Source organism: Vulpes lagopus, chromosome 12, assembly GCF_018345385.1.
Source record: "Vulpes lagopus strain Blue_001 chromosome 12, ASM1834538v1, whole genome shotgun sequence".
NCBI lineage: Eukaryota > Metazoa > Chordata > Mammalia > Carnivora > Canidae > Vulpes > Vulpes lagopus.
In genome coordinates this window covers 52,368,258-52,439,579 of record NC_054835.1, presented here as the reverse complement: position 1 = coordinate 52,439,579, position 71,322 = coordinate 52,368,258, and the positions used below count along the sequence as shown (strand labels likewise).

Sequence of the window (71,322 nt, the reverse complement as noted above, 5' to 3'; positions counted from 1 at the left end):
TAAAGTGAGACCCACAAAGGGTGAGTAATTTGCCTGAGATCACGAAGTGAAGACAGATCGTCACAACTTGGCTTGGTCCTCAGACTCCCAAACTATGGATCAGCAGGTCCACTAGGCCGTGCATAGAAGAAGCAGCCATAGTTCTGGAAGTGAAGGTGAGGCCAGCTCTTAACTTTAGGGAGAAATCGTCAGGCCAGGGGAGGGCTTGGAGGAAGACCTGTCTGGATGTCCAGATGGGGCGGGAAGTGGAAGAGGGTTGCTGAGCCCACGTCTGTGGCACGAATGTGCTGTAACTCTGCTCTTACTCTCGGACTTGGTCCAAAGTCACCCATGTTTACTCTTTCTTTTGACAGAGAACTCCCTCCGGGGCAAGACTTGGTCTCAGCTTGTGGCAGTGCGAGCAGATGTGGACAAGTGGGAAACACTTGGGCAGTGGCCTGGAGTAAGAGGTTGGCAGGCGGACAATGGCAAGAATGACTCAGCCCCTTTGTAGTCAACCTCAAAAAGAATCCATCTTATCAGGCCTCAAATGACCAACAGGAAAAAGAGATAGGGTTTAGGCTTAGGTAGTCTTACCGTAAGGGAGAGGGAATAAAGGGGCCGATGCTCTGTGGATGCCTGCAAAGAGCCCCACCTCCCTCTTCAGTCTGACTCTTCCTTTTCAGGTCTGCTCTGAAATGCCGATTTTCTCCTAGTTGTTGTGTATGTACCCTCCTTATATTTTATTTTGTTTATTGGGATGTTCTCAACCGCTCTAGAATGAAAAGCAGCCAGCAGCAGCTGGGGAGTGAAGGGGGTCGCAGCCCAGAAAACAAACCTTGCAGGAGTGAAGGGGGTAAAATAATTAATGAAAGATGGGTGGAGACCACCGGTTAGCATTGGCTGAGGCAGTGTGAGAAACTTCCCCGTGCCCGGGCATGTTGTCGAGGAGAGAGTGTTGTCATCTGAATTAATTTGCATGACAATAGGCCTAACCCTGATTATGCATTAGGGATGCTAATGGGCACCAGCCACAGTGCATTTCCATGGGAAAAGGATCTTTGAGAGGCAAACCTCTTCCTCCTCCCCCTTCTCCTCCTCCCCTCCCCCTCTTTCTCCTCCCCTTCCTCGACCTCCTCTTCTCCTCCCCCTCCCCTCGCTCTCCTTTCCCCCTCCCCCTTCCTGCCCCCACCCTCCCCCTTTCTCTGCTGGCCCTCTCCCCTCTCCCTGGAAAGCCTGAGCCCCTCACCCAGTGGAACATCCCCTGGGGCCCGTGCTCTTAGCGAGGAGGAGAGGGCCCTAAGAGGTGGAAAGAATGCTTTTCAAAACCTCCCCAGACCCCCATTCCTCCCTCCCACCTCTTTAGGAAATGACCAAGAAAGAGGTGTGAGTGTGTGTAGTTTAATTAAAAACAGATGGATCTGCAATGCTGCCAGCCTCCTTGTAACTGGTGATACTGGGGGAGAAGCTGCTGCGGGGCAGGAGATATCAAGGTTGAGGGTGGGAGTGGGGTACTGGGCAAAGAAAAGAGACACAAGGGGCAAGGACCTTGCAATCTAGATCAGAGCAAGCTGTTCTCTCCTAGCTTTCCCATCAGCACTCCCTGGAAGGACTTGAACTTGGCATGATAGAGCTTTGTTCCATCCCACTTCCCTCCCTCTACTGGGGAGGCTGTAGACCTCAAGGGGAGGGTTTGGAACCAGATTATCTGGGTACAAATCCCATCTCTGCTGATTACCAGCCTTCTGACTTTGGCTCTAAGACTCAACTCCATGCTGCCCCAGTGGCCTCACAGGTAAAATGGAGATCACAGTGCCTTTTCCTGGCACGTCGTAAGCCAGGTGTGATATGTGCTAGGTGTCACCATCCTTCCTTTTTTCTCCTGTTCATTCTTGTTCATTTCCATTGTCTTCATGTCCCTTCTCGCAGGAACCCAGGTGACCTCTTAGACTGTTGCATGATTGATTGTCGTGATGGCCTATCCCCCACGCCTCCGCTGCTGTCCCCCACCATTGCCACCATGGGAGTGGCAGGCCTGCTGGGACTGGACAGCTCATGATCAGATAGTGCCCTTTTTTGTCACACCGTGTGTAATAGGTCAGTGGAGACGCCCAACCCATTTTACTGTGGTAGCTGCCAGGTCTAGAAGGCTTATCTACAACGTGTCTCATGGTATGAAACGTTCTCTTTCCCAGAACAAGATTTGATTGCCAGGGTGGAAATTACTGCATCTAAAAGCAATGCTGAGCTTCTTAGCGTTGCCCCACAGTGTCCCTGAGAAGGAGAAAGAAGGTCAAGTCATGACCCACCCAACTGGCTTGGACAATGAGGCTGGATGCTCTCGGGCAGTGTTTCTTACGTTTTGTAAAACTCAGGTTCGGTCTTGAGAAATAGAAGTATTTGAACTCCTACATCTCATATTCCAAAATCGATATTTTCACCAGGGGTAAAGCAGACAGATGTTAATGTAAATAAATTTTTCGTGAGTCCTTTACTAGAGGGTGTGCTGGAAGGAAAAACTAGCTGTCTGGTCTCAACTCATGAAGCTCTAGCGCCAAAACTGGGTGGGACCCACGGCAGGCTGGCACCGAAAAATGGAAGGGCCTGAGGCAGATGTGAAACGGACCTGTCCTTGTGTGCAAGCATGTTTCAACTGTTCAATACCAAAATGGAGTTAACATGACAGAGAATCTCCAAAGGAAGATCATTTGGGTTCTACTTTGCCATGGTCCCACTCAACATTTTCATCAACAGAAATTCGATGACATGCTTAGGAAATGTCTTTGTGATCAATAATTGGAAGGGATAACTGATATGGATAACTTCAATTAAAATTCAGAATGAGGGGACACCTGGGTGGCTCAGTGGTTGAGCATCTGTCTTCGGCTCAGGTAGTGATCCCAGGGTCCTGGGATCGAATCTTATATCAGGCTCCCCACGGGGATCTTGCCTCTCCTCTGTCTGTGTCTCTGCCTCTCTCTGTGTATCTCTCATGAATAAATAAATAAAATCTTAAAAAAATTTTCAGAATGAGCTGAGCATTGGTAGTAGCAGATCCAGATAAGCCAAAAGAAATTGAACGGGGTGAAAAGCAAATTCCCGAAGATTTTAATTTCAAAAACCAATTGGTAATGGTTTTTATGGGATTAAAACGAGCTATCTGGGTTAAAGGCAAGCTCAGTTAGTAAGAATCAAAAGTCTTGAGAAAGTAGCCAAAATTATCGAAGCCAATCTTACCGTCTATTCATAAAGACATATGTAATTTCCAACTCAAGAACAGTTTATTTTCCAAGCCTTCATTTGTGACTTTATTTGGAATTCAGGATGCATCTTTTTCACCTAGCAGCTCTGTTATAAATTAACCAGGCTTTGATATAGCTTCAGTTAAAATCTAGCTGAACAACAGTACATATAAATAATAACTCAGATTCCCATTTGCGGACCATTTGCGGACAGAAAGACAACGCTGGTCTAACTGCTTCCAGACTTTACAAGTGTTTTTCTCTTCTTCATTTCCCCCAGCCCTTGCTCATCATCTCCTCACACCCCTGTCATGCACTTACTTGTTCCTGAACAGCTGGGCTGCAGGCAGGAGGAAAGGTAACCACCAGATCAGCCTTCATGAAGGGAGACCGAGGGAGAGAGGCAAAAGACGCATAGAACAACATTCAAATGCAGCCCAGGCTCCACTTTGGGGAAAGGCCTTCTTGATTTGCTGGTAAAACAGTTTAGCAACCCCAGGTAGAAAGTTATAATCTGCATTTAAATAGATTTCCCATAAAACCTGCAAGTTCAGGACGCAGGCTGTGTTCCACTGGAATTTCAAGACTTAGCAATTTTTTATTTTTCCTTTGGAGATCTTTAAATTGCCGGCCCTCGCTGTTAATATTGCCATTTCCAGGCAAGGGGAGAGAAATCACAGCGACCTCATGTTGGGTTTCTGGGTTTTAGAGGGTTGAAAATTCCTTCTTAATCGGAGGAAATCTTAGTATGCTTTGTTTTATTTTCTTATTTTATGATAGTGTTATTTTTTAATTCTTTACACACTTAAATTTTGAATATGGTTAAAATAATGTTTGTAGACTAATGAAATCATCTCATGAGAGCCCCTGACCCTGGGCACATGGACTTTGATGTGTTTCTTTTACAGACCAAATGCTTGTGTCCAGGCCCTCGCCACACGTGACCATCCTCCCCCAGCTTCCCCAGTTCATATGTTGAAGTCCTAATAGAAGAGGGTGATGGTTTTAGGAGGTGGGGCCTTTGAGAGGTGACTAGGTCCTGAGTGTGGAGTCCTCACCAAAGGGATTAGTGCCTTTAAAAAAGAGACCCCAGAGAGCTCCCCAGGCCCCTTCTGTCTCTCTCCCAAAGAGGATTCCAAAATGCATCCCTCGACAAGATGAGAACATAAGGAGAAAGCTGGATCTATGAGCTGGAAAGTGGGCTCTCACCAGACACAGAATCTGCTGGAGCTTTGATCTTGAACTTCTGAGCCCTGAGAGCTATGAGATATGAATTTCTGTTATGGTGGTGTTCTAGTACAGCGGCCTGTAGGGACTAAGAGAGTTTCCCAGCCTCACTAGGATGAATCAGACACAGGCGAAGGTATCAACTGGGCAAGAACCCTCTGACCCCTCTTGGAACATTGTTTTCCTTCTTTGTGAGTCTTTCGAAAGAATGGATTTTTTTTTTTTTTTTAAATTTTAGCCAATGTGCATGTATAACACTTGTGTAGTCCTTCCTCCTCATGGCCAACTCTATTTCCCACTTTGGACTTCTTCCTGTCTCTATAGTTTCAAAGACATCCTAGTTCTGAGACTCAAGGAACCTTTCTAAGCATTCCTTAATGTAAAGGAGTTTGGACATGAACTTGAATGGCCATTGAGCTGATTTTCCAGCTGACAGGAGATGGTTAATTGTATGCTGTCTATAGGAGTCTTACAAATCTGTCTGGGCAAGTTAATAGTGGCTTGAAATTTATGACTTGAGACCACTGGGGGTGGGGTGGGGAGATAAGGAACTCAGAGCCCCAGCAACTCTGGGTAGCAATCCCCTAGGTAGAGAATAAAGCCCAATGGGCAGTTGGCAAAGTCCTATAAACGGAGATGATCAAAAGTAAACATGGTCCAGGTTTAGCATCTCTGGAGGCATTATGTTCCTTCCTTCTGGGATAGCATCTGTTTGTTCAAAGCACACGCGGTCAGTTGAGAGTAGGACTAAGATTCCGGGGTTATGGGATGGTGTGCTTTCATGCTGTCGCGAGGGGAACTCTGCACCACTTGCAGGAATCAACTGTCCCCCGAGATGGTGTTTTATTCTAATGGCTGAAAGGTAAGACAGGCCATTTATTGTACGCGGATGAATGGGTAGATCTTTTTCTCCCTTGAATTCTGGGTCAAAGCGCAGTGACGACAGTTGTGGACGGAAGACATGCAGTCCCTCTTGGGGAGAGTGTGGACTTTCCAAGTTCGTATAGGATATCTTGTCGAGGGATGCATTCTGGAATCATCTTTGGGAGAGAGGACAGGCACCCTGCAGCGGTGGTGTGAGCTGCATGCAGCCTCATGGGCCAGAAGCTTAGAGTCGCGGGGAGGGTCTGGTCAGTGGTCCTCTGCTGTCAGCTCCTCCGCCCACCTGATCCTCAGTGCCTCTGGGGTTCTTCTAGCTGCTACTCGCTCACTGAATATCTGGACAATGGGGCAAATGGGCCCTACCTCGGTGGAGGGGTGGGGGGCTCACCAGGAGGATGCATGAGACAGTGCTCAGTACAAGGTGCTAAATAGATAGAAGTCCAGCAAGTCACGTTGCCTGATTTCTCACTCTTTCATTTCCAGGGGCCACGTGCAATGAATGGCACATGCACACGGTTAATGGAGGTTTCCACCGGGAGTCTAGGCGTGTCGATTCTTCTACTCCCTATTTCTGCATATGTGCAATGTGTTAATTGTTCACAACGTGTCTGACATCTTTATAGGTTAAAGAAAAGCTGAGCTGCCGTAGTAGTGAAAATGGAGAGTCTCTTACTGTGCCCGCCACACAGCGTAGTAGATGAGGAGAAACCGCCTCCTCCGGTGTGAACGGTGGTTATGTGCACGCACAGAGCCCATGAGAGAAGGCAGTGGCTCCGAGTATAGCTTTAGGGCTTCCCCAGCTCATGGGCTGAGCCAGTTTCACCCCTGTCATCACCAACCATGCAGTCACGCATGCATACAAACTACTTCAGTTCCATTGCGCACCCCCTTTGCCTTCCTCCCGTTGAGAATCTCTTCCCCCCTGCAGGGAGTGTGGTCGACCAAAGGCCTCTGATCCGTGGAACATGATGCCTGGCTGGTGCAGAAGTCAGGCCTCCCCCCGACGGCTCTTGGCCAAGGGGCCGAGGGTGACAAGGGTGCTCAGCTGAGGGAGATTTGCTCTGTAACCTCTAGAGACACAAGTGGGAAGATCCTTGCTGATTTCTCAGTCTGAGGAAAGAGGAAGATTCCAGAATCGTTCCCGTGGCCTCTCACATTGCCTCCCCTGGAATCATATCCCGAGGTGCCCCAATTCCTCCCTTGAGGGGCAGGAAAGCAGCTGCTGGCTGGCTTGGCAGTGAGATTCGCTAGTTTCTAGGAGAGTGAGTACATTTTGCCTCTGGGATGAGAGAAGTAGGCTAGGCATTGTTTAGAAAGCCTTGAGCTCAGATTTTGGCATCCAGATAAAGTGGGTTCAAATTCGGCCTCAGCCCCTTCCCAGCACGCCCATCTGTAAAGTGGAGCCCATCGTACCCACCTCCCAGGACTGAAAAGATCAAGGCAAAAACGCATCCAGCAGGTGGTTTGTAGCTTCTGCACTTAGTAGATGCTCCGGTGCAATATGATTTGATAGTTTATGATTTTTTTGCTCTTCCACGTTGATTTGTCTAACTGTCTATATTTTGTCGGTATAAGTCAAGACTTTGAAATGCATGATGAGTTAGGTCATTAAAATAAGCAAGTGACAGTTTTTAACGGCAAAACCTAACGAGGTGAATATTTGTACGAGGATTCTTGCAGTCGGGAACACTTACTCGTTCTTACTTCCAGTTTCGTACACACATCTGAATATGTTCATCTGTGTGGATAAATGCGGTGTCAGCCCTGGGCTCGGTTTGAAGAGGAGCACAGAAGTGGGTCAGCCGGAGGCCTCTAAGAAGATCTCAGTTCAGAGAGAGAACATGCACAGCACAGATGCAGGATAAGTGCACGGGAAAGACGAGTTCTCAGAACACATACTTGTTTTGTTCATTTGAAGAGGCACATTGGTCTTTCAATCAGTGGCATCCCAGATCTGATCCAATACAACGGTCCCTTTAACATGCTTTGCTGTTGGGGGAAGGAGAGGTCCTCTACGCTGGGTGTGAGTGTGGAGGCAGGAAGGCTCAGGAAAGGCTGACCTGTTGAGATGGACAGAAGTGGGTGCAGGGCGATGGGGAAAGGAGCCCGTGAGCCAGGTAGAAACACATAGGGAAGCAGCAAGAGCTTGAGGCTGGTGAGCACACGAGGGCAATGGAAAGAGGTAATGGAAGGGAAAGAGGTCAGAAAGGGAAGGTGGGATGGGGACAAGGTCAGGAGTTTCTGGATTTTATCATGCAAACAAGACAGGGCCAGTGGAACTGTTGGTATGAGTGGGTGGGACCATGGTGGTGAGTAACCAGGGCTGTGTTGGGGATTACAGATTTATAAACACTCGGATGGGAGGCAGAGTGTGAGGTGACCTCAAAGGCTACTAGGACAGTGTGGTGGAGAAGTAATGGAGGGAGATGGAAGCCCGTCTCCTGGCCCTGCACAACGAGCCATGTATGATCTCATGTGCTCTTTGAAATGACCCTGGAAGTTATTGGGAAAATCCAGTGAGTCAACTCTGTCTTCCCCTCTCCAGGCTCACTTAGTCCCTTCAGTCCCACTTCAAGCTGGGACAGACCTTGCCCCAAGCCCAATCCACACCAATGTGCCTCATGTGAGATGTGCTCAGTCACTGCCCATTTTGGTTGCGTGGCTTTCAGGCATTTTCATGCCTTCCATGTTTTCACCTTTGGCCCACTTTCACACACCCTTTGGAGGTTCTTCAGAGTTGGCACTGATGAGACCCAAGGCCTGGACTCTATCTACTTGCAGCTAGCTGCTCCTAAGAGCACTCTCCAGGGGAAAACCAAACCAAAACTACAGACCCTGAAGCTTTGGATCAAAGACTGCATATTAGAAGGTTTTCAAATTGGTAGTTGTCGTTTATCGAGAGGCAGGGTCCTATTTGCATCCAGGCCCAACGCCAGGGCTCCCCAGACTTAGGCTTCCAGTGATGATTTCAGGAAGCAGGTGCCAGTAAAGGGACAAAGAAATACTGGGGCAGAGACAGAGAAAACTAAGGAACATTGCTCATTCTTCCAGCTATAAGGAGCTACTACATATCTTTCCCCTCTCTCTCTTTCCTTCTGTCCTTCTGTTCTCCCTTCCTTTCACAGATATTTATTCAGGGCTTACTGGGTGCCATGTACTCTGTGATGAGTGGAATGCTGTATTAATTGCTAAGAGCTATCTGTGATGCTTGAAAAGAAAAAAAAGAGTAAGGCACAACTCTGGTCATCTAGAAGCTTGAAAGCAATTGCTATGAATGAGACAAACCCATACAAAACAGTTAGGAAGCAATGACCCAGCAAACACATGTAACTCTCTGGGACTTATCTAGGTAGTGAGGGAAAATGCATAGTCAACACCAGTTCGGCCATGGCTCACTCAAGGTCTTTGGAGGAGATAGTTTAAGTCTTCAAAGTTCTAAATAAGGAGAGCAAGTAGAAATATGCAACCACCCAAGAATTGTGGAAACAGAGACCCGTAGCAATGGTTCTCAACCAGAGCAATTTTGTTTCCCCCAGAGGAAGTTTATTTGGTAATATCTAGAGACAGCTTTGGACTATCACAATTGGAGATGACAGATGCTTCTGACATCAAGTGGCTAGAAGCCAGGAATGCCAAACACCCTGTAATGCATGGGACAACCCAACAACAAAATCCCAAAGTACGGGGGTCGAGAAACGCTGCTCTCAAGGGATGGGTGATCCAGCAGTGTGATGGGGTGTGGGACAGATTATCCAGAGAGACAACTGGAGATGGCAGTGGAAAGGAGTCAACAGTCTTAGCTGCTGGGCTCACAGTGGTCTTTAGGGCCTGGCTTTGCAGCTTCTTGGATAATGCAGACAAGATCGATGCTCCAGAAAACTTCGATGACAGCAGAAGGAAGATGACAGGTGTACCAGCTTCAGCTTGGGCTGCATCAGCTCTTCTTGGGTGGGTGGCTGTGGAGGGACCCACCAGAGAGAAAGAACCAACAGGATGTGCAGACCTACTCTTGCCACAGAAGACAGAAGAGATGGTCCTAAAGTCAGGTACTTGAATGCGACCATGTCCTCGAAGACCTAGCTTCGTCCTTGAGGCCTTGGGAGCTTTGGCTGGCTTTCATCGTGTTGTTCTCTGTAGAAACGACACTATTTTGTTCTATCTTGATGGGAAAGTTGCGCTCTTAATTAGTTGCTAACTCTTCCTAAGCCCGATGGGATCATTTCTCCTAGGCTTTCTGGCCGGGAGTGAATCTGCACTGCAGTGAAGCTGCAACACTGGGCCTGTTTTGTTTTGTTTTTGAACAGGAAAGTTTAAGTAAAAACAAAAACCAAACAAAGCATTCTCCTAGGGAGGAAACCTTTTGCTTTTACCAGGTTTTGCTCCTGTATCTGCTGCTTTTGTCAAGCTCCACTCTTCCTTTCCAGCTTTCGGAGGGCTCAGCCTCCTCTCCTCACCCTGCCTCTCACTGCAGGCCCTTGGGGTGAAGGGTGTTCCCTCTGGTTCCTTCTCTTCATTGTCCTAAGAGGAGTTTGTGGTGGAGTGTGTGTGCATGCATGCATGTGTGTGCTCTGCTTCTGGGAACAGGGAAGAGGGCAAGAGAGAAACAGATGGGCCTCCTGAGCTTCTCCTTGGCCTGAAAAATGAAAGGCGGAGAAAATCGTAATAAAACACGGAAACAGCTGTGGCAGGACAACAGCAGCTTGTGGGGTGGGTCCCCGCCTGAGGGGGGTTGCAATCTGTCCAGATTCTTCTCCCAGGCAGGGTGGGGATCCCCAAGAATGGTGTCCTTGGCATACATGGGGCTCCCGCAACCTTTCTCCTTCTTCACTCATGGAGCCAGGCTGTGAAATGAAGATTGGATGATCTGTTAGATATCAGAGGGGATGATTTGCAAACAGGCCTCCTCGCTGCTGCTGGTGGTTAATCATCTAGGCAGTGTGGCTATTCTTTTCTTCAATCTCATATAAATTTGAGATAAATCTGATTATGTCAACTTTGTTTAAACCTGGTTTTGGTCCAGCGCTTGCACATCAAGCCAACAGCGGGCTAGCACACCATATCGCTTCTGTCGATGATGGCCCAGGATGTTACAGGGAATAAGCAGAAAAGACATTTAGACAGAAGCATTGGCTCCCTTTCAAAAGCTATTGGACTCTTTCTCTGGGGGGACTTTTGGGCTGGGTAGCTCTGAGAAATCAAGTGTGAAAAATGTGTCCACTTGCAGAAAGAGTGTAGATATCACATCAGAAGAGACGGAGTTTCTGGGAAAGTGAGAGGATTGGCCAGCCCTTCCCCACCACCCGCCATCAATAATGAATGGTAACTGCAGCTTTGATTAAACCACTGGGGTTGTAATAAAGTATAACCTTGCCAAGTGGGGTAATCTAGATGCTAATCAAATGGAAGGTGGCTCTACAAATCAGGCCACTGTTGGGTTTTATTTCCAGGTAATCAATTTATTTATTTATTAAGCAATCTTTCCTTTTTCTTTTGGTATTCAAAAGTAATACATGTTCAGATGATGAATTTTAGAGGTTAAGGAACACCTGACTATAAGCTCTTTATTCACTTAACTCCCTTGACTATATTTAATCCAGGAACATAACTCCATAATTTATTAAAATTACTTGTTAATGCAGGTCTCTTCTTACTAGGTGTGGGGTCTGTCTGTATCACTAGCTTCTAGCGTGGAGCCTGTCAGGTGGTAGGCGAGCATGAATCATTTGTTGTCTCAATGATTATGACCTCTTGAGCAATGTAGCTGAATAGACCAGAGCAAGACAGTTCTTTCTACACTCTATGCCCATGAGGATCATTTTGATTAATAGCTATGGGTGCTGGCCTCTAGCTGGACAGCTGAATTTCATTTGGCCTCATGTCCATTGATGGGTTACTGCTCGTGGTTGACTTCTGATACTCTGTTGGCTCAAGTTACTTTCCTGCCATCTTAATTTTGCTGTCTGGCATGAGTGCAGGCTTGCTTTCAATAGTTAACCACTTGCATTATATCTGAATCGAAATCACCAGATAACACAGATGAGAATTGGACGTGAAAGAGTCTTGGTGGGAGTCGGGGATCTAGGAGCAGTGGCATGGAGGAAACTTAAAAATGCCATATCGGTTTTTTTTTTTCTTTTTTTTTTTCTTTTTCAAATCCCAGAAAACAGCTGCAGGTGGAGAATAGGATGGATTTCAAGAATTCTCCATGGAGGCAGGGGTTCAGACAGGGGCCAGCTGGGTGATGAAATCAACGCAGAGGTCAGATGTGTGCTCATGTTCAGCGAGGGCTTCAGAAATTTCAGGGACTTTCAAAATTGGCTTGGAGAGAGGTAGTTCTGTTGACTGGGAGACGGGACAAATGCATGACCATTTTGGGCCTCAGGGGCCTCCGGCAGAAGGGGCAATGAAGCTCCAGACTCCTTATTCTAGCTATGCTTTGGGGACCCTAGAAAAAGAATGCCCCTTTCTCCCTGCTGAACTTACAGAAATGAATGACACCCAGAGGAGGAGCAAATCTGGCCCTTTCTAGGAGCTTTAAGCCATAAAGTGCAAAAGCCCCACAAATGTTGCCTTTCTATAAGGTCTTTTATCTGCATAGATGTGGGTCCCCCCAGGTAAGAGAATTTAGGGTAACTTGAATAAGCACCACCGAGAAGTTCAGATGTTTATTTGGGCTGTAACATTTCCTTCCATTATCCTGATTTCCCTCTGTCTCCCAAGCTGCCCATAGTGAAGCTGGGAGTCTCCTATTAGACACTCCCGGATTCCCAGCCTTATTTTTCTGCAGGGCCAATACAATCAGCCTCCCCTGACCACCGTGCTTGGCATACCCAATATGGTTCCAGCTGCATTCATACAATTCTAAAGCAGCTACAAAAATGAAAAGTCATGGGGTACTGGGTGGCTCAGTCAGTTGAGCATTAAACTCCTGGTTTTGGCTCAGGTCATGATCACAGGGTCATGAGTTGAAGCCCTGAGTGGAGCTGCGTGTTGGGCTCCACACACGATGGGGAGTCTGCTTTTCTCCTTCTGCTCTTCTCTCCCCACCCCTTCTAAAATAAATAAATAAATCTTTAAAAAGTCATAAAAAATGGTTACCCAAACTCTTCCCATCCAAAGAAAGGAAATATGCATCCTTCCAAAAGAGTGTAGGGAGTCCTCAGAACCAAGGTCACATTAATTCTGTAATGCAGAAGGATGTGCAAGAGAATTACATAGGGCACCAAGGAAATGCAAATTGAAAGCACAAGATACCTTTTCACAAAAACAGGTATCAAAATTTTTAAAATCTGATGACAAATGTTGCCATAGATGTAGAGGAACTGGAACTCCCCATATTTCACATGGGAGCATATAATGATTTATGCACTTAGAAAAATGGTTTGGAAGGTACTTATAAAGTTGAGTGTTTATCTGCTCTGTGACCCAGCGGTCACATATCTAGGCATTTGCCCAAGAGAGATTTCCACCAGCTCTATTCACGGTAGTCTCAAAGTAGACAAAATCCAAATGTCCATCAGTAGGAAGATGGATGAACTCGTTGTACATTTATACAAGGAAGTGCTATTCAGCAAGAGAAAAGAATCAACAATTGGCACATGCAGTATTGATGGGCCTCATAGAAATAGGATAGAATCATGATGGGCCAAAGAAGCCAGATATAAATAGGTACATATTGTATAATTTCATGTATGTGAAGTTCAAGAACAAGCAGATCTCACGCATGGTGATAGAGATTGGATCAGTGGCTGTCCATGGGGAATGGGGATCGACTGAGGTTGATGGTTATGTTCTCTGGGGTGATGGTTATGCTCTCTAGTTTGATTGGGGGGGTGCTCAGATGTATACCTTTACCAGAGAGTACAGGGTCACACACTTAAGATCTATGCATTTCACTGCGTGTAAGGTTTTGCCTTTGTTTTCATTTTTACCTCAATAAAATAAGGAAGGGGCCGAGACAGAAAAAAAGAAAAGGAAATCTGAGAAGGATGCTTTTCGGGGAGTAGTTGCCATGCTCTCCATGCTCATCCTCTCTTCCCTGGGGTCATTCAATAGCGTTATCCTCTATCTTCAAGTTTAGCAAACAGGGCTTTAAAAGATGTTACTCACAAAGTGTTAAAATGCATTCTTACAGTCAAGGAACACAGAGAACTGGTGCCTGATTCACGAGTCTAGGTAATCCAGGTGGGATGTGAGAAGCGGTGACTTCTCCTGGGTCAGGGGTATGCCTCTACTCACGCAGCGTGGTTCCCTGGAACAGAGCAAGCAGGGGCTCTTCTTGGCTCCTATTTAGCAGAGTCATCTGTAGGGGCGAGACCTCACAGAAAGAGGCTGGGGTGTTCTGAGGATGCTGAGCCGTGGGGTAGGAGTTGAAAACCACAAAAGCGAATAATAACGTATATACCTGAGCCAAGACAGTTGTGTAAATGAGAAGTCCTGAAGGTGGCCCAGGGGAAAAAACCAGCTCTGATCAAGTGTCTGGCCCACCAGGGATACCAGCTTTGACCATCTGCCAGGACCCAACATGGGATACCATCTTGATAAATATGTCTTCCCCTTTCCTCGCCCTTCTTCCCCTGTTTGTCCCATCTCTTTAGACTGTGTTGGCCTCACCAGTGGGACAGAGGCAAACAGAGACTGTGTGGAGGAGGGCAGGACTATCCTCTCCCAAGGCATGGGTTTCCATTCTGAAGCAATCATGGAAGGAAGGACGAAGATACCATTTTAAGCCAATTTAGGTATTTCCTGGAATGGAACATGTCAGTGACTGAAATGGGACCTTCAACATAAAATAAATTACTATTTTATAACTATATAACCAGAGGACCTTTTATTTTCTGAAAATGTTGATTGGAACAGGTCATGTCCTCGTTCCCCTCAGTCCCAATCCCAGCCCCTGTGATCACCCAGGGCCAAGGGAAGACCCCAGCTCCTGAATAAAGCCTAAAGATACAGTAAAGGAAAATTGAAAGTTGCATTTTGATCATATCCCACATGTTATGCTTGTTTCATTTTATGGGTCACACATGTATTCAAGTGCCCACGAAGCACGTTCTATATTCCATCATGTGTTCAATGGCACCACCTCTTACCATGTCATCAAAGATTGAACATGGCGGTTATGCTTGGCCCCACCTTCTTGGTCTATATCCCACCAGTTCTCAAACCCCACTTCTACCTCCCAAGTCTTCTCATAGCCTTCCCCCCTCCTGTCTCTCCACTTTTACTGTTACTGCCTTAACCTTAGCTCACGTTTTTATGTCATCTGCTGTGGACTAAGCAAAAGACTCCCAGGTGGTCTCCGTGTTTCTGGATTTTGACAGCAAAATCAAGTCTGGTTTGGTGGGGCATGGGACGGAGGAAGGAACGCCTTCTTTTTAGCACACAACAGCCTTTGTCATTATCCTGGTTAAAATCTTTCCAAAATTCTCTGCGATTCCACCCCTGTTTATCTCTCAACTAATTCTCCACCATTTTACCTACCCACATCCACCCCTAGTCATACTGAACCAATCTGCAGTGGCCCTGAAGCATGAACCTGTTTCACGTCCCCATGTTCGTATCTTGTCCCTTCTCTGGGCCTGGAATATCTTCTTTCGACTAGTGCACTTCCCCTTCCTCCAGGACACTCTGTCTGCCTTGCATCTTCTGTATTTTTGTTTTAAAGATTTTCTTTATTTATTCATGAAAGACACACAGAGAGAGGCAGAGATGGAGGCAGAGGGAGAAGGAGGCTCCCTGTGGTGAGCCCGACGCGGGACTCAATCCCAGGACCCCGGGATCACTCCCTGAGCCAAAAGCAGATGCTCAACCGCTGAGCCACCAGGCGCCCCATATCTTCTGTATTTTTATTCCATTCCATGCCCACCTCTACCCTAGTGTTGGTTTAATTATTTTACTTCCATCTTTTTTCTTGTGAGCTCCCCATCTTATTAGTTTTGGAGTCTCCAGCTTCTAGCTGAACACTTATCACATGTTCACTTAATTGATTATTTAATTACACAGGAATTGATGGCTGTTCTGCTTCTTAATCCTTACTACTCAATTCCCTCCTGATGACCTGGGGGAATAAAAATGGCTTACTCTACAAATGAATTAATCAATAAGTAGTTATTGATCTCCTGTTATGCATCACTTTTCTGGGTACCAAACATAAGTTGGGAATAAGACAAAGTTCAGGGGCACCTGACTGGTTCAGTCCATAGAGCAGGTGACTTGATCTCAGGGCTGTGAGTTCCAGCCCCATGTTGGGTGTGGAGATCATTTAAAAATGAAACAAACAAAAAAAGACAAAATTCAAAGTCTTAGCGGAAGGTGATGGACACACAGATGACAAAGATGCTTTCAGAAAGTCACAGTGTTCCAAAAGTAGACAGGAAATTGGGAGTGTGACTGGGGTGACTGCTCTGTGGACAGTTCGATCTCAGGTGGCCAGGTCCCATGGAGAAGATGACATTTGAGCTGAGGTCTGAAAGATGGAATGGGAGAAATGGGAAATCCTGATGAAAGAGTGCTTCGGACCAAGGAAGTAGCATGTGCAAAGGCCCTGAAGTGGCAAGAGCTTAACAGATTTGAGAGTGAGAGAGGGCAGAGGGTAGGGTCATAGGGAATAAGGGGAGTAATGGCAAGAGACTAGGGCACAGAAACGGGCAAGGGCTAGATAGTGTAGGGAAAGGGTCAGTAAGGGGTCAGCTTAGTAAATATCTTAAGCTTTGTAGACCATGATCCTATTGCAATGGCTCAAGAGTGCTGTCACAGTGGGATCTATAAGCTAACAGGTGTGACTGCATTCCAATAAAGCTTTATTGGCAATAATAGATGACAGGCTGGATTCGATCCATGGGCTATAGTTTGGAAACCCCCAGAGTATCCTCTGGTAGAGATTTTGGATTTTATTCCAAGTGAATAGGCAACCATTGCAAGATACTGAGCAGGAGGTGGGGGGTGATCATATGATCAGATTGTCCTTTAAAGAGATTTTCTATAAAATAATTTACAACATAAGAATTTATTCTCTTTTTCTCATTATAAACTCTATTTCAAATTTTCCCTTGAAAACTAAAGATTCAGTAGGTGGAGGGCAGGTAGTGGGTTGGGGGGAGTCAATGGTAGTTGTCTGTGCCATTTGCTAGTGACAGGACCTTAGGCCAATTGTTTAATCTCTCTGAGCCTCAGTTTCCTCCTTAATAAAACTGTAACAATAACACCTGTCTCTAAGGGTTATTAAATGGATTAAATGAGATCATGTATATAAAACATCTGTCACAGGGCTTGGTGATAAAAGGGCTCAATGATGTAAATCCCTTTTCCTCATTTTCCTTCCATGAAGTCCAGTCAAGACAGGGGCTAATGTAAAACTGGGTAATGAAATTAAAAAACTCCGTTGTATAATTTTAGGATAGGTGAGAAATATCTCACCGTAACATAAGTGGATGCTTTGGCTACCACGACAATGAATACGATTTTAACTTAATAAAAACACAGTTTCTGATTACAAAAGTGATGAATCGACTCATCTTCTATATTAGTCAAACCATATTTGGAGTCCTAGAATTAATTTGGGGAATGCTAGTAAGTGAAATAGATTCCAAGAGGAATGACAAGGTAGGGAAGGGTTTGGGAACCAGGTCATGTGTAAAGTGTATTAGAAATGTTGAAAAACTGAAAGAAAACTTGAAAACTGTGTAACTAGTTGAAGGGCTATCATTTGAAAGAAAGATTTCCCACCATGTTGGTATAGAGCAGGGTCAGCTTGGACCCTTGATAGAGACTGCAGAGATTAAGACTTTTGCACAGTTAAAGCTCTCCAGGACAGAGGCACCTGGGTGGCTCAGTTTGTGGGGCAGCTGACTCCTGATTTTGGCTCAGGTTATGATCTCAGGGTTCTGGGATGGAGGCCCACGTCTGGCTCCATACTCAGCGGGAAGTCTGCTTGAGATTCTCCCTCTCTCTCTTCCCCTCTACTCTCTCTTTCTAAAATAAAAAAAAATAAAAATAAAAAAATAAAAAAAAAAAACCTCTCCAGGACAGGGGAAGTGAGTTCTCAATCAATATGAGCATCCTAGAAAAGACTGGCTGAGATGTTACATAAAGAATTTTTGAAATGAGGACACAATGAAACTAAAACACCACCCACCATATGTTCCATATTTCTGATTCCATAAACCTGTGGGGTTGCATTGAGCAAGTCTCTGGAGATGGAGGGACCTTCTTGGATTTCAGAGACTGGATCCTTCTCTTGAGGTCTCTGGTAAAAAGAGATTTGTGTGATGCATGAATGAGTGGTTCATCAAGAGGTAGAGAGCCTAAGGGTGTTGTTGCAGGGGACCAGCAAGGAATGGCTAAGGTAAAAACAGAGTGGGTCGCTTTCATGTAAAATGGGTCAGAGTAAATTTAATCACTGAAAAATTGATGGAGATTAGGAGAGCAAGAGGCCAGGAAGTTTTCATCAAAATCATACCCAAATCCGTGAACTACCCAGTCCTTCTGCATCTGAGACTAGACCACCATCATCTCTTGCCTGGATGATGAGCCTCCCAACTGGCCTTAGGCAGTTGCATTTTTTTTCATGGCATAAGTGAACTAGAAAATACCAGAGTATGATTGGTTTTTGCGTGACTTCACTACTGTAAATTGTAAGCCCCCAAGGGCAGGGATCGTATCTGTCCTTGTCCGCTGCTGCATCCTGACCCACAGGAGATGCTTTGCAAATGTTTGTGCAGGCAATGAGGAATGGAAGTCTTCCTCATGTGGAATATGGTGGCAGGATATCATGGTAATCGGATTACGTTCATTATAAAATCCTGAAATCTCAAGGGATGAGTCCTGCAGTAGCTTAAAAATAATGTATATGTTGCCTTGAATTTTGCCTGGTTGTTTGAAATAAGTCCGAATCTGACTCTACCGGCTCTGTGCTGTGGTTGGTCTAAAATAATTCTTCTTCAGATATACAGAGTGAGTGAAAGGGGTCTGGTCTGTGAATGATGGCCAAGGAATAACCCAATCAGGGCCCAGCAAATCTTTTTCAGCTGCAAGAGTCAATGGGACACTCTAAGAAAATGCAGGAAAGAGGTGGTGTCAGATAGGAAAAAACAGAAATGAGTCAGAAGTGTGAAGAAATATAGAAGGACGGGTAATTAACAGTCTTGGGTGCTTTACTTCATTTAACCCCTGTTATGCCCATGAGATTGTATCATTTGAGAAATGAAAATTGTCGGAGTCTTGGAGGGATAAGAAAACTGGGTAGGGTCTCATGGTAGACTGTTACGGCAGAGATTCCCAGGGATGTGTTCTGTGACATCGTCACCGGGTTCAGGGATGGGATGAAAGGTTGCTGATGGGTAAGCAGGCACTGTTGAGAATAGAAATAAAAGTATTTCCCTTGTCCCCTCTGATGTCATGGTTTGCCATCTAACAGCTCTGATCTTGGGCAAATCCAGGTTTTGTGGGGCCTGGAGTTTATATAGTTTGTGTGTGTGTGTGTGTGTGTGTGTGTGTGTGTGTGTGTGTGTTTGAGGGAGGGCACTCTTTAAAAAATTTTTTTTCTAATTAAAAAAAAATTTTAAATATGAGATTAAGTATAGGGCCTTACAAGGAGTCTGTACAAGTGACCAGGGCTAAGGCTTAAGCTTATTGAGCATCCATGGTAAATCTATCTCCAGCTACGGTGATAGTTCATCAATTAAGTTAACTTAAAAGGTGCCCCAGCAGTGCCTCGAAAATGTTCCTTGTGGAAATCAGGGAAAAGAAGAAGTAGGATGGAATTCAGGTGGGAAAGCCAAACACACAGCTCAAGCTAATCTGTAAGTGCCATTTTCATAATAGTCCAAAGGACTAAGTGAGGTTTATTCTGTTTATTCCCTTTTGTTATTTAAAAAAGGGCCCTTTTTGTTAAAATAGTTTGTTCTTTTTTTTTTTTTTAAAGGTTTTATTTTGAATGCAAATAAACAAAATAACCCTGGATTTAATTATAAGCTTTTTCTGTTCTGGAGGACTCTTTCCTAGATTTTCAATAAATGTCTTGTTGTCAGGGTGATAAGCTCTGTGTTTCTTGATTTAGAATAAAAATTCCTCTAAAATATTTTATAATCTGGTGGGGCTGGGCTTTGCCTCGATCTGGTGGACGGGAGTGGGTGGGTTCAGAGGAATTCTTTGTGCTTCATAGTCTCTTATGTTTTTCTGTGTCTCAGAACCAACCTGTGAATACCCCTTTCACTGTTTACCTTTTTTTGGGGGGGGGGTGCAGTAGGAATCCTGTGTGGGCCAGAAGATTCGGACGCAGTCAATTCCCAGACCACTTCTTGCTAAAAAATGCTCTGATAGCAACCCTGTTATAAGAGGGAGAGATTAAAAATATTCTTAACAAAAGGGGAAACCAAGGCATAGCAAAGTGAACAAGTTGCACCCTTCCACACCTAGCAAGATTATACCCGAACGGAACCTTCTGGCTCTCAGAAGGTCTGTGGAAGGTCACACACTGAGCAAGAGAGCATATTTCTAGGAGAAGAGAAAACAATCTTGCAAACATTATGGATTTGGTAGGGGAAGGGGTGGTCAGGACTGGGTGGTATGTGTTGAGTTTAACAGATACGGGGGTTTGGGTGAATAAAGGTGGACAAGATTTGGTGAACCCCATAGACACTTTTAAAAGGACTTTGTGAGTGTTGGCAAGGGGGAAAACAATAGAGATTTTGTAAGAATGGAAGCTAGACTCTGAGCCTAAGCCGGCGGGGCACTGTGGCATGAGCAAGCAACAGAATGTGACGTCCTGGGGTGGGGTGGGGGGGCAGGGGGAGATTTGCACAGCACCCCACAGGTCACAGGCCCTCGATCAATGTTGAAGGAATTTGCAAAGGAGGCCGAGAACTAATGTCTCTATTCGATAACTACCATTTTCCTGGTTGCCATGATCCTGGTGTGGGACGCAAGCCAGCAATCCCAAAAAGCAAAAACAGACAATGTGGAATGATACCAGAGAGTCTGGAGACCCGTGAGGTCTGTCGGAGGCAGGGGCCCAGAAGTAAAACCAGCCCGAGGTGATAGAGCCTTGCCTCCTTTAGAGATACTTCCCCAATCCGCCAGGGTGTCTGTGTTTGGGGGTGGGGTGGGGTGTGTGTGGGGGGGTTGTCTGTGTGGGGGTGGGAGGAAAGGAGTGATTTCATCTGTTTAATGAAAAATGACCTGGACGTTTCTCTGATCCTGGAAACTCCCATCTTACCCAGGCCAAGAAAAACAGGATTAGGTCTTATTACTTCTACCACGGCTTTGCATCTTCTCAGAATGAGTTAAACTGAAGGGAACAGCAAAATAAGGTAATCCCATGCCATTGTCCCTGCAGATAGACCAGGAAGGCTCTGAATCATGTAATGGGTTAATGGAACAGACTTCCCTCCAGTCCTCTTCGAAAACTTTTATTTTGGCTTCTTCTGCCTTTTACAATGGACACCCCTCGTTGGTCTGTGTTCATAATAATAGAAAGTTTGCTCCATTAAATTCAGACAGGCAAGTCACCCCCTCTGGCATTCCGCCTACTGACAAGCTACTGATTTCAGGTCTAATATTCTCCTCCGACTTCCACAGGGGAACAGCTTTTGCCCCGAAGCATAAGGCTGTTGATACCACAACAGACATTTTTGCCTGTGCAAGCAAATAATTGTCTAGATGACCTATCAGGGTGACACTTTCCAAGATTCTTCCGCGTAGATTTTTGGGGACACAGTCTTTTCGTCAGTGCCAACTTCAGGATAACCAAAGTGCATGTAAAATAATGAGACTATCACAGTGATCAATAAGTAACCATCTCTTTGGGGCCTCAGTGCTTCAGATCGTCCTTCGAAGGGGAGAATGGGGCTTGAATAAGTCAGTCCACAGGGCCGTTTTCTTTTTAATGCAATGTATATTTATTGTAAACAATAATATACAAAAAAAAAAAAGAAAGAAAAAAGGAAAGATGAGTTCACAGAGAGAACAAAAGGTTTGGGGGGGAAACAAGCAAAACAAACAAAACACAAACACAAACCAAACCTTACCTAAGGACAAAATATGATTTAAATGCCAGGTTTCTTAAGTTACAGAAATATTTTTTTAAAGATCTGCTTTTATACAGAAATTGAAAGATGCCATATTATAAGAGTGCTTTAAGATTTTATTCTACTGACTTCTAAAACTGTTAATATATCTTTTTTTAAATAAAAAAAAAAAAGTTTGCTGTCTTTTTTAAAAAGCAATCCTCAAACTCTCCAGCCACAGAAAGAATTAAGAATTCAGGTCTCTCGGTGGGCTGATCCCCTCCTCCTTTGCACTCTCTCTCCAAGAGAACATGCAGGGGAATATCCATGACACATGCCAGCATTGTTTTGTGTCAACACACACACACACACACACACACACACACACACACACACACATTTAGGCAGCCCAAAGATCTGTGGCAGAAAAACACTGAAAATGACTCAGTGATACACTACATTTGCAACCTCTCATTTGTACAAAAAAGAGAAACAAGTTTCCAGTTTGTTTTCAACAAAACAACAAAGAAAAAAAAAAAAAGGACAGACAAAAAGGCATGTATATTATACAAATCTAGGACAAGAAATCCAAAGAAACTTGCTTTTAATAATAATAAAAAAGATTAAAGAGATAAATAAAAAAAAACTGGTTACAGTTAAGAACATAATTTAACAGATGACCATACCCTTTGAGGAAGGCTCCAACAACCTATTTTAAAGAAGGTAAGATTAAAAAAAAAAAAAATTTAAGAGAAAGATTTTTTTTTTTAAACGAAAACCTCTCCTTACAAAATAAATAATTTTAGCACGTGGAATGTCTTGAAGGTTAACTGCTGGTGTTCGGAGAGGCACAGGTGACAGCATAAGGGAGAGGGCTCTAGCATCTGTGTCCCACATGGGGCTGGCGCAGGCAACCAGGGGGCAGTGTGCTGGGGCACTTATTGGCTGCTGAAACATTCCCAGAACAGATTTCATCTCCTTTGCTTGGTTTTCACTTCTTAAGATTGCAGCAAACAAGCAAATGCAGGAGGAAATGCACTAAAAGAGAGCACAAGTATTTTCCAGCAGCATGGTTTTAAGGCTCAAGGTATTTTCTCTTGTTTAAAAAATATATATATGATAAAGCTTACCAAATGCTTCTCTAGACTATGGTTTACTTCCATTATTTGCAAAATAAGGCCTTTATTTTTTCTTTCTAAGGCAGCTCCTCCTTGAATCAGAAAGCCTGAGGAATTAAGCAAAGCTAACCCCCAAAACTGATCACATAACACAAATTCGTGTTTTTTTTTATGTTAATACAACACACACACGCTTTTTTTTTTTGTTTTTTTTTTTTTTTTTTGTAAGAGAGAGCACATCTGTACAAAAATACTCTGGTTGCAGGAAAAGCTAGGGCACACTGTTCGACTAAGTAGTTTTTAGCTGTTGGAAAAATAAGAGCATTTAATTTCTTTATCTAAAAATATGTATAAATCCCCTCAAAATGGTAATGAATCATACACAGTACATACTAAAAATATTTAAAATAGAGAATATTCCTCACAGAGGACTTTTTTTTTTCTTTAATTACTGCTAAAAAATAATTACAAAGTCCAAACAGGCAGAGAGATTGAGCAAACTGGTCACACGATTCTTATTATCCTCCATGCTCGCTTTGAAGAAGAAGAAGAAGAAGAAGAAGAAGGAAAAAAAAATAAGTTTTCAAGTTCCATTTCTTATCGACTCCACGGGTCCATCTGGCCACACGAGTGGCCTGGCCACTGGTTTTTTTTTGCAAGGACGACGGTGGTAAAATGCGTTTGGAGAGCTAAACGCTTGTGTCTGTCTTGGGAATCTGGGGTAGGAGTTGCCTTTAGCTTAAGTGTCTTTAAGGAGTAAGGAAAACAAAACACAACACACACATGTGCGCACACACGCACACACACACACACACACAAAAACCAAAAAAAAAAAAAAAGGTCCCAAGGAGAATTCTGGTTGGTTGGTTCTTTGATTTCTTCGGTTCTTTCTAGGATCATCGCGGCCACCCTTGGTGCAAGGCCTCCTCAAGGTCTGGTGAGCTGTGTGTAGACAGGCTGTTCCCAGTGCTGGGGGCTGTGCGTCTGCGGGATGGAGGGGACCCCGGAGGTGTCGGCGATGGGGGTGTACATGGGCCTCTGCGCGGGGTTCATGTAGGTGAAGGTGGAGTAGAGGCTGGAGCCCTGGCCCGCCGCGTGGCTGTAGTAGGAGCCCGAGTTCTGGTGGTCAGTGTAGTCGTACTGCGAGCGGGTGATGGGCGGGTAGGACGGGCTGTAGTGCGGGAGGCTGAAGGGGCTGTAGGCGATCTGCTGCGGCGAGTGCTGCTGCTGCTCGCTGTAGTGGCTGGGGCTCAGCTGCTCCGTCTTGATGTGCGTTCGCTGGGCCTGGCCCGGCTCGCTGCTCAGCGGGGTCAGCGTGTGCGCCGCCTGCGGCTGCGGGGGCGCGGGCTGCGGCTGCGGGGGCGCCTGCGGGGCCTGCGGGGGCGCCTGCGGGGGCTGCGGGGGCGCCTGCGGGGGCTGCTGCGGGGGCGGCGGCGGCGGCGGCGGCGCCTGCTGCTTGGACATCCACACGTGGCCCGCGCCCGCCGGGGTGGCCGCGGTGCTGCTGATGCCGTAGCTGCCCGTGTAGGTGACCTGGCCGTGCGTGGCCGGCACCCCGGGGTGCCCGTTGGGCGGCAGGTACTGGTCGAATTCGTTGACGTCGAAGGTCTCTATGTTGGAGATGACGTCGCTGCTCAGCTCCCCGATGTCCACGTCGCGGAAGTCGATGGGGGGCTGTCGGCCCCCCTCGGGCAGGGGGCGGCCCTCGCGCTTCAGGTCAGCCTTGCCCGGCTGCACGTCGGTTTTGGGGGTGGTGGGGGGCGTCGGCGGGCCCTGGGATTGCCCTGCGGGCGGTAGAAGAGAAGCGCGGCGCGGGGGGGAGGTCAACCACAAGGGCTGCGCCAAGGGCCCTAATCTTAGGAGCCCTCCTGGGACCTGGGACCCTCCCCTCCGAGGGAGCCCTCAAGGGCTCCAGCGTCAGATGGACTCGCACCCGCGCGGGAGGGAGGCGCGCTGCACCGGAGATAAGTCGCCAAATGATTAACCCGCAGGTACACACTCGGGCGACCTCCTTTTATCAGGGGAGGGTCTGAGGCCCCGAGGGTCGGGGCGACCAAACTGCTACTGGCGGAAGAGCCCTGTGTGTGCTTTTGGGGTGTTGGAGCGAGAGGAGGAGGGAGACGTCCTGTGAAGCTGTAAAGGCATTTTTTTTTTTCTCCTCGCAATAAAATTCACGGGCTGGGATGCAAAGGTTGGGTTTGGGGAGGGGGTGCGCGCGCGCGCGCGCAGGGGCTTCGCAGGGGTGGCGTTTGGAGCTGGGGAGGGAGGGGGGACCCCGGCTGCGAGGGGAGGAGGATCAGGGGTTAGGGGCAGTTCTTCCCTCCTTCCCTCCCTCCCGGGGAGCGCAAAGTCCCGAAGCAACGGAGCCTCGTCCGTGCAGACCCGGGGCTGTGCCAGTCGGGGGGGCGCGCCGGGCGCTTAGCCCGGGGCTGGGGCGGGAGGACTCACCCGAGTGCTCGCCGGGGGAGTGCACCTCGCTCATGCCCGAGGAGGAGTGCGGAGAGTCGGCCTGCAGCGCCTTGAAGATGGCGTTGGGGGAGATGTGCGTCTGCTCGGTGGCCTCCTCGGCCTCCGCCTGGCCGTTCTTCACCGACTTCCTCCGCCGCGGCTGGTACTTGTAATCCGGGTGGTCTTTCTTGTGCTGCACGCGCAGCCGCTCCGCCTCCTCCACGAAGGGCCGCTTCTCGCTCTCGTTCAGCAGTCTGCGGGCGGGGGAGGGGGCGCAGAGGGGAACGGGGGAGGAGGGGGGGGTTGCGCTGTGAGCCGGAGGGGGAGGTGACCCCGACCGCTCGGCCTGTGCGCGCACCACCCCTTCCTCCCTCCCTGCTCCGCAGCCGCTGCTGCAGCTCGTCAACTCTTCTTCCATTAGAAAGAACGGGGGAAAGAAAGAGAGAAAAGGAAGAAAGCAAAGGAAAAAAGAAAGGAAAAAGCAAAGCAAAGAAATAAACCTCGGCTCTTCGAGTGGGACCTGAGCGGGTCACTCTCCGCCCCGCCCTCTCTCCTTCTCGCCTAGCTTGGAAGCCCTGGAGATGAAAACAGCTCTCCGCTGCCCGGGCTCCAAGCGCCTTCGCTACTGTCGTTAGAACGCCCCCCCCCCCCCCCGCCCCAACACCCTCACCCATTTCCAAAACAAAACAAAACCACTTAATCATCAAGGAGCTCCTCCTGCACCCCCCCTCCCATTGCGCCCCCCCTCCCATTCCTGCCGGCGTCCCCTCCAGCACCCCACCACCCCAATCCCATCTCCTTGGCTGGAGGGCTGCAAGAGAGAGAGAGAGAGAGAGCGCGCACTTGGAGCGAGAGAGGGGCTGACCTCACTTCCCACCCAGCCCCCCACTTGGGATCGAACTTCACTGCGACATGAGACAGGGCTGGCCGCCCCCTCCCATCGCGTCTCCCACAAGCGGTCTCCCACCCTCTGGCCCACCCCCCCACCATGCCCTCCTCCCTCCCCCCCTCCCATCCAAGAACTTTGTCAAACTCTGGGCCAAGTTACGCTTCGTCCTCTCCCCCTCCTCTTTGCAATCCCCCCCACCGTACCCCACCCCGCCGGCGGGTCCCAGACCGGCAACCCCCTCCTGCTGGGAGGCGGGGCGCGCAGAGTGTCCGGGCCAGCGCCCCCCGCCCCCGCCCCCGCCCGCGCCGCGGAGCCCACCCGGCCGCGCCAGCCCTACCTCCAGAGCTTGCCCAGCGTCTTGCTGAGCTCGGCGTTGTGCAGGTGCGGGTACTGGTCGGCGAGCTTCCTGCGCGCCGCCTGCGCCCACACCATGAAGGCGTTCATGGGCCGCTTGACGTGCGGCTTGTTCTTGCTCGAGCCGTTGACGCGCACGGGCATGGGCACCAGCGTCCAGTCGTAGCCCTTGAGCACCTGGCTGACGGCCTCGCGGATGCACACGGGGAACTTGTCCTCCTCGCTCTCCTTCTTCAGGTCCGGCTCGCCCTTGGGGAACGTGTTCTCCTGGGGCCGCGTGTTCTCGGTGTCCGAGCCGGAGCCCGAAGGGCAGGGCGAGCCCGCCGAGTCCTCGGACATGGTGGGGCTGGGGGCGCCGGACAGGCCCTTCTCCTGCTCGTCGGTCATCTTCATGAAGGGGTCCAGGAGATTCATGCGCGGGCCCGGGGCAGGGGGCGGGTGGCCGGGAAAGGCGAGAAGCCGCGGCGGCTCGGGGCGGCGAGGCGCGGGCTCCTCTCCCCTCGGCTGCCCGGACGCGGGGCGAGCGGCTCCCGGGGAGCCTGGCGCGTCCCGGGGCTGCGGCGGCGGCGGGCGCTCGGGGATGCGCGCGGTGGCCAGCCCGCAGCTGCCCGCTCGGGGTGGGGGGTGGGGGGAGGCGAGCTGGAGAGGAGGAGGAGGAGGAGGAGGAGGAGGGGGAGCGAGAGAGCAAAGGCGAGGCGCTTGCACCCCTTCGCTTCTCCTCCCGCAGAGAAAAGTTCCTGGAGTGAATCGGGCAAGTCGCTGCGCCACTGAAGTTTCCAGTGAGTTTCAAGCTCCGCTCTCCGCTCCCCGACTCCCGGCCCCGGGGCTCTTTAATAACTACCGAGCCTCACCTTAGAGACCGGCGGCCAATCAGGGCCCTGCATTCCAGGGGTGGGCAGGCAGCTGATTGGACTGGTTTTGCGGGTAAGGCTCCGGGCTTGGGTGACGAAAGGCGAGGGGAGGAGCGGGGAGGGGAGCGCTGCCTCTGGTCTGGCTCCGGGGTTGGGAGGGGGGGGAGGTGGGGGTGCAGCGGGGCAGGCGGGGGACCCGGGACGTCCAAGTGTGTAAGTCTGCCGAGCTCTCGTAATGTCAGGAGCGTGGTGCCGTCTCTGCACCAATTTTGCGTGCCTGCCTGGGTGTGCGCGCGCGTGTATGTGTGTGTGTGTGTGTGTGTGTGTGTGTGTGTGTGTGCGCGCCCGCGTGCGCGTGTCTAGACCAGGCTCTGCCCCCACCCCCGGAGCATTTCTCTCCCCTGCTTTCTGCACGGTCCTCGAGGCTTAGCTGGAGTCTGTAGCATTCGGAAAGCGCCCGCTCCGGAACGCGCAGCCCCGTGCCTGCGCCCGGAGCCTGCCCCCTCCGAAAGTGCTTAGAAATGGCCTTTTTGGAGCGACTTATTTTGGCGACTCAGCGCCCGCCGGCCCTCCGTAATAATCCGTATAAATAGATTAGCACGCTCCGGTTCGCCCGGGCTGGTGCGGCCGGTTGGGGGTTCGGGTGCGCTCGCTCGCTCTTGCAAAGGGGAATCAATGGGCACCGAAGCTGGGTCCCCGCGGAGGCCGGCGGCCGCGGCGCAGTTAGCCCCGGAGCCGTCCCGCGCCGCAGCGACCTTGAACTCTGACAAGTCCTACTCCAGCCCCCACCCCCGCCCGCCCCCAGCCCCTCCACCCCCACCCCAGAGCCCCCACCCCGCCACGCGGCTTAGTGACAGGCAACTGCTTTGACGCTCTGCTTTTCACCTCCCGGCCGGCCGAGTCCACACTGTCAGCAGGGTCGCCGTTGGGAAGAGCTTGCAAAGGGCTCCGGCTTGCAAGGGACCCAGAGGCTGTGCCATTCCCGGGCCGAGAGGCTGAGGCCGGTCACTCGGGGTGCAGAAAGGCCAGGCATATGGGCACCACCGCGCGCAAAACACTCCACTTTGGCGGAGTCTCTCGCCCTCCTTTCCAGCACACCTGGAGGGGGAAGCTCCTGTGTCTCCTGACTGTAAGTCGGGTGCATTTCCGACTCGCAGGCAGCTGGGAGTTCTGGGGGAGGGAGTGTGTGTGTGGGGGGGGTGGGGATGGGGATGTCTCTGATGGATCTCAAGTGTGATTTGAGCACGACCTTTGTGTTTGCACCAACTTGCCTTCAGTGCCCGGTTAGGTATCACTTCTGGGAGAGAAGAAAAATCCTAACCTCCTGCGGGGTTACAGGTCTTCAGAGTCACAAATAAACGCGCAACTGTGGAGATCGCCTTATTTTAAAATCCCCCCCCCCCCACCCTCTCTGGGTCTCCCAGATGTCCGCCTCGACTTAAATTCTTGTTATGGTGAACCGGCCCGCATCATAGCAAAGACTTGGTTCATTTCTGATTGCGGACACCTATTGCAAGATTTAAAAGAATGTTTTCCTGGAGGGGAAAAAAAAAATTTTTTTGTTTGTTTGTTTGTTTTAAATCTTGTTTTCTCTCATTTTCTTCCAAAGAAGTCGACATTTCTCATAGGAAACGGAACTCTTCAGAAGGTAGTAAGTCACTCGCAACTACAGTTAAATGGTGTTTGCTTTTTAAACGAATGCAACTGACTCAGAGTGGATACAGATAGTATCCCACAGCTTGTTTACAAGTTTCAGAGCCCTCCATACAATCACCAGGTATTCATGGGTCCGTGAATATGCTGGAAAAGTAGAAGAACAACTTGGTCCTTTCTTGGGAGAAGCAAGTCCCGCGTGGTAGCAACAGATTTCTGTGTCTTGGGGAGGGGGTCACTTGTGAGTACAACTCTGTGATTCGTAGACACCTGACCCCAGAGGACACTCAGAGTCCAGAACTTCGGGCAGAAATTTTAACCAGGGCGTCTGTATTTAGCTGCATTTTATTGTAATTCTCATGTTTACGGGGCTTAAAGTCACTGGAGACTGTGTCTTTAAGATATTTTTGCAATATTTCTCTAAATATTTGTCGAGAGAAGTACATACACGTGAATAGATATGCAACGCAATTACGTAACGGGAGATACATGATCTATCGAATTTCAAACCATAAACCTACAGGGCTTCGTATATGCTTCTGTCCATTTGATGCAAACACTTTGTATTCCTGTTATCTTCTCGAAAACTTGTGATAAACAATCGGTGGACTTTTAAGATGCTGCAATTTTCAACTGTAACCGGAGGGGGCGCCAAAAGCCCAGAAACTGCCCAACTCCCAGAAACTGCAGAAAAACGTAGATGGTGGTGGTGATGGTGGTGGTGGTGGTGGTGGGGAGCTCCCCTCAATCAGGACTGCTTTGCTGCTGAGATTTATCTCTGCAGAAATTCCTACTCCTGATTTATCTCTGCAGAAATTTCCCTCCTGTTCGGATTCACCCCTGGGCAGCCCAGTTAGAGAGGAACTGGGAGGCGTGTGTGTGTGTCTATAGGGAACCTGGCAAGAAGAAGAGCCTCAAGGTGCCTGACGTTCCTAAGTCTGCACAGGACGGGGACACCAGGTCCAGAAGAAGGACCCCAGTGTCCCAGATACCAGACGTCGCCCTCTGCGCGGTGTGCCAGGACCAGGCCAAGCCTGACTCGTGGACACCCCTGATCCGCCCTGTATTTCTGCAGGGGGGACCCTAGTGCCAACTCCTCCCCCCAGCCCCCAACCCTTCAGGGGTTCGGTGCGGTGTGAGTTTCTCGGGTCGCCCCTGACCTCTCCTCCGCGCCCCAGGACCGGTGTCAGAGGGAGCCCGAGGGAAGGGAACCCGTGCTCAGTGTTCAGATTACAGATCGGGAAACTGAGGCTGGGTGGGCCCAGTTTCAGCCAGAGCATTGCCGAGAGCCTTACGCGTTGGGCTCGTCGTTCTAGTGGGGAGGAGGCTGGCAGCCGAGGGCACTCCCCAAGTGCGCGCGTTCCGACCCCGGCTCTGGGCGAGCGCCGCGAGGTCAGCCGCGCGCAGGAGGGACTCGGAGGCGCAAGGAGATCCCGAGGCGGACCTCGGTTTTCCGAGGTCCGGGATCACCCCTCACCCCTCTCCAGCCCCCCTTCCCCAGCGCGCCCCCCCCCCCCCCCCCCCCCGCCTCTCAGCGACTGGGGCCGGCGCCGGGTTCAATTTCCCCAGCCGGGGCCGCCGAGCTCCCTCCGCGTCTACGCGGGCGCGGAGTCCGGAGCCCAGGGATGTTGGCTTACTGCGAGTTTCTCGGGCTCCGCGCCCGCGGTGCGAACACAGCGCACAGGGGGGGTTTTCCGTCTCCGGATGGGGGTGGGCGAAGGGGGTTCCCTGTTACCCGGAGCATCAGGAACCATATGACCCCGTTCCCCAAAATTTCCTAGCAAACGTGGGGAGCGCGTCTGAATCCGTCTTCAGGAGGGGTGCATGGTCCAGAACTCGGTGGGGCTGAGCTGCAGAGTCCCCCGAGGACCTCAGCCCCGGGGCATGCTCTTGGAGAGGTGCTCAGGGATGCGCACATCCCTTCTCGCCGTCAATCCCCTGGGGCCCGGTTCCCCGGGGGGTAAAAGACCCCAGTGCCCTCCTGCGGGACCCCGGGGTCCCCGAGCTCTCCGCTCCCTGCAGCCCCTCTGGAATGAGCCTTTTCCCCAGGGCCTGGGGGGGGGGGGATGCCGGGGACGCCTTTGCCGGGGGCTCTTCTCTTGGAGCGGCGGGTCGGCCCCGTCTCGGCGCACAGGTGGCCTCCTTCCTAGGTGCGCAATAAGTACCTGTGGCCGGCCCAATAAAGGTGACCTTTGGACATTTTGCCCGAGTGGGCGTGTGACCCGTCGCAGGCCTCCGGAGCTCCCAGCAAGGGTTCCGCAAACGCATGTGACTCTCACAGCCCGACGTGTGGATTTCTCCCCAAACGGGCGCCCCACCTGGGGAAGATTATCCGCCCCGAGTCACCTCGGACTGTCGAGCCCCCACGCCCCCGCTGACACTGTAGGCCTAAAAGGGGGCTTTCCGTTTTCTTCCTTTTTCTGTTTTCTAGCAGAAAGAGGAGTGAGGAGGACGGGTGCTGGGTGAGGGAGGCGGGACCCGGCAAAGCGCTCCAGGGTGACCTGGGCGGTGGCGGGGCCGCGGGCGGCTGTGGCCCAGCAGGGCGCCCCGGGGGTGCGGATGGGAGCCAGAGCCGGAGACCAGTCGAGCTGGCTCCTCCAGGACTGAGTAGCTGAGTAGCTGAGGGGGAAGGGGGGGCGGTGGTGGGGTGGGAGTGGGAAGTCCCAGTTCCAAAGGGACTGTGCTTCCAGAGGGAATGCGTGCCTGTGTGTTTGCCCCCCTTTCCTTTTCCGAAAATATGTCTGTAGGCAGGGTACTGGGCAGGCGCGCGTCATTCGAATTCCCTCAAAGCATCCCTAGAACAGCCTGGAAATTTCCTTAGGCCAGGTTTTATTTTTCCCTCCCCAGTGTTCCTCTTTCATGCATTTTTCTTTTGAAGCAGCCTATGCCTTGCTGATCTAAAAATATAGGTGAAATAAGTGTTCAATGCAGTGGTGCTTCATTTGCAGCCGCCTGCACCGGGTCCAGGGGCTCCCTTCAGCACCAAGAGCTTCCTCTGCACTTCCTGGGCTCGCACCTGCGCCTCCTTCTTCTCCCCTCGGGCCCTTTCCGTGTAAGGGGGGGGTGGTGTTCAGTCCCAGGGAGGACGCGGGGCAGAAAAGAGCAGAGATTCTCAGCACAGTCTTGTGTGAGTCTCCCAGGGTAGCCTGGGCTCTATAGCCGTGACCTCATCTCAGGCGGAAGGGACTCTAATCAGCTACTCCCACTAAGATGCCCTATTGGGTGGGTTATTATGTCGGGTCTTTATCAATCAGAGAAAAATATTTCCATCAAACCACAGAAAAGGGAAAAATGTTCTTAAGAAATAATTCCAAAGGTAACTGTCAGAATTAAAGACGAGTTGTCTTGTGACTTTCTTGCAAGCCTTTTCTCTCTCACCCTGGCCCTCCAGTCCCGGGGTGGGGGGGGGCAGAGCTCATCTTCTGGGGTTACTGGAACCTGTAGAGTCACTGAGGCAAACTGGGTGTCCTGCAGCTGCTAACTGTGCTGGGCTTTGCAGCAGCGTGAGCCCGAAGCCCGGTGGCCTGACTTCGGGTGGGAGTTCCGGTGGCAGCAGCTCCTTCTGCCCTGGGACCCGGGAGGGGCCGAGGCCACGAAGTCAGCCCCCAACTTCGGAGTTTCCTGGAGGGTGATGTCCTAATGCGGAGGGCTCTGTCGGCGGAGGGGGCTCCGAGCTGAGACATCACAAAACAACCTGGAAAGTGGGGGCTGCAGTGGGGGGACGTGCGGTGGGGACCCCTGGGCTGCCTACAATGTCCTTGTTTATTTCCAATTAATTTCTTGGTGCGGCTTGCTGTCTGCAAGCCTGCGGGAGAGACCCTGTTATTACCCGATTCCATTCCGGGTTTGTTTGAAGGGGAAGCCAGGGCCGCCTCTGGAAGTCTCAGCTTTGAATAGGCAGATAGGGAATTTTGAGAAAGTCGGGTGTTTTCCCCCTTTTCCTGCATTTTCCCCCATTTCTCTTTAACCTCTTTTCTCCCGAGACCCTTTCACTGGTGTAAAAGGTGTAAGTGGAGTCTTAAATGCCCTTCCCCTCCCCTTACACCTCCTCCTCACTTTTTTTTTTTAAATGAAAATGACATTTGGCCAGGCAAAGAAGAGAAGGACAGTTTTTGTTTGTTCCTTCCACCTCCCTTAAATCCCCAGAAGATCTCACTGCGTCCCTGTTACTATCTTTAGGACACAATGTATTTACATCCAACCGGGGAAGGGAGGCTTGTTTGCTTTCACACTGAGTCCTAGCACTGGAACTTGCTTCTCCCCCAGCATCCAGATTGGCTGAAATGCAAGGGAAGGCCCAGCAGAGCACAGTCTGGACAGGGTATGGGCTGTTTGCAGAAACGGTTTCCCTTTGGGGTGCTCCGAAAGCTCACAAAAATGTCAGCTTGGGTTGGCAGTGGACTGTCTTTTTACCCTCGTGTGCCTTAATATCCACGTGCAAAGTGGAGACAAATAAGCAGTTCCTGCTATAAATTAGGGATAAGGTCCCCATAGATTCAATCATCAGGGCATTGATTATTCTTTAAAAGAGAAGGTACAGTCTCAGAGGGCCCTGAATGTAGGCATCTTTCCCTTAAATTCTTCCCTGGAGCGATGGAGACACCTCTCGGGGTGACATGTCTCTCTCAGCAACTAGGAGAAAAGGTGGTGTCTGGCTAGGGTGGATATTCCTATAGGAAAGGAAGGCACACTCGGTGGTCTTGGCACAGACACTGACCCCAGGCAGTCACCGAACCCTCCTGCCCCCAGGGTCCACTTCTACCCGGGGCAGGGGGGGGGGGCGGCTCTGGGACAAAGTCTCCGGAGGGAGCCCAGAATCTAGTTTTCCTCTGAACCTCAACTACACTAACGTCATGAGGAATCATAGGCAGCAGATGCTTGCAGATTTTGAGGCATGGGTGACCCCAGAAGGAGGATCTGGAGCAGGACCTGGAGCACCTGGGTGGATGTGCCTGAGAATTGGCTCCGGGGCTCAGACGATGGAGAACAGTTGTGGGTGGAGAAAGTACAACCCAGCGGAGACATCTTGTCATTCTTCCACTTGTCATCTGTCGCCTGGTGCGCTCAGCACCGATCATTCTCAGCACCCCACCCCCCCACAAAGCAGCTCAGCAAATACAATTGTGGGCCTTACTATGTGCCCCTGCATCCAAAGGGGACAACGTGAGGTCTCTACTATTACTGTCTTCAGGTCCGGTTTCTGCCAGAATTCGGCCTCTGTCCACCCAATACCCCCGTGTTTGCCCCTCTGGGCATTTTGTGTCCCGAGACAAAGTGTCTCTGCCTCTACCACGGATTTCTATTTCCTTGCTCCAAAAGAGTGTGCGGGTCACAGAGAGAGCTGCCTCCCCTCCCATCCTTGGGCCTCCATCAGAGTGCTGAGGGGAAGGCCAAGCAGGAGGGAGGAGTGGTCCCCGAGCACCTGGCTCAATGGCAGGTTCCTTTCCATCCCTTTCCTGGGCCCCAGAAGTCACCTCTCGTCTTCCATCTCTGGTCATGCTGTGCCGCTCTTTGCCTGAGCCATCACCTCCCACCCCCACCCCCACCCCTCCTCTTTCTTGGTCCAAGCCCAGAAATGCCTTGTAGTGTGTGGTACGCTTCACTCTCTCTTTGGGGGACATCTGCCAACCAGCACAGTGGTGATGACAGTTTCCAGATGATTTTCCAGGAGCAAAGAAATCTTCTGAGGGAGGAGAGAGTGGCATTGGCCAAACGCTGAGTGGGCTGAACATTGTGGTTCCGGAAGAGGCCCAGGGAGGTGGAGCTTTGTGGGGCTCCAGGATTTCTTTTTCCCCTCTAGATCCTGCCTAAAGCCAGAGTCACTAATTGCTTTTTATTTTCCTGGCACTTAGGAGGTACTCTGGATTCTGACTCCCCTTCAGGAACTTAGGTCTGAGGCAAGCAGGGCTTCAGGGTGATATCGGTGGGGACCTCTGCCTCCAAGCTTACCTGTCTCAGCTCAGTGGAGCCTGAGACCTGCTTCAGCCAACTTTTGGGCTAGTTCCGTCCAGATCAGATACAGGATGGAAGGAACGCTCATCTACCCCCTTCTCGTGTCCTTGCACTTGCTTCCCCAGCCCAATTTTACTTCTGCCAAGGACGCTTTGATTTTTCAGTCAGACCAACCAGGAAGTGGGAGTGAGGTTGCCTCGGAGACTTAAGAATGAGTTCGGGGAAACGATTAAGATTCTCTTTTGATTCTTAAAAATTCCAAGCAACGTTCCCTTAGAAGGAAAGAGTTATTATTATAATTGCTCGTGCCTAAGAGCATCCCTGACTCCTCAAGTCTCTTCCATGTCCTTTGGTTGTTTCTTAATGACCTGCGGTTGGAACTAGCCCTGGCTTCCTAGACTGATGCACTGGCTTCTTCCCCCTTCTTCAAGATTTTCCTTTCTACGGTACTGGGGAGCCTTCCGTACAACCCTTTCTCCCAAGTACTCCTCTCTCTTTCGAGGGAAGGGCGTCTGTTCCAATAAAAGCCGCCCTCACCTACCTTTGTCTTAGAAAAGACGTAAAGCTCATTCAGACTATAGAGTAAATGACTATTAAGGGTCAGTATATTCTCAGTCCAAGAGGCAGCCAGACCCTGGTAGGGAAAGGAGATCCAGTTCAAATGTCGCCCTCCGTGGGGACTTGACGTCTCTCTAAGAAAAGATCTTTGCTCCTGTCTCTGTGTGTCCTTATAACCTTTTGTTCATGCCCTTTCATGCTGTCATTTGTCTACTGTGAGTATATGCCCAGTGCAGGAATGAATGATCAAAATTTAGCCAAAGCAATGAATGCCTAGTGACACATTTCAGCTACCAGGCACAGAGTGGGATACCTAGGCCAATTAGATGAGATGGCTTTGTGGCTTCCCTCAGATGTGTCCTGTAGATGGCTATCTGTACCACTCACAAGGAAGTCTGTCCTTGTCTGGAACCTTCTTCTAAGTTTCTTGCTCTCTGACTTCTTTGTATAAGAGAGGGTGTTAGAGACATGCCTTTGGAGAATATTTGGAGTGATGGACATAAAGCTTTCAGATTGCAATCTTTACACATTTCTGGCCTGGATTTACAGGTTTTGAGAAAACAATCAAACCACAAACCGAAGTCATTATTAACATATCAGAACCTCTAAAACCTCTAGACTTTGCTACCCAAATATACAATGATAATAAATATTTTTTTCTTCCTGGTTTTCTTGCTTGCTTTTCTAAGCATAAAGCACAGTCCTTTCATGGATGAGTCCCGGAGTGGCTGACTGTTGAATGAATGGTGGGCGGGGTGGTGGTGGTGGTGGTGGTGTGTGTGTGTGTGTGTGTGTGTGTGGAGGTGGGGGGGGATGGGAGGGGGAGTACAGAGGAGACAAGTATGACCTGGCTTTCCCCTGCAGCTCCTCTAAGGAAGGCATTTTCTTTTCTCTGCAAACGGCACTGCTGTTTGTTTGGAGAAGGAGAGCTGTGGGTATGGAATTAGGGGGTGTCATGTGGGCTGCACGTGTGGCTGGAGCTACCTGAAATCTGTAGGCTAATCACTCCCAGATGGCCCCAGGGACTGCAGTCCCAAGAGCCCCAGAAACACAAATCCCTCCCCAGCTCCTCCTGGGAGGGAGGATTTAAAGGGACAGCAAGGTTGCAAGTGCCTGTATATGGATGTGCCCTGCCTAGGCGCTTTGGGGACTTACAATTCACTTTGGACTTAACACTCTACAGCCTTTCCAACCGGAGGCATTTGAAACACAGCGTCACCCATCTCCATCCCTGCCCCTAAATCCAAACTGTGATTTATTTAGAAGAAAGAGAAGGAAGAGGTGCAGGAAAATGAGAAACAGGAGCACGAGGATCACTAGCTTCAGCAACTATTGCACTGGCCTGAGGGTGGGGTGAGGTGGGAGGGGTGGGCGGAGTTAATATCGACAGGTATGCATTTAGGTATTAAATGTCAAAAGTGCTTTAGCTTTTGGCTGGGTGAGACTTTTTGCTCAGGTGGGTGGGGCCATGCAGTGAGGGGGTGAGAAGGAGCATTCTCTTCCAGCCAGAGGGCAGGCACCCCACGTAGGAAGTAGTGGGGGTAGGGGGTGCCAGCTTGGAGAGGAGAAGCCTTCCTCTGGACCTCAGGCTGTTGAGAGCCTGTGCTTCCCACGCCCTGCCCGAGGCACTATGTCCACTTCTGTCCACACTGAAGGCCGTATGCCTCTTTGCCTGGACTCACTTACTATGGCTCTGCGCAGTTCCGCCGCAGGACGGCTCCTTCCCATAAAGGATCGGGGGAGCCCACTCCTCCTCTCTGGTCTCCTACAGGCCCATCACTCTAAAGCACACGTATGCATCTGCTCCCTGCCTTCTCACCTATCGCTGAAAAAATAATCCCACTGCTAATGAATATTCCTTGCTGCTGCTTCCTGCTTCTGCTTTTGAAGTGCCCTTACATCCACTCGTCAACTCTATTCCCTGGACATCTCCCGGAGGTGGTGAGGGGAAGAAATTACTCTGTGCTTTTCATGTGAAGAAACTGAAGCCCCGAGAAGAGCGTGTGGCTTGCTCAAGGTCACACAGCTAATGGGAGAGGCAGCTGCGCGGGTGCCCAGGCGCACACACGCTGCCCTGAGATCCAGGCCTGCCCCCAGGCCCGCAGGCCACCCGCGCCCCCGCAGCCCTGTCCTCCCCGCACTGGCCCTCCTTTTCTGGGTCACGCAGAGAGATTGGGGCTCTGCTCTTTTGTCAAGTGCAGTTTTTGATCTTATCTCCTCCTTTCTTTCCTAATCAAGAGTTTGGCGGCCTTTCTCCCGGGGAGCAGAGAACAAAGTGTGACTTGAACCATGCACTTCTATCCTGTCTTCCCTCCTCTTAATTTGTCTTTCATGAGAACTTCTCTGGCTTTGCAGGAGTGGTGCGGCGGCTGATTTCGTCTCATGGCAATCCCTTTACGTCCTTTTTCTCTGAGGCCTGTGGCATTTCTTGTTTCTCGGGGGTATGTGGCACCCTTTCACCCCTTGATCCAGGCTTGTCCAGATTTCCCAGATCATTTTGTCATCTGGGGCAGAAGTGGGTTGTCGCTCTCCCCTTAAATCCAAGCAAGTCCTCGTTTGGATAAGTGCAGGCTCACCGTTATCACCCTGATGTAAATTTTCTTTTCTGATCTCTTAGGACATTTATTAGCAAGGGGAAGTGTTTGCAGAGCCCTTACTCCGCAACCACTTGCTCCGTGGTGAGCAAAAGGCTTTCCCTGGATATAGCGCCTGTACTACCGCCCCCCCCCCCCAAAAAAAAACACCTTTCATGATAGTTCTTCTTTCTTTTCCCATTTAGCAAATGAGAAAACAGAAGTCTAGACGGGTTAATTCTGTCTAAACTTTCACAGCTCTAAGTATGAAGGGGTAAAAACCCACTCACAACAACAGTGGAACAAGAAGACAGTAGCTACCAACTCTCAAATGCTTACTTCCTGCATAAAATTCATTTGCTAGAAGATTAGGCAGGCTCTGCCCTCGTCATCTCTCTTCTTTGGTGGGGGAAACTATTTATCCACAGACTTGTCTCTTTGGGGTCCTGCCTTATTTCCTTGGGACTCTTGTGTTTTGTGGGGCAATGCTAAGCCCCACTTGGGGTCTTGCATTTTGCACAAGCCATGGCAGAAGTGGTGACCTCATGATCTCAGTGGTGGCCTGCACCTGCCGTTGGTACTCTCTGTTTGCTCTTGTGAACCATCCTCCCCCTCTGCACAGACTCCTGACTTATCCCCTGAAGCTGCAGGATGTGTCCTTTTGGGATGAATCAAAATTAACATCCTCTGGTTCAAACGTGGTCTGAATGATGACACATTTCGTTTGTACAGCAAAGACTGATGTTTAAAACTTGGTCATGTTTCACATGCCCAGAGGAGGCTGTGATGCCAGTTTAAGGGGAGAGGAAGCTGGGACACAGAAGTGGGGACCCCTGACAATGGCATAGTCCTTCCCACTGTTCTAGCTTTTTTTTTTTTTTCCGCCAAAGAGTCAGTTTAGAACTCAACGGGTCTCAGTCTTAATTTTTGGCAATTATTCCTGTATAATTGGTTGGAAGAGGTGGAAAAGTGGGGGTAAATGCCATTGCTAAGGACTGTCTCCAGAGAATATACAGAATAAGGACAGCAGATTTCCAGAGGACAAAGGTCACATTTAATTGCGGTCCCCTGAGCTCAGATCCCTCTCAGATGAGCCAGGGAACCTACTGGGCACAGGAATGATGACGAATTCAAATGTCAGGACTCTCGCCTCTAGGAAGCTTCCCGTATGTTCTAACAATGACACAGAGCTCTTTAAAGAAGTGGCACACATTCATTCCACAAACATTTCACGAATGTCAACGAGAGGCCTGGCTCCGCCGTGCTGTACAACTACCCACATGGACCAGCTCAAGGGCAATGGCATTTTTACATCCATCATGTCTTTGCTCTAAAGCCCTTGTCATTCTGGCCTTTAGTGAAAACAACAACAACAACAAACAACAAAACCAAAACCAAACGACAACAACAAGAACCCCAGAAATAAAACACAGACAAAAATTAAAAAAAAAAAAAACCCAAAAAGTAAAACAAACACTGCTTTGGGGACCCGATTAGTGAAAGAGAAAGCAACACAACCATGCCACATAAGTGGACACTCCCATATTCCTTCCCCGTGTGTGGCTGACGCTCCGTCATTGTCTTTTTCTAAGTCTGTGGCCACAGAGGTTTCCATGGATGTTGTAAAGTGCTTTGTGTATTGGAAACTGTGAATAAAAAGGTAGGGGGAGGAAAAAAAAAGGGCGAACCACCAAGCTCACCCAAACCCTAAACCTCAGGCTCTTGGAAAGACGCAGCTGCACGAAAGCGTCCCAGACTGCAAACATGCCGTCAGCAGGGAGGGCGAAGGACACGTTGCCTAAGAGACTGGTGGTTCTGCCACTGGGGAGGCCTTGGCTGCTGAGTCCACAGGGGGGAGGAGGAGGAGGAGGAGGAGGAGGAGGAGGAGGAGGAGAGATCCTTTATAAGTTTCTGAAAGTAAGGTACTGGCTTCCTGCCGCCCCCTCACCTCGCTCCCTGTGGCGGGGCTGGCCCTCTCCCTGGGTGCTGGCTGACCCCCAGAGCTAGCTTCCTTCTGGCCAGCGGTCCCCTCTCCTGCCCTGTGCTTATCTGGGAAAGCAGGAGCCCTACCTTGCAAATTCCCCACAGTTTCTGAAAGAAGGTATTATTTCCTCAAAACTGCTCAGGTTAGGAACAAAGGCAGACTCTGGATCTTCTTTAAGCAAGACAGAATTGAATTGACATTCCTTTAAAATGGCTTGTTATTACAGCCCATTTCTGCTAACAATTACCTGACAATATAGAGGGGGATCTGACTCCTTTAGGGGCTTGTTGAGTTTTCCTTTTCCTCTTTTCCTTTTGGTGGAGCCTGAAAAAAAAAAAAAGGATGCATACTTGGAGTTCAGATTTCGACAGGTCTAGTATATTTACATCCGTGATGTCTGTGTAAATCCTACTGGACAAATAATGATTTTATACAGGAATGCATGCGCATGTGTGTGTGTCTGGGTGTGTATGTGCATATGTATGTGTGTTCTTGGGAAAAGGAAATAGAGATAATTTCTTTCCTTTTATGATTAAGTTGTCTCTTCTTGAGAACAGGATGGTAGAAAAAAGAAAAGAGGGAATTGCTGATTTTTAGAAACACGTATATGGAAAGTATATTAGGACGGTTGGTTTCACAAGCAGATTCAGTATCTTTTTTTATTATCTGAGCAAAAGCTGTGCATGTGACTGATGTTCAACAAATACTTCTTTTCGAACAATACTGAAAAGAATATTTCTTTGTTGAAAAGAAATATTTGTTGAAAAGAATTGCACCTGCTGTGCGTGATATGCTGAAGGAGAAGGAAGTCCAGAAGATGGGCTGGAATTTGTCAGCCGGGAGTAACGTGTTTTGTTGTTGGTTTGGGGGATACGGGCATTCTGAAGACTAATGCGACACAGTCTAAACAGACGAGCAGGACACTTGGTTAAACCTAAATGTTTGTCAACCCGATACAACCTCCATATATCTTTCTGATAATAACCTTAAATCCCTAGAGATAAAAAATGTGACCTCTGCGTTCCTGTAAACGTGTTCTGTGATCTTCTGCAAAGCACCATGCTTCTCAACGAGCCAATTTTTTCATAGTAAAAATGAGAAGTTGTCTTGTCTGAGTTCCTGCTGATATTTAATTTAAGCTGCGTTGACTCTGGCTTACTAGTTTTGACATCCCAGATAAGAGCTAGATTTAAAAAGCCAATCCAAACCAGACACCTGGCCTTATCAACATTGTTATTCCATTACATCTGCCTGGTTGATAGAGAAGCTGGAGGTGGAAGTGGTGGGTGCCCGAAATGCCCCAGCTTGGTGAAAGGTAAGATACTTCATAAATACTCTTTGCAGCCTGAGGTACTGCAGGGGCTCAGTAGACAACCAGATAGAAACTCCCCGAATGCCAGGAGGTTTGGTTATTGGGGATGGCCTTGGGACCTCAGATCCGGGCTAGCCCTTTCAAAGGTAATGCGGACATGCCAAGAGGGGGTCATGTCCATGTAATACTCTTTGTAATGTGAGCCTCACAGCATGAGGCTCTTGAGCAGAATCTTTCAATGGATGAGGATGAGTCTGACAGCAGATGGATAGGTTTTTGTCTTTTTGTTTCAACCCAAACTGAGGTGTCACCTTTCCCTTTCACCCTTTTGTTCCCGCCTTCCTGGCTCCCGCTTATGGGGCCCCACACATTGATTTTAATTTTCAACACTTAGCGCCTGACTTGGTGATCTAAGATCACTGACTCAGAAAACGGGAAAGGTCAGTCTGCTAACACCTCACCCAGCGTCCTGGGATTAGCATCCAAAACAAACAGATCAGAGATGGGATGTAGATTCCCAAGAGACAATTCCCACGTGTGAGAAAGCCTAGGAGAAACGGATGGCGTTTCTCAAGCTCACTGACGTCACTCAGGTTCATGATCCAAGGCTTTACCTTACTGAGGTTGGGGGTTGGGTTCTGCCGGAAGAGCAGAAGAACAGGGCTGGTGGATTTAAAACAAAAAAGTAGGGGGAGGGAGTAGCGTTCTTTCTGCTAATCAAAGGAGAAACCAAATAAAAAGAATGGAGTCCAAGAAAAATACAACTCTATTGTTTGGGGGGGCATAAGATGCTGGCTTGGAGGCTTCACTGAGTAATCCAAGTCACACCCTTTCTCTGTGGGACTGAAGGAATGTTGGCTGTTTCTCTGGAGGCCAGGTGGGAGGTGGGTAGACAGGTCTATGGAGATGAGAATTTCTTGGAGCTGGAACTCTCTGAACATCCCCCATGGCCTTGCAGCTGGGAGCCTGAGACACAAGGGAACAGGAATGCTGCCCTGAATTAAAGCCCGGGATCAATGACCACAGTAAGGGATGGGGGTGAGGGTGGGGGGTGCAGAGAAAGGTGGAAGGAGACTAGGAAACTGGGAGGGAAATGACCCTGTTCTTTCTGTCCTCATCTGAACAGGGGCTTCTGTGTCCTCAGGAGCCCCTTGGCTTCCTTTCATTAAACCATAGGGCGGATACCCAGGGAGAGGTGGCGTGTCTGGGTCTGGGGTGCGACGGGAAGCAGGAAGTACCAGTCATTTCACAAGAAGGCTTGACAGGGTAGAGAGAGCCAGCGAAAACTGGCAGACCCCCAAGGTGGGGTAGGAAAGTCTGGCCCAGCGTAAAGAACACTTGGCTTCACATAGTTTTGTGGGTATGTTAAAAAACAGGGCAGTCCGCAAAGTTTTTCTGCCAGCCCACCTAAAACATCACTTTCTCTTCCCCATCCTTGATCGTTTCTCCATGATGACATGTCAGCTGCTGGTGGTGAACTTCCATGGCCCAAGGAAGGATTAATGTGACCAAAGGTCTTGGGAGGACAGTCCTTCCCAATAGCAAGTTCTTAAATATAATTCTTTTGAATGTATGTAGGCTCCTGATGGATCCTACTACCTTACTTATCCCTCCTTCATTCCTCTTTCTCTTAGGACTTTAGCAAGAATCCTATTTGTGTGGATACAGCTCTGGAATCACCTGTAACTCTCTTTGGGAGAGAGTTGCACTCTTGGATCACTGTTGAATTCTTTTCCTTCTGAACACGTCCATCTCCTTTTTTCTTTCTTTCTTTTTTGTTTTTATTTTTTAGCGGGGGTTGGGGGGGATCATTGTCTCTTCCCTGGGCTGGGAATCTCTCGCTCAAACTGTAGCTCCAATTCCCCAAATCCTAACTTATCTTCTTCAACTATTACTGGCAAAGACCCAGAATATGCCTCTGCTTTGTCCTCTTGGGTGCAGAATCTATCAGATTCATCCACAGTGTCCTATCTTGGTCTATTGGAAGCTGCATCCCTTTGGGAAAGACAGTATCAGTAGGGCGCTTTCAATTTTCTAAAACATGTGTTCTGTAGTTGGATTTATTTCAGTTGCCAGGTCTCTGAACTTATGCTAATGGGTGGTATTCATTATTTAATGTATAGCAGTAGTCTGGATTTAGAACTCATGGTTTTCTTTCTTTCTTCTTCCTTCCTTCCTTCCTTCCTTCCTTCCTTCCTTCCTTCCTTCTTCTCCTTCTTTTCTTTCTTTCTTTCTTTCTTTCTTTCTTTCTTTCTTTCTTTCTTCTTTCTTTTACTCTGTTTACTTTCCTCTGTCACTTAGAAAAGTACCACTTGCAGGGCTTCCATGGTATCTCTTACTCAAAGGTGGTTCTTCATCAAAAGTTAGCATCCATTCATTCTTTGCCTTTGCCTTTCCTAAGGCAGAGAGATTTACCTTAAAGATCAGTGACATGCTCCCTAATGGAGGAGTCTGGTTAGAATGAGTTTGAAGGGGTTTAGGACGAGGGAAGGGTTGGAAGCAGTCCAGAAATTTTGGGGCTGAAAGATGGCAGCCTCTTGGCCTTTAAGGAATCTCATGTCTTACCCAAGAAACAGAGAAGAACTAATCATCTATGGGGGCATTAGCCGCAGAACTTTTAGGGTTTAGAATTTGTATGGCAGCTACCATGGAAAATATTTTTGCACTGAACAGATGGGAGATGAACTAGTCTGGAAATATTTCCACAATATCAATAGCTATGTTTACAGTAGAACATATGGACGGAGTTTAGATTTGATAAATTTCCATCACTTTTTTACAAAAAGATGATCCCGCCAATGAAAGGTATACTTTAACAAGTGCTTGTGTTTGAATTCTGTTTGTCTCATATGGCATGGAAGTACCCAACTATGGCATTTTAACATTTTCTAGTTTTTTATCGTAGCCCTACCATCGAGTGTTCTGAATTAAAAATCTGAGCGCTCAGAGCAGTGCTTGGTTTTTGCCAGCCGTATAGAAAATAGCTCTCTGGGTGACCTATAGTTTGGAAGTGCTACCCTTAGAGCTAGGTTGCTATCTATACTAGTGGTAGCCTCAACTATTAAAAGGCAGCCAGAGCTGTTGTTGTTGTTGTTGGTTGTTGGTTATGTCCTGAGCTGTAATTGGGTACTGATTGGGTGCCCTCTCTAAAATACTACTACAGCTAATAATAATAATAATCCTTGAACTATTTGTTGAAAAGGCACTGCAAGTAAAAGCTCTGTACTAAATGTACTGTATTTACTATTGCTCATTTCACAATGACACCACAAGGCAGCGGGCCTGGGCTTCCAGCCCAGTTCCCCACAATGAAAGATAACACTAGTGCACCTCTCCAGAGGTTACTGTGAGGATTTAGGCTAGTGGGTGTCACCTGGAAGAGTTCTTGGCGTCTAATAAATGCTCAGCATAGGTTAATTGGATTTAGCTCTATGCCTATCACACATTGAAGGCAGGTAATACGCCCAGGTTCACCTAGCTGGTAAGTGGAAGGGTTGTGGTCAAAACCCAGGTCTGTCTGTGACTGTAAGCTGGGCTCTTCTCATTTCTGACACAGGTTGGTGAGAAGCTGCAGCAAGCCTCTGGTATAACCAGGGAGCACTGATTTCCAGGCCAGGACCTTCCCATGACAAGGCTCTTGAAAAATGGGGCTCAGAGAAAGGGACAGAGACACAAACACCATGCAGGAGACGTCAACATCTTAAATCTGTATCTCATGAGTGATTACTGTATGTTTTTTTTTTCTTTTTAAGATTCCTGAGTATTTGAAATTTTCATAATAAAATGCTAAGAAAATATGGTTCCATCGAAGCACGATGAGGCTTCTGCAGAAGGCCAAGGGGCTTCTGTCCAGTGACCCCCGCTGGAATGTCAGCGTTTTCTAGAGGTGAGAAGGCACAGCAGTGGCCTGGAGCTCTGCACTCTTCTGGGGACATCATCCAGAAGCCGTCTGCCCTACGTGGAGGATGGCTAATAAGGAACAAAAAGCCTTTCTCCCCCAAATCTTGCTGATGTTCACATTACATAATGTAGAGTTATGTGTCTGCTGTGTGGTTGGCAGGAGCCTGATCATGATATGTTGATAATACATGGAGTCTTGCATGCAAACTTTGTTTATACGCTGGGCCCTCCCTCCGAGTCTGGGGCAGGTAGCCGGCTGCACAGCCTCCATCGGAGCCTGGAAGAGTCAGTATTTTATGGATACTCGTGTTTATTTTGCTGTCTAACTACGGTAGCCATCGTGAGTTTGGTTAAGACAAAGCACTGTAAAGACATGGAGAAAGCATCCTTTGATAACAGAGGCAATTACACTTCCACATGTACCTACCTCGTCAGATGGTACCCCCTGTCCACAGAGGAAAGGCCACCCCTGGTCAAAAAGGAGACGCAAGTCCTGATTTGATGCTTTATCGAGTTGCCTAAAAAAAAAATGTGTTTTCATGTGAATGCCCATGTAAGTATGGAACCAAGTTTAATGTCAACTATGGCTGTTGGTTTCTGAGAACTGAGACCTGGCATCCCGTCTTTGAAGAAGATAACAGAAAGATGCGTTCCAGTCTGTCTCTTCCAAGCCATCAGATCTGACTGGGAAAAGAGATCAGCCTTTCTCAAGAAGCCTCCACCAGCCCAGCCAGCAGGGAACTCGGGCCTCAGGTTGAGGCAGGTTTCCACGAGGCAGCCAAATGTTTGCAAAACAAGCACCAGGATGAAGAGGCCCGGTCTGCAGACATCCCAAGGTTGCGACAGTCTTGGAAGATGTGAGTGAGCTGATGGAAGCGCCCCGGGGAGCCAAGGCTGAGAGGCAGACCTGCCTGGGAAAAGCCAGGTCCCCTCTGCTCACTGTCCAGACCTGGCGTGCCGAGCGAGGGAGGGCCGACGGCCTGGGATAATTGTCCAGTGTTTATATTTGAAAAGGGATACTACACTTCCAGGATAATTCTCTCCAGCCTCCTCTGGGGCTAAGATTTCCAATTGGTCTAAAATCCTGACGAGAAATGGGATGGGGGGTCGGGGGGTGGGGGGGCTGATTACCTGGCCGACTGGGCTGCAATCACACCTTTCAATACTAATTATCTGCTTGTTGAGTTCAATGACATTGAGCATCCAGGCTCTGGCTGGGGCGAACCTTGCCCAGTGGCTTGCCTCACCGGCTTAAGACAATGATTCGAATGGACAAAGTACCCGCACTGTGCCTTGATAAGCAGGAAATGAATGCTTGTTTGCAAATAAGATTGGGAAATGTGATCAGCTTCTTGTTCAGCATCTGTCTTTCGGTAACTAGCCCGATAATACTAATGTAGAAATAATACGTCAAAAGACAACAGCGAGAGATCTTTTTTTTTTATGGCCCTTCTCTTCCCCCTCCCTCAACTTTCTGTACCTGAAGCAAAGGCAGAAGTAAATGCAATGTTGTTTTGTGGGCTCCCCCCACCCCCCGAAAGTATCTGGCTTGAATGTGTCTTTGTGGAGATCTGGGGAAATGATTTGTCAGTGCGCGGATTTGTTCCTATCCATGGCTTCTCCTAGATGCCTGTCTTTGATCTCAGTCTTCTGTGACCCCCCCTTCCTTCGTTAAATAGAATAAAAATTTTACTTCTACTTGGATGCAACATAATCAAGGTTCCTTAGTTACATAAACAGCTTCAGTGTAGATTCGTTTGAGGGGTGTATTACTTGGTGACTGGAATGCATTACGAGAGCCTACAAGTTCCTGGAGGAGTAACATAAGGTCTGAGTCAATGGACAGAGAGATTGGAGGCCACTTATCTGGTAAAGCTGCCTGCATTGTGTCCATCTTAATGTATCACTCCTGGTGAAGGAGTACTGGGTACAAGGAGTGAATGTGCGTGGTCTTTAATCTTTCCAGAATGTTACTTCAAATCCTGACTTCTTGATCACAAATCGTGCACCCCCCAGAGATGTTAAAGGCCTGGCTCCTCAGTATCTCGGAATGTGACCTTCTCTGGACATAGTGGCATCGCAGATGTAATTAGTGAAGATGAGGTCATGCTGGAAGAGATTGGGACCCTCATCCAATATGACTAGACTAGTGTCATGAGGAGAAAATTTGGGCACAGATAGCCAAGAAAGAAATCACGGGGAGGATAATCAGGCGAAGACAGAGGATAAGATTGATGCATCTATGAGCCAAGGACTACCTGAGGGGCATGGATCTTTCCTGGCGCCTTCATTTTTTTTTAAGGTTTTATTTATTTATGCATGAGACACACACACACACACACACACACACACACACACACACACACACAGAGGCAGAGACACAGGCAGAAGAAGAAGCAGCCTCCATGCAGGGAGCCTGATGTGGGACTCGATCCTAGGTCTCCAGGATCACGCCCTGGGCTGAAGGCGGCGCTAAACCACTGAGCCACCCGGGCTGCCCTCCTGGTGCCTTCGGAAGAAGCATGGCCCTGCTGATACCATGATTTCAGACGTCCAGCTGCCGCAACCATGACACAATGCATTAGTATTGTTTTAACTCACCCAGTTCGTGGTGCTCTGTGTGGCAGCCAGCCCCAGGAAACGAATACATCTAGCTCCGCAGATCCAAATGATTTGGAAGGGAAGAGTAGTGGCAACCTACCCAAGCCAAAGAATACATATGTCCTTTGATTTTCCAACTTGGGCAGCGGGGGGGGGGGGGTTCTCCGGCTCCTTGGTCTTTTACCACTGATGTCTCAGAAGTCCCTGGCCTGTCTTGGAGGTGTTTAAGTTTCAGGGGACTGAATCAACTATAAGCACATCTCAGGCCACATTACTAACAGAGGTCAGGATGTAATTGAGACAGCTGTTTGGTATGATAGACTTCTACTTTGAATTCCTACCTCATCCTCTTCCTTTACCTTGGAAGGGCAGCCAGGAGAGAAATGCTTAGAACAGGGGTTAAAGCTTTAGAGTCAAGCCTGGTTAAAGCCCCAGATGGTTTTAATGGATTTTCTTACCTACTTGATCAATCTCAGGGTTCTCTGTAGTAGATTAAAGTGTGCCCTTTAGCACTCTTGCCATGCAACCTCCCCCAAATAAAAGTGGAGCCTAGGAAGGAGTAAAGACCTGTCGGGCTGAACATAATGTATGCGCCCCACTCTCATCTCTCTGTTACTGTCTTGAGAATTTCTAGGTTCCCGAGGTCCTGAAGAGTTCCTTTCTTCACTTGGCTTCTAATCCACGTTGGAAAAGACAACCAACAAGGACATTTCCCTTGCCCATGTCCCCTTGCCATGTTTAAAACCATTGGACCATAAAAGTAAAGGAACTTCAAAGATCAATATTAAACGTTAAAACTTTCTTATTTTTGCTCGAGAATGCTGAGGTCCAAAGAGGGAATTGAACTTGCCCCAGATGCTCTTGCCTTATTTTTTTTTTAAAGATTTATTTATTTATTCATGAGAGACACAGACTGAGACAGAGAGGCAGAGACACAGGCAGAGGGAGAAGCAGGCTCCTCGCAGGGAGCCGGATGCAGGACTCGATCTGGGATCCTGGGATCACAACCTGAGCTGAAGGCAGGCTCCCATCGGTTGAGCCACCCAGGTGTCCTAGATGCTCTTGCCTTAAAGTAGACTTTGAGTCCATATATTCTGAACCTTGCTCTTAGATGCCATGGCCCCATTCCTTCCTCTTCTCTGCAAGCGCCAAGGCTTGCCTCATGATCTGACAACTTCTTACTCCTTTGTTTTCTCCCAAACTCCCATCTTCCTGCCACCAGCCTCCCTGGGATTGTTCTTTCTTTCCCTATGGAGCCTGGTCTCTCTCCTCAGGCTACTTTTATCAGGAAGGAAAGGAGAATTAATGTGTGCTGAATACCTGCTCTTTACCATCCATTGTGCTAAGTGCCTTACCTGTGTTAGTGATGAGAAGGCTACAGCTCAAAGAGGTAAATGCTGAAGATCATGCAGCTATTAGAATAGAGCTGAGGGAGGCCCCTGGTGGGGGGCATAGTGGGTTAAGCATGCAACTCTTGGTTTTGGCTCAGGTCATGAACTCAGAGTTGTGAAATCGAGCCCCACATTAGGGCAGCACGGAGCCTGCTTGAGGTTCTCTCTCTCCCGCTACCCCTCCCCCGCTCTCTCTTGCTCTCTCTTTCTCTCTTTCAAATAAATAAATAAATCTTAACCAAAAAGAGAGAGAGAGAGAGAGAGAGAGAGAGTAGAACTGAAATCCATATTTCTCTGGGGAGGCTCTTTCTCCAGCTAGAGAAAGGGGACCACACCCAGTGGTACTATGCATGGGCGTAGTTGTGAAAATGGTACCTCCATGCTACATTTTCATTCTCTGCCACGTTCTTCTAGCTAAACTGTTTCTTGTTTCCATGTCAATAAGGACATTTTGATTCAATAAGAGCAATGCCTGCTATCTGTAAATGAGGTGATTTATTTTTTCCTGCTCTGAATTTTCCCATCACAAGTAGAACACATTTGGTGGTGGTGCACACAAACCGCTTCACTGCATGCTTATAGGTCCAGCATCAGAGTCAAAGCAAATCAACAAATATTTGGTGGGTGCCCACGATGCCCAAGGTGAAGGGAGTGATGTGTGAGTTCCTCTGTTTGAGTTGGTTATTGGCCTCGAGAGGGATGACTCAGGTGCCACTCAACAAGTCAACGTGCCAAAAATAAGGATGTTCCATGAGGAAACCAGCCATTGGCCACCCCTCAATTCACCTCCAAGCCTTTTTTGTCACGTCTCTCCACTTCTAGCTTAGTCCTGTTGCCACGGCCACTGCCACATCCTGCTCACTCATTTTGCTGCTGTGGCTGAGATTTTGTCCTACCTCCTCTGAAAATGGCCCAGATGATGTAGTGGACATATTGGGTGCCTGGGCTCCTGACTCCCTGGCCTTCCTTTGGTATAGGACCTAAGTGGGGGAAAACCCACTGGACCTCATTTTCTGCATTTGTAGATAAAGGGGCTCTCCCAAAGGAAATGAAAACAGGATATGGAAGAGATATCTACACCCCCATGTTTATTGCAACATTATTCACAATAGCCAAGATATGGAAACAACTTAAGTATCTACCAGTCAAGGGATGAATGGATAAAGAAGATACGATACACACACACACACACAGACACACACACACACATATAGACACACACACATATACAAAAAATGGTATGTTGTTCAGCTAGGAGAAAGAAGGAAATCCTGCTATTTGCAACAACATGGATGGACCTTGAGAATATGTTAAGTGAAATAGGTCAGACAGAGATAGACAAACGCTGCATGATATCACTTATATATGGAATCTAAAAAAAGTCCAACTCATAAAAACAGAGTAAAATGGTGACTAGGCTGGGGCTGGGGGAATAGAAGAGGTGTTTTTTAAGAGTGCAAACTGACAACTAGAAGACAAATCCTGGAGATTGAACGCACAGTATGGTGAATATAGACAACATTGTATTATGTCATCATACTTGCTAATTCGCTAGATCTTACTTATTCCCACCACACACACACACAAAAAAAGAAATGATAATTAGGTGCCATGATAGAGGTACTAATGATCTCATTCTTATGACAATCATATTGTAATATATCAGTGTATCAAATCAACATGTGCTACATCTGAAACTTACACAATCTTATATGTCAAACAGTACTTTGACAAAAAGAACACTGTATTAAGGGGGTTCTACTTAGTAAAACAAATCCAGTTGAAACCTTTATAATTTTTCTCTGCCAAACCCTGTTCACTCACTCTGTTCAAGACTTTAGCCAAAACTCTTTAAAACCTGCTTTCTCCTAACTTACTGTAACTCACTCTGATCTTCAACACACTTAACGAAATATTTTTATATTGTTTTGTTTTTTATAGGCTCCTAGGATAGTTTCACAGTTGTATATTTTATTTTCGAGGAAGATTGTTGACCACCGAATATAGTGTTGCATCATTCACTTATGCATCATTGCATTATGCATTCATTATGCATCATTGCATCTGCGATTTACAATCGCAGACACTCAACAAATTTGTATTGTAGGAATAGACCTTAGTTGTGAATTCTTATGTATTAACTTGTCACCAATAATATTTTTTCATCTGCTCTGCTATTAAATTCTTTGACAATTTAGATATTTTTACAATTATACTCACACACTTGTGAGGTAGGAAAGATTCCCAAGTGGGTGTTGGGAAAATGTTATACAGTTGGGGTAGTATACTGGTCTTAAATGATGAAATACACAAAAGAGTTTATACTGATTAGTTTCCTTGGTCTTTCTGGCTCTAATACTTATTGTTCATGTGAGCGCAGTTGAAGATAACCCCTTGTCCACAGGATCAGGGGTTCTGGATTCTGGTGGGTTGATTATTTTCCTGAGGTCATGCTGTTAGTAAATGGCAGAGCTCACTCTCAAAGCCACTCTACCTTGTGCTAATTAAACCTGGACAAGGCAAGGACATTTATTCCTGAGTTAAAGAGATATTGACTGGGTCTCCATCCAATACCAGGCTCTGTGCTGACAGAGCAGAGGGCAGCCCTCAAGGAGCTTCAAGTCTAATAGGAAGACTAAGCAAATCAAAATTATTGGAAATTGTGACAAATATTTCAAGAAAGCTAATGAATGCCCCCAAACAGAGAATCTTTGGGGTGGGATATGGTGGAGGGAAGCTGGGAGAAGGCTCTTTGAGAAGATGGCATTGAAACTGAAACCAGGAGGAAGAGGAGTGGCATCAGGAGAAGGAGGGTGGGGGCAGGGGACAGCATCTCAGGCAGAGACAAGAGCACATTCAAAGGCCCTGAGGTGGGGAAGACTGGTATGTTGGAGGAACCAAAAGAATGTTGGCGAGTTTTCAGTTGTGGAGTCTGTGCACAGAGGCTAAGCACATTTTCAAGCCCACCCTGCTAGAAAGTGAAGAATCCAAGTTTGTGCTTTTTCCTGCCCGCCATGCTTCAAGGCCTTGCAGTCTGCTGGGTGTGTGTGTCTCTGTAAGGAAGTCAGAATGGATCACCTGTCAGGACTAAGGAGGCTGGGGCTTGGCTAGCAGGATGTGGAGTGTGTGTACTTTCTGTTTATTCTTGAAGTTTACTTCCCTGCAAATACATGCCTAACTGCCATGCACCTTCTATGAGGAAGCCAATGCCAGCACTCCATCGCTCATGAGCAATCCTGCAAAAACAAATCCATATCCTCCATGCAACCCTCAGTGCCAGCCAGTCAGGCCTGCACTGGCCGGGCAGCCCAGAGCTTAGGAGCAATCTTGTCCTCAGGAATGGAGGGAAGAAAAACAATTTCAAATTCCAGGCGCTGAGGGCCTCTTACAGACGGCCATTGTCGGCAAAAGGGCAAACTGAACTGTGTAAAGGAGCCCCAGTGGCGCCTCTGGAAAGTGAGAGGATATTGAGGTTAGGGGCTGCTGCTCAGGGTGTGTGAACGGTGGGCATGGGTAATCTGAAGACAAGGCTCAACAGTGAGCTTGGGCAACTTGTCTTTAAGGGGAGTCTGTTTCCCCATATTTAATATTATGAGAAGAGTAATATGTGCCCTTGGGTTGAACACAGGAATTAGGATAGTCTTAGAAAAGGGGAGCAGACTCTTTAGATGTCAGGGGCTCCAAAAGGGGGCTGCCTCCCTCTTTAACCATGTTGTTGGCTAGACTCTCTCCTTCTCCCACCCCAGAGTGTCTTGGTGACTTTCACCCTCCTGGCAAAACTGTGTGAGAAGAGTCCTGTAGTTTCCCGTTTCCAAAGATGAAGGCGGTGGACGAATGTTCTTCAGTGTGATCTAGGTTGGCTTTGTCAGCTGCAAAATGGTACCAACCCATCAAGTTTTAAAACAGCAGGAGCCAACATGGAGTGATGCAGCGGGGCTCTTTTGACCTTTAGATGACGATGATGTTGATGGTGATGAAGAAGTTGTTGATGGTGACAGTTGCTCTTTATTGAGTTGACTGAACACTACTGCCCACCAGGTGTCTCAGCTCAGGCTGTTGTAACAAAAATATCACACACTGTGCAACTTATAAACAACAGAAATTTACTTCTGTAAAAGCAGAAAAATAAAAAAAGCAGGAAAAGCTCTGGAGGCTGGGAAGTCCGATATCAAGGCATCAGCAGATTTCGTGTCTAATGAGATCCTGCTCCTCCTAGACAACTTTTGTCTCATGGGTAATTCACATGATAGAAGGGGCTCTTTCTGGGGGCTCTGGTATCAGGACATTAACCCATTCATGAGGACTCTACCCTCAGAACCTAATCACCTCCCAAAGGCCCCACCTCTTAATACCACCCCCTTGGGGGATAAGGTTTCAACATACGGACTTTGGGGAGATATGAGTGGGTCATTGGTAATGAGTACTCCCCCACTTAATTTTTATCTAATTAGGTCTTCACAACAATTCTACTGGGCAGGCGCTAGGGCAGCCCCCACTTTGCAGATGAGAAGACTGAACCACAAAGGGGTTGATTATTTTCCTGAGGTCATGCTGTTAGTAAATGGCAGAGCTCACTCTCAAAGCCACATGTATCTGACTTCAAAACAGATGACCTACCAATTATATATGTGTATATATATATATATATATATATATATATATATATATATATATTCATATATATGAACCTCGAAATTTGAGTGGTCGGTACTCACCTTTTAAACAAACTTGTATAAGCACATAGAATTATATTTAACATTTATTGGTTAAAAACTATCATACGGGATTGCTTAATTTGTTACTTTGCACCTTCTCTATTCCTTGGAGATTTCAGGCAAGCAAAATATTGTTATAATGCAAAAACTCAACTGTGGGCTCATACTATTTGTTTTCCATCATATGCGTTTCAGTCCCGTAAAAGTTAGCCAGAGAAAGGAAAGTTGGGGACAATAAGTTCCAGATAGATGGAACGGCAGAGGCAAGACTCAGGTGTCACGAGAAAACATGGCAGATTCTGGGAACCCACAAGTCAGTGTGATGGTTGGACTGGAGAAGGTTGGGGGTATCTGGGGTAGGGTGTGAGATGAAGCTGGGAAAATCGGTTGGTTCCAAATCAGGAAAGGCTTTTTATACAATGTTTGGGACATCAGAATTTATCCACCACCAAGTGAAGGCTCTGAAGCTGGAGACAGACCAGATTCAATTTGTATCTTAGAAGAGAATGCTGCCTGCAACAGACCACTTCTCATGCTGCAGACCTAGAAGGCTGGGTGTCAAGGCTTTCCGTCTGTTCACTATTAGCCTTTAAGCTGAGTTTTGAAGGATGCTTAGCTGAAGCCACTTGGGCACAGACCCTGATGTGAGGTCGTGAGTGGTTTTTCACCTTAGCTGTAAGTCGTCCTAGACATCAGGAAGAAAAAAGTTGAAAAGACCCATGGCACCTCCGTGGTTAATGACGAATAGAACGTGCTTCTTCACCTCCTGCTGGCACTTAGATCCTTAAATGTGGTCTCCACTACCACCACGGCAGGACATACAGTTAAATGACAGGCGAAAAAAGATCTCCAAAGTTGGGCCTTTAAATATGTGCAGTGTGCTGACCTCTCTCCTTAACTTCACTTTTCCCTGAAGTCAGTAACACCAGCTTTGTTCGGTCTACTCCAGCAACCTCAGGTCCATGTGGGAAGCAGCAAGGGAGGTATATAGACCTGGACCTGTTTTAACATTGGGAGTGCTTGGTAATTCTTCTGACTCGATTGTCCAAGTTATTCAGATCACTAAAAACAGATTTCTTGAGGCTCAGTTGTGAAGGTCAACTAATTGGAATCGATGAGCCTGGGTCATGACTGTGCCAGGAAGCAGAGCCAGAAAATTCCATCCCTGTTACTTCATAGATGTCAGGTCTTCAGAAGGTGAAGGGCTGTTGTTTGCAGGGTGGACCTTTGTCACCTGAATGGAGCTTGGGAAACTTCACAGCTCCTCTTCGAACTCCCCTGTAAGAAGTCAAAGCAAACACTGGAGGTCAGTGACTCAATCATGTCTTAAACCCTTTCCATGAAGTCAAATTCCTCTGCCAGCTGTTTAACCAGGGCATTTGGAACCTGGATGTGAAATTCTGACATCCACTTTTGAAGGGACAGTCCATTGGATGATCTCCTACCACCATCTTTTGACCAAAGGAAGAAGAAGAAGAAATAAAAAAAAATGGAAGAACACAGTGTGTTGCCTTCGATTTAGTTAAATGGTTCGACAGCCCCAATGGCACATTTGAAGGTTGGCCACTAAACGGTTGGTTATAATTACGTATTTCTCTTCCATTTTATTTTCGCAGTGTGAAGCTGCTTTATGTTCCAAATCTTACGTGTTAGAAGCCATGGCTAACTTAGGATGAGAGCAATATACTGTGATTAAGCAAACCACATTTGTACAGCAGTAAACTTACTACTTAGCTCAGAGCTTCAGTTCTCTAACAAACATTGTGGAAAAAAAAAAAAACCCTAACAGGTGGAGGTGTCATGAGTACCACTGCGGGTATCTTCATTAACTCCTTAAAAATCAGTAATCTGTGTTGGATGAACATGATGACAGGCAAACACATTTGTTCTCGGTATTTTAGTCTTTTTTTTTTTTTCACCTTTCCTTTGGTAGGTGCATCATTAGTAAAATGAATGAAAATATTTGAAGAAGACGTAGACAGCCTGTCCTCTGCTGTCCTGCCTGCCATTGCAGTGCCTTCGATAAACTTCTATCTCCTTTAACAAAAACACAAACATCGAAGATTATGTGTAAGACTTTGTATCAAATAGTATGAGCCCACAGTTGAGTTTTTGCATTATAACAATATTTTGCTTGCCTGAAATCTCCAAGGAATAGAGAAGGTGCAAAGTAACAAATTAAGCAATCCCGTATGATAAATAGTTTTTAACCAATAAATGTTAAATATAATTCTATGTGCTTCAAGTTCTGCAAAGATTTCCCCTCTACAGGTGACCTTTGGTAATGGGGGATGCATTGCAAGGGTTGGTGTGGGTTTGAGGGAGAAAGGAATGCTAAGTCCTCCACCACTGTGTCTCCTCAGATCTTAGTAGATCCAGGACTGTGAGGTGTATCAGCCCTCATGGAGAACTGAGCTTCAGAGACTAGCCTTCTCTTTGCCTACTAGTCATACTTTCTGAAAGAAAGGATTTTATCGGACTTCAGTGCCCCCACCCTATGTGGACAGCTTTATTGGGCAGAATTATTTTATATAAATTTATTTTTTATTGGTGTTCAATTTGCCAACATATAGAATAACACCCAGTGCTCATCCCATCAAGTGCCCCCCTCAGTGCCCGTCACCCAGTCACCCCCACCCCCTGCCCACCTCCCTTTCTACCACATTGGGCAGAATTAAGGAACAGCATGGCCAGAAATGATTAGCTTTGTTCATATCCAGTGTGTATGTGACTGTCTTTGATTTATCAACCCTTCTCTGGGGCTATCAGGTGTAGCGAGAGAGCAGGGCTGGTTTATCCATGCAACGTGGCAGGAACTATATCGTAATATATAGGAATGGACCACTTTAGGCATCTTTCCTTAAATGTGTGTGAACAACTAGGGCAACTGATGATTTGGTGCATCTCCTGCAGCCTCTTGCTCATGCTCTTCTCATCTTGTCCAAAGTCTTGGTGTATAATGTCACTGGTGTCCCATTTACCAGTGCATTTTGTTCCAGTGATAAAATTTGGTCTATGTAGGTGTATCTAAAAGACCTCTCCTCCACTAACTTGCATTTTTAAAAAAGATTTTATTTATTTATTCATGAGAGACCCGGAGAGAGAGAGAGAGGCAGAGACACAGGCAGAGGGAGAAGCAGGCTCCATGCAGGGAGCCCGATGTGGGATTCCACCATCCCTGGTCTCCAGGATCACGCCTTGGGCTGAAGGTGGTGCTAAAATGCTAAGCCCCCCGGGCTGCCCCTTAACTTACATTTGAATGAGCCTATAGACATACCAGGTAGAAGCCCAAGGAACCTCAATTAAGACTGAAGATCAGCTCTGAGGACCACTGGTCTCCGTACCAATGCAAGTTTTGTCCAGAGACCTCCAGGAATCCTTGCGGTAGCTAAAATTTGAATGTGGATACTGCTGTTGTATTGGGCCCTGCTCTTCTCATGTATCACATTTCCTTGGAGAATGATGTGTTTTTAGTAGACATCATTACACCATGAGACCAACTTCTTTAAAAATGTTTTTGCACTCCTTTTCCTTGCTTGTCATTTCTTGCAGAGCCAGGACTATGGTGAGGTAAGCAGTATACGTAGAGAACAAAATGTAAGGAAACACTCACTCTCAGGGTCACATAGGTGCACGGTTGGCACCTCCTGACTTTGTGCACCCTCGGTGCTTCATTACTTCACCCAAGCACTGAATGAAATAATATGTTTTTGTTAATTTTTCACACTAATACTATTAGCAATAGCTAGTACCTGTTGTCATGTGGACTTCCATATATTTGGACTTCTAAGCCAGATATTCCCTAATACCTGTCCAATCATAACACAGGGGATCTGAAGCTGTGAATTGCTGAAGGTCAAGAATTTTGAGAGTCTCTCTCCAATAAAAGAAATTTCACGCACCAAGCCCCAAGACTGCTTATTCTCAGCATGGTCTATTAAGCGACTGATCCTTGGACCAGCTCACTGATTTCATTCATTTAACAAATATTTACTGAATCCCTGCTATGTGCTGGATACTATTCTAGATGCTGGGAACATAGCCATGATTAAATTAATCGATGTCTCTGTCCTCATAAAGCTCACGTTCTAGCAGGGGAGGCAGATCAAAAGTAAACAAACAAATATGTGATATGATGCCAGTAAGAAAAATAAAGCACACCTAGAGGGTAGCGAGCGTTGGGTAGTAGAGGTGCCATTGTAGAGCAGGCGCCAGGAACCATCTCTCTGAGAAAGTGGCATTTGAGTAGGATCTTGAGTGACATGAAGGGGCGACACAAAATGCAAGCACTACATAGAAATACTGTGTTATTTTGTGAAATAAATGCTTTCTACAGTGCATTTGACTTTTCAGTCAGAAAGTACAAGGCCAACATGGACAACAATGTCATAACGAGACCGTCACTCACCAAGCAAGGCTTTCTGAGCTATTTTTAATCTACGTGCTGTGGCCAGAGGGAATAGGTGGGGTAGATGGTCCATAAAACTGTTGGCTCCCTGGGCGTAATTTTCTGACTGGGGATTTGAGGTCTGCTGAGTGATTCTCTGTTTGTTCTTCGGAATTAAATTAGAATTGGGCAGTCTCCATTTTGCGGTTTTGTTCTCCAGTCTCTGGTGGACCAGAGCATCAGCCAGTTTTCATTTGTGTTGATTCACTTGGAGGAAAAAGCTGTGACGGAAGCTGCCCGCCATGTGTGGAACGCAACCATTTCTGGTCAAGGGCTGCAGACTCTTTCCATTAGCCTTCCCGTGGGGCAGCGTTTTCAACCCCGTTGCATGTGGCGTGACTCAGTAGTGCTCGTGTAGTGGATTTGCAGGTCCTTCCTGAGGCTAGGGGAGGACAAGACCTGCAGAGACATTATTATGTGCAGTGACTGGGGCCTGCGAATGCCTCAGGTGAGGCCCGGACTCTGCCTGGAGGAAGCTCTTAGCGGGTGATGAGCACTTGGTCTTGGAGACAGGGGCCGGTGTGGGCGGCCTCTTTGGTCTCTTCCAGCTTGGCCTTCAGAAGATGTTGACATCAAAACCTGATCCAGGTAAGTGCAGCTGGGAGTGGTGCTAGATGCCCCAGAACCTCTTTGGCCAGAGGTAACCTTTTAAACCTGTTCCGAGCCAGATTGTAAATTTTGGCAAAAACACACTCTGTGGCTCAAAATTTAGCCTTGATTCGTTGTGAGTTGAGACTGCTCAGCACCTCAGCTCTATCCGTCTCTCCCTTTTATCCACCCCTTCCTCCTATGCTGCAAACCTCCCAGCTCATGGCTGCGGCCAGAGGAGATGAGTGTCACACAGGAGGACAGGTGGGAAGAGTGCAGAGAATGAAGAAAAGGCACAAGGGAAAGAAGGAAGAAATTTCTAATCCATCCAGTGGGGGGTCTTGGAGATGCTGTTCTACATGTCCGGGCCTCTGGAGTTAGGAGGGTCTGCTTCAGATTTGTTCCTCCACTTGAAAGCACTGTATGACCTCAGACACCTTTCTGAGCCTGGAATTTTCCTCGTTGGTAAAGGATTCATTTCATCAAAGTAACATCAGTCAAACAATGCTGCTAAAGAGCCTGAAAAATTGCCTAACCCATCATACAGGCATGTAACTTGAGAGTTGTGTCAATATTATTTTTCTTAGACACTGAGACCCCCCCCCATGTCAGAGATGGCACTACCTGGAGTGGCATGAACTGGCACCCGCATACCCCAGGCTGACAAAGTCTGCGGCATTATGTAGCTAAGAGTTTTGAACAATCCCAAAGCTTCTGATAACACAAGGACTTGGCAGAGGTTCAGATGCCAACAAAGCCATCGAAAGCAGTGATGGTTACTTTCACGTCAACTTGGCAAAGATATAGCACTGACCAATGTATTCCAACAGTAGTCTAAAGACGCCGCGAAGGTATTTTGTAGGTGTGGTTAACATTTACAACCTGTGGGGCTCTAAGTAAAGGAGGCTACCTCCATAATGTGGGTGGGCCGTGTTTCATCAGTTGAAAGACTAGGAGCAAAAACTAAGGTTTCCCAGAAAAGAAGAAATTTGCTGCTAGATTGCAGAATCAGTCCACACCTGAGTAGGGTTTTAAAAAATATTTTATTTATGTATTTACTTACTTGAGAGAGAGAGAGAGAGAGAGAGAGAGAATGAGAGTATATGGAAGGAGGGGACAAGCATATTTCACCCCGAGCACAGAGCCCTACGTGAGGCTCCATCTCACGACCCTGAGATCATGACTTGAGCCCAAACCAAGAGTTGGAGGCTTAACCAACTGAGCCACCCAGGTGCCCCCTCCCCTGAGTTTTTAGCTTTCCCTATGGATTTTAGACTTCCTAGTCCCCATAATCACATGAGCCAATTCCTGAAAATAAATTTCTTTATTATCTGTAAACACACACACACACACACACACACACACACACACACATATATATACACACACGTATTATGTAAAAATATTTTATGATTATTATACATACATGTATATGATATGTATGATAAAACTATGTATTTCTGTAGTAAAATAGTTACAATAAATGTTATATATAAATAAATAAAATATTAATGTCCTATTGGTTCTGTTTCTCTGGCTAACCCTGACTGGCATAGAAACTCATGATTTATACACGTATGTGGATAATTTTTAGCTGAAATCTTTTTTCAGCTCATCTATTATAGGAATCTAGACTTGAGTCTTAATGAAAACAAACAGAAAAAAAGGATGAAGGTAGGAGCTTCTGGCTCGGTGGGGACCGGTGTGGGGAAGGATTTCCTAATCCTAACCTGAAAAGGGAATTTCAGGGTGGAATGGACAGCATCCCAAACCCCAGGCCAGCGTCCTGTCTCTGAAAGGCTCGGGGAGGAGTAAACAATTTGGGTGGGGTGTGCAGTTTTGCCGGCTTGCTTAGCATTTGGGCCTTTCCCCCAGGCTTGGTCATGGTGGTTTGTTTAAAATTAGTTCTTGTTTGGCCTGTGGGGGAAGAGTGAATTGCAGAGTCTGGGATTTACTCTGAGCCTTTTGCATTTTAGGTTCTGAGGCTGGATCACTTGGTTATTTTAAAAGTGGACAGACATGAGCCCAGGACTACCATGTGACCAAATCTCTGTCCTCCTGGTCAGAACCGGCTAGAAGCTGACACTGAGCCGAGAAGCCGTCACCCTAGTCCAATCTGGGAAGGATCTCCCCTGTTCCAAATAGAGCTCCCTGCCTCCCATGCTGAGATGCCCCCCCAGTGTTCCCAGATAGTTGTCCTTTTCAGGAATGACCTGCCAGCAGCTGCCCCTTTGCAAAAGTGTCATCTCAAAGTTGCCACTGACCCTGGGCCTATGCAGACATTTAATGTCATCGTCAGGACTAATTGGTGTCTCCTCAAGCAGGGTCACCGTGGAACAAGATGCAGGATCGGTAAGCTTGGATGGGGTCGGGGGGAGAAAGGTTGAGATACCAACTGCATATAATCGCTTTGGAACTTGGGAAAAGAAATCTGGCTTCTGGGAGTCAACACGCAACGACTGAGGACTAGAGAGTGACAGGTACTGATAGAGGGGCTTCTACAAAGGGACAAAGGGGTGTAAAAACTGGCATCTACCCACGTCAGCCCTGTGTTTTCAGCTGGCATGAATCCTTCTTTGATTCTGGAGTTGTGTCCTCTAAATATATGTGTTTACCCCTTTTCTTTAAAGTTGGTTTTGATTCCGGCATCAGAGTAAGGCTATGTACGGCTGACTACACATATTAGCTGGTCCCTATGAAGATCTAAACTACTCCTGAGTTCAGGGGTGCTGGTGAGGGCTGTCCTTAGTGCGTTTACACTGCACAGAAGGTAGTTAAGTCATGAACCATATCGACAAATCATATTGCGGTCGTGTTGTCAGCTAATAATACACACCCTCGTATGCACACTTGCTCAAACACATAGACATGCACACCCACAAGCCATTCTGCCCATTATAACCTGAGCTTAGTTCTGTTCATTTCATTTCAGCGATTCTTGATGTCTTTGCCAGTTATCAATGGTAACTGGGCCTTGAGACACTCGATGGTAACCACTGAAATCTTTGCTTGGCAATTCAGTCTCATGGCTACCAAAAAAGTGATCCGAGGGGTAAAAATAAACTTGGTAAGAACATTAGGATTTTAATACCCAAATATAGTCAAACAAACAAAGAAGTTAGAAATAGAAATAAGTGGAGAATCTGCTGTAAACTCATATTAAATTATAATAAAATAATCTCCCACACACCTGTCATATAGGCAGCAGATTTGTGTTCCCACTACAGGTAACTGTGTGATCTGTCATCAGTTAAGAAGGTTTATATAATATGTGTTCAGACAGATAAATGAACAATGAAAAAACAATGAAACAAAACAATGAAATATATTGCCTTTTCTTCTTAAGAGAACTCTGATTTGATTCAGGTTCAGAGAAGCAGTGTGTCAGGGAAGGTGGGCAGTGAGGATGCTAAGGGAGGGTCCTTGGTTAATCTAAGCCGATCACGAGACCCTTGAACTTGCCCTTTTCAGTGATAAGCTTGGATGTGGACAATCTAATCTTAGCATATGAAGGATGCTGGGAATATGCTAGAGGCTTTGGGGAAATATTGCACAAAAAGATTCATCAAAACAGGCTCTTCCTTTTTGTCTTGAATGTTGCCTTATAGGAATTCATGTTTGAAGCTGCTACAGACAAACAGCAACCATTAGGGAAAGCCAAGAGACTTTGAGAGAAGCCAACTATTGAGCTTCTGAATTAATCCTTCCTGGAGCCACCTACCTCATGACGTCTTGAGGTGTCCCTACTGTTTAAAGCACTTTCGTTACTTGATTCCCAAAAAAAAATTCCACTGATATGCTTTGCAATATTAATTCAGAAGAAAATAAATGCAAATGAGATTTAGTCTTTATATCTTTTTTGGTCCTGAGTGAAAGGTAATGTAGTGGGCAAAAAGTCAATTGTACTTTTTGTAACTCTAGTCGCCAGCATGTAAGAATAAGGCAATTTGACACCCCTTGCCCCCAACACACTCCATTCTTGAGGCTGATATATTGGACTTTCCAAGTATTGGTTGTGTCACCATTTCTGCAAGTAAAAAAATTGATGAAGGATCCAAGAGACCCAGATGTAAATTTTTAAAAAGATTGTATTTATTTATTTATTTATTTATTTATTTATTTATTTATTTAAGAGAGAGACAGAGATAACGAGTCCCTACACGGGACTCCATCTCAGGACCCTGGGATGGTGACCTGAGCCAAAGGCAGACATCTAACCAACAGAGTCACCCAGGTGCCCCCAGATGTAGAATTTAAATCACATGCAAGTGAGATGAAGTTGGTGGTGCATAAATAGGCAGGGAAGAGAGGCAAGGTGACCCAGCACCAATGGGGTGGTTAATCTCAGCCTTGTTCAGGTTTTCTTGCAGCCACATCATTTCGAAGCTCAGAAGTCACCTTTGTTCAGTGTGTTTTACAGGTCGAAAATCCAAGATGCAGAGAAATTAGGACCTGCTTATAGGAACTGAATGATCTAAGTGCTCAGTCCCCTCAGAGGATTTTCATTACTGCACATTACCTCTGGTTTGTCTCCTCTTATAAACAGGGATGTGCATGCCTACTCAGCCCTCTGAAGATCCATTGCCTATTTATGAGCTTGAGTAGAAAGGAGGTTAAACTATTGCTGAGTCTGCTGAGACTTGAAATTATGAGTTGGTCTCAAGAAAAATGGTTTTCATTTCAATTAACCCAGGCATCTGCACTGCTCAGGTCCTAATAGCCAAATGTAAGGAATGGCATTTGGAAGAAATTAATTTACTTTTGTAGTTTAGCGAGGGGGGTCACACAGGTCACTCTCAGGACCTTGCCAACACCAGAGCAGCCACTGATGGAGATCCTAACTGGGTGTGACAGGTCTGAAAGTCATGCTTCCAGGTTGCTTGAGGGACACACTTCCTGAAAATCACCTCTGATTTAAAACTTTCCCCTGACACAAAGGCGCGGTATCCATAACATCCACCAAAGGAGCTAAAGAAAACATCCACAGGTTATCACGAACATTTCTAGTTGAACTGCCTTCAAGTAATTTCTTAAGGACAAAGAAGCGTATGAAAAATAGTGTCAACGAGGGGCCAAGTAGGTTGAGACTCTACTGGTGTTTTGGAGTTGGGCATTTCTGTGGTGTGAGAACATCACGGAGTTAGGAACCATCACAAACAACCCCTGTCAATTGACTAGGGACAAGAAATAAAAAGGGTTTGAAAGATACAAGTCTAGTAGGGAAAAGGTGCAAAGTCAAGGACCTCAAGCTTTCTACCACCTCCACTCCACCCGCTCTTAGTGACACTCTGCAGCGGTCACACTTCCCCCATGGTGATGCTATTCCCTTTTCTTCATGGAAGTTGGGGAGGGTGAGGAGAGATTTTTTTTTTTTTAACATCCTTCTTTAGACTAAAACAGCCTAAAGTTTTTCAAAAATATCACTGTTTTTTTAAAAATAGATTTTTATCCCAAGAAAGCAGAAAAGCCTATGAACATGAAATGGATGTTTCCAAAAGTAATCCTTAGAAAACGAAAATATTCCCCTAGAATAGCTACTAGGAACAACAGGTTTTGTCCTCATTTCTCTGAGTCCTGTATGTCCCATTTGGTCTGGAACATTTTTTTACTCCTTAGAAACTGGTTGGCTTAAGCTTCTTGCTCTGATTAAAGTTGCATGTTGACTGGCATTTTGTGGTTGTTGTTGTTGTTCAAATATATGTGGGCCTCAGTGTGTATCATCTGAAGACAAGATTATGATTTAGAGGGAGAATCTTGTTCCATGTGTATTCACACAGCATATAAGGATTAATATATTTTGTGCCCAACAAAGGCGCAAACTCTTCCTATTTTTCCTCTCACTCTCCTGCTATCTGAATTATTCTTCAAATAAACCTGTCTACTCCTTCTGGGAAATTTCTACCAAGAGTCTAAAGGAGGGCAACCCGGGTGACTCAGCGGTTGAGCGCCTGACATTGGCCCAGGGCCTGATCCTGGAGACCCGGGATCGAGTCCCACGTCGGGCTCCCTGCATAGAGCCTGCTTCTCCCCCTGCCTGTGTCTCAGCCTCTCCCTCTCTCTCTGTGTGTGTCTCTCAGGAATAAATAAATAAAATATTAAAAAAAAAAAAAGAGTCTAAAGGAACCTGGTAACCGCTGCAGCGGAATAAAGTATTATTTCCCAAAATATGTTTCATGGAACACTGATCCCCTGTGAACTGGTATTTCATGTTCCACCTGATAACACCTTCTAGGACCCATGTTCTTAGGGAAGTAATTTGGGAAATATTGGAGTGATGCAATGTTCTGAAGAAACACACAGGTAGCATTGACAAATGTTGCCTTGGAATATTGGAGAAGGTTTTCCAAAAGAGGCAACACTTGATCCTTTTTTTTTTTTTTTAAGATTTATTTATTTATTTATTTATTTATGATAGACATAGAGAGAGAGAGAGAGAGAGAGAGAGAGAGGCAGAGACACAGGAGGAGGGAGAAGCAGGCTCCATGCCTGGAGCCTGACGTGGGACTCGATTCCGGGACTCCAGGATTGCGCCCAGGGCCAAAGGCAGGCGCTAAACCGCTGAGCCACCCAGGGATATCCACGACACTTGATCCTGATCCTGAAGACTTGGTAAGAACTCATCTAGGAGCTCAACTAGGGGAAGAGGCTAATGGTATACTAATCTAGATTATGTTGAAGTATGGACAACTCAAAGAACTTGGTATGTTTGGGACTTTGGAATCTCCATAATGGAGGGTACCCATGAGTGAGGGCTGGAGAGAAGTGAAGGGGGATTTGGACCAGAGCTTGAAATGTCTTCAATACTGTGCTGGATTTCTTCTGTTTGTCTCTCCAGGTAGCTCTTTACCCTTGTCCACCATGTTCTTGGAAGGTCATTAGTGGGTCTTTTTGTCCTTCAGCTTCTTATTGGATTCCCCCAGCACAGAACTCTGGCAGGAAACTGAAAGAAGGGAGAAGAGTGAGGTCAAAACATTTGCTTTGTTGGCTCCTTCCACAAGAAGTCATCTGGCATTGGCTACTTCCCCTAGCTGAGGGTCATTGGCACTCTAAAGCTGGCCAAGTCAACTTGTCCTTTAAGGATCAGGTAACTTTTGCCTTTTCTCATCCCAGACCTCGTTATTGGATATATTAATAAAGAAGCATATAGGGGATCTCTGGGTGGTTCAGTGGTTTGGTGCCTGCCTTTGGTCCAGGGCGTGATCCTGGAGTCCCGGGATCGAGTCCCACGTTGGGATCCTGGCATGGAACCCGCTTCTCCCTCCTCCGGTGTCTCTGCCTCTCTCAATCTCTGTGTCTATCATGAATAAATAAATAAATAAATCTTTAAAAAAAATAAAGAAGCATATATGTCATATAAGACAATTTTGTTTTCTAAGGACTTAGATAGCCATATTTTGATATAATTTATTTTTTTTAATAATCCTATGTGTTTCAAGTTATACATTTAAACACAAGTCTAGGGGCACCTGGGTGGCTCGGTTGGTTGAGTATCTGACTCTTGATTTCGGCTCAGGTCATGATTTCAGGGTCGTGAGATCGAGCTCCATGTGGAGCACTGAGTCAGGCTCTCCTCTCGGTGGGGAGTCTGCTTGAGATTCTCTCTCTTCCCCTTCCTCTGCCCTTTTCCCACTCATGCTCTCTCTCCCTCTCTGTGTCTCTAAAATAAATAATAACTTAAAAAAATAAACATACAAGTCTATAGGCTTTAACCAATTTCCAAAAGGTTTCATAGCACACAAATTATTAAGAATCTCTATTCATTCATAAACAGTCATTCAAGAAAATACAGCAATGGCTGGGTCTCAGAGATGTATCTCTCCAGAAAACAAAACAAAAAAAATAATCCCACAGGTTACTTTATAGAAGTCCTGGATAATTTCTTTTTCATAATTTTTCTGGACTAAATTCTTGGCATTTGCTGTGTTGACTTAAATGATCGTAAATATTTGATCTGATTCTGTTTTTTTTTCTTGAATTCTTTGTGTTTCGTAAATGAATATCCAATTTAACATTTGACTTCCAGCGTGAAGAGCAAAACTTGTCATCGTTGGCCTTATTTTAATTTTTATTATGTAAACCTCTCAGAAGTAACTCACAACTCACTGTCTCACAACTCACTTCTGAAACATCCAATGAGAAACTGCCAAGTTCTTCACGGTTGTTTGTTTTGGTCCCAATACGCTGTCCATGCCCTGGTTGAGTATCTCGCCAAATTTCCTCCAATTTATTGCAAAACCCATTGGCAAAACAATGAGGAAACGTGTTTGGGGCCAGTTTTAGGCAATTGATGGTGCCGTCTTTTCCCTCACCCCCACTTCCCGCTAATCCGTCAAGTTTCTTCCAGATCTAGCCATTCTTCATGGGATTGTAACATCTTGGCATGACTCCAAATTTGAAAGAAACACCGTCTTTCTACCCTCACCCTGTTTGTCCCCTCCCCTCTTTTCCCTACCCTTTCCTCAATAGAGACACCCCTCAACGCTTAACGTCTCCCAGCAGGGAGGATGGTCAACCTGGCATTGCAACATCCAGAAAAAATCTTAAGTTGAAAACAGGTGATTGTGCTCTTATCAATAAAGGAAATTGTAGATCTCAACCTCTTCCTGTCAAGGTGTGAGTTTTTCACAAAGCAGCAAATCTGGAATGTTTCCTGTGTGGCTGATGTAGGTGGGAGGAGCTGTCTTGTAGAGACTATTGAGACCAAAACCAGTGTCTTTACAGCCTGTTGATATTAAAAGTAGTTTTGAGCAGATGATGGTGTCTTTCTAACATAAACCTTGAATCTCCTTCACGTGGACTCTTTATAGCTCTGCTGTATTTTTAAAACTGAGCTCCTACGTAGGGTCTGAAGACTAGAAGCTAAAAAAGGTTATGTGACTTATTTAAGATTATTCAGGCAATTAGTATCCAATCCATAGTGAAAATATTTTCTCTATTAGACTCTGCTGCCGTTTTGTGTTTAAGACTATGTTGGGTTGGGGCACCTGGCTGGTTTAGTGGTTCTGGGATTGAGTTCCGCATCAGGCTCCCTAGTAGGACACTGCTTCCCCCTCTGCCTATGTCTCTGCTTCTCTCTCTCTGGGTCTCTCATGAATAAATAAAATCTTAAAAAAAAATATGTTGATTCTCAGATTTCTCCCCAGGCAACAGGCATAAAGAATCTTGGGATATTGTATTTGTTAAGAATAGGGTAGGAAAACAGAAGCCACATGCGGAATTTCAACAAATAGGAAAACACAAGATGACAATAGGGTTGTGGAGCCTAAGAAGAGCTCAGACGGAGGGTCCAGAGGAACTGGGGCTTGAACTCCTGAGACGGAAGTTCTGTATGGCTGCTGATGGCATCTGAGGGGCTTGGAGGAAAGCCCCTGTAGGGTAGTACTTCAGACTCCTGTAGGGTAGTACTACCCCTGTAGGGTAGTACTTCAGACTCCTGAGGAAAGAGTAGTGTTGCCCTGCTGAAGTTTGTCTCTCTGGAAGAGCTCCTTAGATTGACTCTGGGGGGTGGAGCCTGCATCAATGGCTGGTGTGAAGTGGCGTTGGCAGGAATAGCAGGTAGAAAGGGTGAGAGCAATGCATTGTCCATTCTCCTGCCCTCAATCTCTCTCCAGTGTCCCTACTGACAGAACCTATTAAGAGGCAGCTAGCAAAGAGGAAATATCCTTCGCAGAGTTCCTTTAGCATCAGAAGCAGAGTATAGTTTTAGAGCTAGGGGACAATGGCTTACTACCTCGCACAGGTATGTAGGACACTTTCAGAATACCAGAGGATGCATCTGTCACCAGTAGGGACATTTGGTATCAGGAAGAGGCTGACTTAATGGGAAGTCTCCCGGTCATGTAGGTATGGCCCAGAGCCGGCATGTGAGTCACTGGGACCTCACAACTCCTGGGCCCTCTCTCCTGTTTGCACAGTCCTGTTGCTTGGGGCGGAGAGAGTGGGGTTGGTGTGGGAAGAGCGAGACTGCGGCATGCCAAGCTGTGGGCGGTGGTGCCAGTGTCCCTTGTCCAGCCATCCAGGTACTAGAAACTCCACCGCAGTCAAAACTGGGCTTCCTGGGCTGAGCTGCCTTCTGAGGTCTGGCAGAGAGGAAACTAACAGACTATCTGAAGGGCCACGCCAACATCATTTTCATGAGAAATCGGTGTATTGGTCTAGAGAGGCATCTGCACCTGCTTGTGGTTCAGGTTTCTGGAATTCTAAGGAGTAGAGAGAAACTTGGTAATATAAATCTACAGATTCTTGTGCTTATCAAATAATCCTGAAATGTCTAGTAGATGCTGCCCCAACATGCTAGATAAGTTAGATAAAGATGAACCTGCTTTTAGGGGAGTTCCAAGATTAACTCTTTGTGTTAATCTAGTTTTTTTTTTATTTTTTATTTTTTATTTTTTTTTTGGCAGAGTGGGAACAGAGTTGAGGCGAGGTAACTTAATGAATGCGCATCGGAGACAGCTTCAGGGAGAAGGTAGGGTCTGGGTCTTGACACAAGAATGGACACTCGGTGGGAGGGCAAGGGAGAAGGAAGAAGCACCATGAACAGAGGCCCATAGGTGTAGAACAGTCTGGTGCACATGAGGAAGTGGGAGGGATGATAGCATGAGAAGCTCAGAGTCTCCACTAACGCAGCAACTTCAACCTCTTTCTCTGCTCAAACATGCCACCAGCTAGCAGCCTGACTGGTTTGGGCTTCACCTTCTGCTCACCTCTGATGAGAGCAATAATCATCACTATCCCAGAGAGCGACCAAAGAAAGAGAAAACGCAGCCGATTTGGACGATACATCATGGGGGTAATTAACTCTTGGATAATTGAGAGAGGGCAGCCACGGGGAGAACCTTGATTTACTTATGGAGCCCGATCCCAATGCCTTTGGCATCTGCCTTTCTCTAGAACCAGTCCATGTTTCCTTGTGGCTTTCCAAGATAGAGAGGACATTTCGGGACCTCTGTGTCCAGGGCATTTTGGGGGTTCTTCACGTTTTAGAGAGGAAGGATCCACAGCATCTGGGTGTGCACGTCCCTCTGAATGAGCTGGCCACTGGAATCTGTCACTTCCTGGAAGCAGTCCTGATCTAAACTAACAGTAGCCTCCTCTCAGCCTCCCTCCTCCACACAACCTTTGGCTTCCATCTGACCAGCCTTGACACCCAGTGTCTAAACACTGATAAAATTGATTCCACTAAGTGTGGGAAAGTCCTAGAGCATCGATTATTTCCGCCTCTTCACCCCCCATGCCCTGGTATTAACACTCTCCCAGAAAGTACCTTGCTTGTTTGGTTGGAGGAGGTCAAAGCCCTCGTGAAGAATGAGTGGAATTCCACAGGACCAGGCCAGTCTTGATAAATGACAGCAGGGGATGGTATGGGGAGGGGAAAGGATCTGGAAGTGGGGAGATCTGATTGGCTGGATAGTAGTCAACTGCGGCTTTCACTTGTCCCACCAGTCTGTCTGGTACTCTTAGAGTGACCGAAGCCTTGCCATTATAAATACTTGAAGTTAAAAAAAAAAAAAGGATCTATGGAATATGTTTCCTCTTGTCAAGTTAAAATACTTTAAAAATATCTTCGAGAGTGTTATTGTTATACCTCAGAAAACTAGAACCACACAAACAGGATTGGTTGTCATTGCTTTGGGGCTTCTTTTTATTTTGACACTATTTTTTCCTTCTTGCGGTGAAGCTGATCAGTCCATTTTTTGGCTGTGAGTATCCTATTGTCCTCTGTCCTGGGCTCTGCCATTAAGTAGCTCACGAGCTTCCCCCTCAACTTGCTGTCAAACGAGGGTTTGGTTGGTGGTCATTTGTGCTCCTTCCAGCTTTGACTTTTATGGCCTCTAAGGACCAGGTACCTTGCTGAGTCTGCAGAATAGACCTAGACAAGTTCTAACTTTAGATGAGCCTTCTGCAAAGTGGTACCAGGATGAGACCAGAGAGTCCTCACGCGGTCTTTTATATCTCCTCAAACACGGCCAGGGATCACAGTGGCAACATACCATGGAGAACCATGGAGAGGTTTTTGGTTACTCTGCCATGGGTTGGCTAAGATGTTCCCTGTGAAGAAGATAACTGCCCGTACTATCAGGCAGTTAGACACAGAGATGATGCCTTGGTTACTAATGTTATTCAGATCTCCTAGTTAGGATCACAGGTGCAGAGAGCCAAATGGCTCCTGAGGTTTTGGCCAGTGGTCTTCCTTAAAGACCTCTCCCAGTCATGAGAAATGTCTTTTTATTATTTCAGCTGCTGCATAGACCAAGAAGGGACATACAGTTTTGTTGGCTCTGGGTTTAAAATCAATGAGGGACTCTGGTATATAAGATTAAATAGGATAGGATTGTGTATATATATATATATATATATATATATATATATATATATATAATTTCCAATCAACAAGCTGGGTGGCTGTGGAGTAAAAGGAAGCACCTCTTTTTATCAAAGCTGACTTCAAAAAGATGTCTGTTCCCCATTTTCTGGTGAATCCCATCTCTATTCACAAATGTGGAAAGAGAGAAGGAGGCCACTGAGAGGCTCCCCAAAGATATGATAACTAGGTGAGGAGACCCTAGAACAGAAGGGGCCCTGATGACCACTTCATCCGTCCCTCTGCTTGGAAGCTCCAAAACTGGGGTCATCCAAGATGCAACTATG

General features: G+C 47.2%; 1 protein-coding gene across 1 annotated transcript; it reads right to left on the bottom strand.

Moving 5' to 3' along the window:
- Positions 1-21,216: 21,216 nt before the first annotated feature.
- Positions 21,217-27,942, bottom strand: SOX9 (SRY-box transcription factor 9). Its single transcript, XM_041726800.1, has 3 exons — positions 26,130-27,942; positions 24,904-25,157; positions 21,217-24,239 (listed from the first exon to the last, which is right to left on the bottom strand). Exons 1-3 carry the CDS (start codon positions 26,558-26,560, stop codon positions 23,383-23,385), a joined length of 1,542 nt encoding a protein of 513 aa, XP_041582734.1. The 5' UTR covers positions 26,561-27,942; the 3' UTR covers positions 21,217-23,382.
- Between the last annotated feature and the right edge of the window lie 43,380 nt (positions 27,943-71,322).

Bases quoted from the DNA above. Each gene is read 5' to 3' on its own strand.
- SOX9 (XM_041726800.1), bottom strand. From the start codon at position 26,560: ATGAATCTCCTGGACCCCTTCATGAAGATGACCGACGAGCAGGAGAAG. The intron at 25,158-26,129 runs GTAGGGCTGGCG...CCCCGCCCGCAG, and splicing joins ACGCTGGGCAAGCTCTGGAG to ACTGCTGAACGAGAGCGAGA. The intron at 24,240-24,903 runs GTGAGTCCTCCC...TACCGCCCGCAG, and splicing joins CTCCCCCGGCGAGCACTCGG to GGCAATCCCAGGGCCCGCCG.